Source organism: Saccopteryx leptura, chromosome 1 (genome assembly GCF_036850995.1).
Source record: "Saccopteryx leptura isolate mSacLep1 chromosome 1, mSacLep1_pri_phased_curated, whole genome shotgun sequence".
Classification (NCBI taxonomy): Eukaryota; Metazoa; Chordata; class Mammalia; order Chiroptera; family Emballonuridae; genus Saccopteryx; species Saccopteryx leptura.
Window position 1 is genome coordinate 133,393,183 of NC_089503.1, and position 72,089 is coordinate 133,465,271.

Sequence of the window (72,089 nt, forward strand, 5' to 3'; positions counted from 1 at the left end):
ACTCACTTGGAGCCTCAGGGACGGGGAGAGAGGAGAGAACCGGAGTAGCAGGAAGAGAGTGTAATCTAGGAGGCATAGGGAGAAACACTTTGAGGGACAGCCACCCTAACCCCTGGGAGGAGTCACTCCCCAAATCTGAAGTGGATATTTCCCCTGGAAACAGCAATACCAGCAAAGGGAAGCAGAACACCAGCCAAACAAGCTCCCCCACGGCACTCAGGGCAGAGTCGCTTAGAAGGAGGGAGCTTTCAGGACTACAGTAGTGAGTCTTAGGGACTGAGCTGCAGCGCCCCCACCCACATGGCTGAGGGCTACCCAGAGGGTGGCGGTGGCAGGACGTGGAAGCGCTGTTCTGTTGGCAAGGGTGGAAGCTGGCGGGCCACCACTGAGGCCCAGGTGTGAGCTCAGTCGTGCCCGACTGGGGAGGAGGAGACATGCAAAAGTGGTCAAGCCCAGCTGCGGGCTGCCTGTAATCCAGCCTGTGGGGGAGGGGCAGGAGCCCTGGACTAGGCGGAGACCCGCCCTTGAGCAAGAGTGCAGAAGCACAGCCTTGCCCCGCCTGCAAAACCAAGTCTTGTGGCCTGACTTGGGAGCTGGCTTATCCCACAGGGGTGGAACCAAAAGCACAGAACAGGCAGAATTCTGCTACTGAGCATGGGCACACAGTCCCGCCCAGCCTGTGGAGCTAAGGCTTGCAGCCGTCCCACGAGCGGGCTCCTCCTGCAGGTGTGGGGCGAAACCCAGAATCAGGTGGAGACCCGCAGCTGAGCAAAAGTGCTCACCCCTGCCCTCAGGGCCAAGCATAATGCCACCAGTGGGGGTGGGGCGAAGGCCAAGGCCACCGAGGCTTGTACACCCAAGCAAGTGATCACAGCCACTCTAGTGATGAAGAGGTGGAAACCACAGCAACAGCCTCAGTGGGCAGGCACCAGCAATGCCCATACCCAAACGCCCTAGGCAGCAACAGCAGAGGGTGTGGCGGGCCTGTAGACAGACCACACCTACGGAACACAGAGGCCACACCCAGTGGACTCCAGTGGCCAAAATCTTTTTTTACACAGACAAAATGAGAAGGCAGAGAAATGCAACACAAATGAATCAAGAGAAATCCCCAGAAAAGGACCTGAAGGAGTCAGATATAACCAAATTACCAGACGCAGAGTTTAAAATAACAATTGTTAGGGTGCTCAAAGATATGAGAACAACAATAGATGGTCATTACGAACACCTAAATAAAGAGATAGCAAATATAAAAAAGGACATTGAAATAATAAAAAAGAATCAGTCAGAAATGGCAAATACAATATCAGAAATGAAGAACACAATGGAAGGAATTAAAAGCAGGATGGATGAAGCTGAGGTCGAATCAGCAAGTTACAGGACAAGATAAATAAAGGCATGGAAGCAGAGCAGAAAAAAGAAAAGAGACTCAAAAAGTCTGAGGAAACTCTTAGAGAGCTCTGTGACAACATGAAGAGAAATAACATCTGCATCATGGGGGTTCCTGAAGAAGAAGAGAAAGAACAAGGGATAGAGACTCAAACATATCATAGCTGAAAACTTCCCTCAATTAAGTCAGGAAAACGTCTCACAAGTTCAAGAAGCACAGAGAACTCCATTAAAGAGAAACCCAAAGAAATCTACACCAAGACACATAATTAAAATACCAAAGCCAAGTGATAAAGAGAAAATATTAAAAGCTGCTAGAGAAAAAAAGACCATCACCTACAAAGGAGCCCCCATAAGGATGACTTCCGACTTCTCAACAGAAACACTTGAGGTCAGAAGGGAATGGCAAGAAATATTCAAAGTAATGCAGAACAAGAGCCTACAACCAAGACTACTTTATCCAGCAAGGCTATCGTTTAAAATTGAAGGAGAAATAAAAAGCTTTCCAGACAAAAAAAAACTCAAGGAATTCACTACAACCAAACCAAGGCTGCAAGAGATGCTAAGGGGCCTGTTGTAAACAGATCAAAGGAGAAAAAGAATATAGCAAAAGAGGAATACAGTTTTAAAGAATAAAATGGCAATAAACAACTACATATCAATAATAACCTTAAATGTAAATGGATTAAATGATCCGATCAAAAGACATAAGGTAGCTGCGTGGATAAGAAAACAGGACCCATACATATGCTGTCTACAAGACACACACCTAAAACAAAAGATGCACATAAACTGAAGATAAATGGATGGAAAAAATATTTCACACAAATGGAAATGAATAAAAAGCTGGAGTAGCAATACTTATTTCAGACAAAATGTACTTTAAAACAAAGACTATAGTAAGAGATAAAGAAGGCCACTACATAATGATAAAGGGAGCAATCTAACAGGAATATGTAACTGTTATAAATATCTACACACCTAATATAGGAGCACCTAAATATATAAAGCAGACTTTCATGGATTTAAAGGGTGAGATCAACAGCAATGCTATAATAGTAGGGGATTTCAATACCCCACTAACATCACGAGATAGATCCTTAAGAAAGAAAATTAAGAAAGAAACAGCAGACTTAAAGGACATACTAGATCAACACGATTTAATAGATATCTTCAGAACCTTTCACCCTGAAGCAGCAGAATATACATTCTTTTCAAGTGTTCATTGTACATTCTCCGGATAGACCGCATGTTAGGGCACAAAAGTGGTCTCAACAAATTTAAGAAGATTGAAATCATATTGAGCCCTTTCTCTGATCACAATGGCATGAAACTAAAAATCAACTACAACAGAAAAATTGAAAAATACTCAAACACTTGGAAACTAAATAGCATGTTATTAAATAATGAATGGGTTAACAATGAGATCAAAGAAGAAATTAAAAAATTCCTAAAAACGAACAATAATGAGCATACATCAACTCAAAATTGATGAGACACAGCAAAAGCAGTCCTGAGAGGGAAGTTCATAGCATTACAGGCATACCTCAAGAAGCTAGAAAAAGCTCAAATAAACAACTTGACCCTGCATCTAAAAGAACTAGAAAAAGAACAACAAGTAAAGCCCAGAGGTAGTAGAAGGAAGGAAATAATAAAGATCAGAGCAGAAATAAATGACACAGAGGCTAAAGAAACAATACAGAGGATCAATGAAACCAGGAGCTGGTTCTTTGAAAAGGTAAACAAGATCGATGAACCTTTAACCACACTCATCAAAAAAAAAAGAGAGAGGACTCAAATAAATAAAATTAGAAATTGGAGTGGAGAAATAACAACTGACAAAACAGAAATACAAAATATTGTAAGAAAATACTATGAAGAACTGTACACCAAAAAACTAGACAACCTAGATGAAATGGACAAATTCCTTGAAACATATAATCTTCCAAAAATTAATCTGGAAGAATCAGAAAACCTAAACAGACCAATTACAACAAATGAGATTGAAACAGTTATGAAAAAACTCCCAAAACAGAAAAGTCCTGGGCCAGATGGCTTCACAAGTGAATTCTACCAAATATTCAAAGAAGAACTAACTCCTATCCTTCTCAAGCTATTTCAATAAATTCAAGAGGAAGGAAGACTTCCAAGCTTCTTTTATGAGCTGAGTATAATTCTGATTCCAAAACCAGGCAAAGACAACACAAAGAAAGGAAACTATAGGCCAATATCCCTGATGGATTTAGATGCTAAAATCTTCAACAAAATATTAGCAAACCGGATCCAACAACATATGAAAAAAATCATACACCATGATCAAGTGGGATTTATTCTTGGGAGGCAAGGCTGGTACAATATTCGCAAATCAATCAATGTGATTCACCACATAAACAAAAGGAAGGAGAAAAACCACATGATAATTTCAATAGATGCAGAAAAAGCATTTGATAAAATCCAGCACCCATTCATGATCAAAACTCTCCAAAGTGGGAATACAGGGAACATACCTCAACATGATAAAGGCCATTATGACAAACCCACAGCCAACATCATACTCAATGGGCAAAAATTAAAAGCAATCGCCTTAAGATCAGGAAAAAGGCAGGGGGCAGGGGTGCCCCCTTTCACCACTCTTATTCAACATAGTTCTGGAAGTCCTAGCCACAGCAATCAGACAAGAAAAAGAAATAAAAGGCATCCAAATTGGTAAAGAAGTAAAACTATCATTATTTGCAGATGATATGACATTGTATATAGAAAACCCTAAAGTCTCAGTCAAAAAACTACTAGACCTGATAAATGAATTCAGCAAGGTGGCAGGATATAAAATTAATACTGAGAAATCAGAGGCATTTTTATACACTAACAATGAACTGTCAGAAAAAGAAACTAAGAAAGCAATCCCTCCTTTACCACTGCAACCAAAAAAATAAAGTTCCTAGAAATAAATTTAACCAGGGAGATTAAAGACTTGTACTCAGAAAATTATAAGACTTTGATAAAAGAAATCAGTGAAGATACAAACAAGTGGAAGCATATACCATGCTCATGGTTAGGAAGCATAAACATCATTAAAATGTCTATATTACCCAAAGCAATTTATAAATTCAATGCAATACCGATTAAAATACCAATGACTTATTTCAAAGATATAGAACACATATTCCAAAAATTTATATGGAACCACGAATTTAAAAGAGAACACGAATAGCCTCAGCAATCTTGAAAAGGAAGAATAAAGTGGGAGGTATCACACTTCCGGATATCAAGTTATACTATAAGGCCACTGTACTCAAAACAGTCTGGTACTGGCATAAAAACAGGCATATAGATCAATGGAACAAAACTGAGAACTCAGAAATAAACCTACACTTTTATGGACAACTGATATTTGACAAAGGAGGTAAGAGCATACATTGGAGTAAAGACAGCCTCTTCAACAAATGGTGTTGGGAAAATTGGACAGCTACCTGCAAAAAAATGAAACTAGACCACCAACTTACACCATTCACAAAAATAAACTCAAAATGGATAAAAGACTTAAATGTAAGCCGTAAAACCATAAGCATCTTAGAAGAAAACATAGGCAGTAAGCTCTCTGACATCTCTCAAAGCAATATATTTGCCAATTTATCTCCACGGGCAAGTGAAATAAAAGACAGGATAAGCAAATGGAACTATATCAAACTAAAAAGCTTCTGCACAGCTAAAGACAATAAGAACAGAATAAAAGACAAACTACACAATGGGAGAATATATTTGACAATACGTCTGATAAGGGGTTAATAACCAAAATTTATAAAGAACTTGTAAAACTCAATAACAGGAAGACAAACAATCCAATCAAAAAATGGGCGAAAGAAATGAATAGACACTTCTCCAAAGAGGACATACAGATAGCCAATAGGGCATATGAAAAAATGCTGAACATCACTAATCATTAGAGAAATGTAAATTAAAAGCGCAAGGAGATATCACTTCACACCAGTCTGAAAGGCGCTCATCAACAAAACAATACAGAATAAGTGCTGGCGAGGATGTGGAGAAAAGGGAACCCTCCTGCACTGCTGGTGAGAATGCAGACTGGTGTAGTCACTGTGGAAAACAGTATGGAGATTCCTCAAGAAATTAAAAATTGAACTGCCTTTTGACCCAGCTATACCACTTTAGGAATAAACCCCAAGAACACCATAGCACTGTTTGAAAAGAAGAAATGCACCCCCATGTTTATGGCAGCATTGTTCACGGTAGTGAAGATCTGGAAATAGCCCAAGTGTCCGTCAGTGGACGAGTGGATTAAAAAGCTTTGGTACATATATACTATGGAATACTACTCAGCCATAAGAAATGATGACATCGGATCATTTACAATAACATGGACGGACCTTGATAACATTATACTGAGTGAAATAAGTAAATCAGAAAAAACTAAGAACTATATAATTGCATACATAGGTGGGACATAAAAATGAGACTCAGAGACATGGATGGACAAGAGTGTGGGGGTTACAGGGTGGGGGAGAGGTGAGGGAGGGTGTTGGGGGAGCAGAGGGCCACAAAGAAAACCAGTTAGAAGGTGACGGAAGACAATTGGACTTTGGGTGATGGGAATGCAGCATAATCAAATGTCAAAATAACCTAGAAATGTTTTCTCTGAACATATGTACCCTGATTTATCAATGTCACCCCATTAAAATTAATTAAAAAATAAACAAAAAAAAACCAAAATAAACATAAACATACAATAATACACCAGAAACAGAGTGCACAGCTTCCAAACTAGTAGAGGTAAAATGCTAAATGATAGAAAATCTAAAAACAGAAAGAGTGGCAAGTGGAAAAAATAACAAGAAGTTGAACACAAAATGATACAGCATATTTAAACTAAAATATATCAATTCCATTAGAGGATAAAGCAAAAGAAAGAAACAGACAATGAAAATTAATAAAATAATATTTTTAAGTCCAATGTATCATTAATTTCAACATGACTAAAAATAGAAAGGGAAGAGCAGAAAATGAAGAGAAGCAAATGGAGACCAAGGCTGGTTCTTTGACAGGAATGGTCAATTTGACAAATTTTTGGTGGATTAATGAAGAGATAAAGTTCAACCAACCAATGAGAAGGATGAGGGGAGTGGGAACTGGATCCAGGAAGAGATGTTGAGCACTTAGCAGTTCCTTGGGGGATGCAAGAGCAGAGAGCCCTCCAGACCACAACACAGATTTGACAAAGTCTTGTCAGCCCACAGGGTCTCTGGAGATGTCCTGTTTGAGGCCATCCCCGTGGCAGGAGGGCCAGGCCCTGGTGCCCCACCTTCTTGGTCACTGGCTAGGGCTCACAGAGGAAAGCTGAGGTGGAGCCTGAGGCCACAGCAGCCTGCAGTCGGTTCTTACATGCACGGCAAGGTCTTACTTAAAGGGACACAGCTGCTCCTACGTCTCTGCCACAGGGACACAACCTCAAATGCTAAAGCTATTAAAATGCTATTAAAGATTGAGTTTTATGCCAAAAAATTTGAAAATTAAGCAATTGAACAAATTCCTAGAGATGCATAACTCATGAAAAGTAAGTCGAGAAGAAATGGAAAGCCTGCACAGTCCTATGATTTAAGGTAAGTAACTACCAACTGTAGTGGAAACTCCCCAAAACTCAGTGGCTGGACACAGCAAAAGTTATTTCTCATACACAAGAAATCCAACTGGGATCAAGCAGAGGTCTCTTCAATAGAAGAGAAACAAGCTTCCTGATCTTGTGACATAGCTAGCAGGGTCAGTGGATGGAAGCTATTGGAGTAGCCCACCACACAAACAATTACATCATGCTTACTATGTGTCAGATACTGTCCTAGAACTTTATTTATAATATATCATTTAACCTTCACAACAAATTATAAGGCAGGCAATGAGGAAATCAAGGAACAGAGAATTTAAATAACTGCCCAAGGTTAAATATTAAGTGGTGTATCTAGAATATAAAATCCTGAACAAAGTATTAACAAACCAAATGTAATAATATATCTGTAAATTAAAACCCATCATTACTAAATTGTGCTTATCCCAGAAATTAAAGATGGTTTTTACATTAGCAAATTATTAAAATTAACCACATTAACAATAAAGGAGAAAAATCATATGATCATCTCAATAGTTGCAAAAAAGTATCTGATAAAATCCATCTATTCATGATGAAAAATTCCTAGCAAATCAACAATAGGAAGGAACCTGATAAAGCCCATCTATAAAAAAATACCTATCACAAATTTAGTGATGAAATGGTGAAAGCACTCATTTTATTATCTAGAATATGTCAAAAGAGCACACTCTATTACTACATCTAATCAATATTGTACTAGAATTATTAGCCAGCATGGAAAAGCAAAAAACAGAAGAAAACAATCAAGTAAAAACCCAGAGTAAAGGAATGGAAAAGAAAACCCATTACTCACATGAAACATGACTGCATGCTTAGAAAAGCTAAAATAACTACAGGTAAATTACTAAAATTAGTTAAGAGTTTACCAAGATTGCTGGATATAAAACATATGAAACTCAACTGGATTTCCATGCAACAGAAACAAAAATATAATTAGAAAAAAGAAATCCAAATAGATTAAAAAGTGTATCTTTTAGAAATATCATCACAAAATAAGAGAAAACCTAGGAATAAATATAACAAAAAACACATAAAACCTCTATGGAGAATATGACAAAACTATAATGACATACATTAGAGATCTAACAAGTAGCCAGAGATACTCCATTCATGGTTTGTAAGACTCAGCATTACCTATATGTCAAGTCTTTCTAAACCAACCAATGCAATGTCAAATGAAATCCCAATTTAACCAGCTAATTCTAAAATTTATGAAATGCAGAGTCAAAAATTGCCCAGACATCCTGCACTTGAGATAAAAGGTCTTATTGTGCAAAGTGTGGACAAACACAGAAATGGACAGGGAGGCTATGGGATGAACAGAGACTCAGACACACACACCATTAATACCTAAGGAGTCTTGTCAGTGATTATGTGGGGTAACTGGACTTAGGAAGACAACAAAATTTGGTCTTTAACTCTTACAACAAGCACAAAAATCAGTTCCAGGTAGAACATATATCTGGAAGATAACACAGCAGAATATCTTCAAGATCACAAACAGAAAGATTTCTAGATATTTGGATCTAAAATTATCAAAGCATAATGAAAAAGACTAATAAATTGGATCATATTAAAGTTTAAAATTTCTCTTCATCAAAAGACACCATTAAAAAATGAAAAGACAAGAAAAAGCTATTAGCAAATGTAAATCACAAAGCATCACTATCCAGAATTATAAATCATTCCTGAAAATTAGTAAACAGACTATCAATAGAAAAATAGGGAAAAACACTTGTATAGGCACTTTACAAAAAAAGAAGTCCATATAGTCAATAATCATGTAAAAAGGTGCTTAACTCCCTTGATAATTGGGGAAAAGCAAATTAGAACAACAGGAGATACATTATACACCCTCAAGAATGAAGATATTAAAAACTTTAGAAATATGTGCTAAAAACATGCAGCAATAGGAATTCTCATATACTCTCATATACTACTTACTAATAGTAGTGTTAGTTGGTATATTCACTTTGAAAACAATTTGAAATTACCAAGTTATTAAGAATATGGTTAATGAGTTAAATGAAACATGAACGTAATGGGAAATAAAACCTTAATAAAAAAAGAACCAGGCTCTGGCCAGTTGGTTTAGTAGTAGAGCATTGGCCTGCCATGTGGATGTCCCAGGTTCGATTCCTGGTCAGGTCATACAGGAGAAGTAACCATTGGCTTCTCCACCCCTCCCCGTCCCCCCCCTCTCTCTCTCTCTCTCTCTCTCTCTCTCTCTCTCTCTCTCTCTCTCTCTCTCTCTCTCTCCCTCCTGCAGCCACAGCTCAGTTGGGGCATATTGGCCCCAGCACTGAGGATGGCTCCATGGCCTCGCCTCAGGCACTAAAACAGCTCAGTTGCCGAGCAACAGAGCAATGATCCCAGATGGGCAGAGCATCGCCCCATAGTGGGCTTCCAGGGTGGATCCAGGTTGGGGCACATGTGGGAGTCTGTCTCTCCACCTCCCCACTTTCACACTTAAGAAAAAAAAAAAAAAAGAACCAAACAGAATTTTAGAATTAATAAATGATTATTTCTGAAATTAAAAATTCATTATACAGGCTCAAGAGCATATGAGGCCGAAGATCAGTAAACTTTGCAACAAGGCAACAGAACCAACACAAACTAAAGCACTGAAGAGACAATATCCAGGGTCTAAGGTAAGTGTAGCTAGAGCCCAGGAGGACAGGGAGAAGGATATTGGGTCAAAAAAGAAATCTGAAGAAATAGTGGCCAAGCTCTTCCAAATTTGATTAAAAAAAAAAAAATATATATATATATATATACATACATATATAGATATATATATATATATATATTATATATCTCTCGAAGAAGTCCAATATATATATCCAGAGGTCCAATAAAATCCTAACCAGACATCATAAGTAACACATGGTGATTATTCTCTACAAGCTTAAAGTGCATTAATACTAAAATCTTCTAAATAAGCTTAAAAAATGATCTGATGACAGAAATTCCACCCTCACACAAAAACTACATTTGGTATGGCACATTTTCTAGCTACATTACAAAAACTGGTGCTGTTGGAAACAACTGTGGCCAGACAGGTGACTGGAGAGGACATGGAGGCCCGGAGAGCCCCGCCCTCCCTAAGGGGGAGACCCGACACACCTCTCACTGCCCAGTGATACAGCTTTGACATACATAGCTACACACAGGTCTTCTCTGAGGCCTGTTTCTCTTCCTAAATCAATTAAATATTTCTCTAAAAACTTACTGTTTTACCAAAGAAAGAATTACATAAGATATAAAGTTTTGAAACTAAAAAATCTAACTTATGCTCTATTATGACATAATTTTCAGAAATACATTGTAAGGAAAAAAGAGCCAGAACTTATCACAAAACAACATTTTAAAATGTTCCCCACACTATAAATGTTACCTTTATTAAGTCCTGGAACTTACTTGTTTCTGCTCACCAACCATGGTGCATAGCTTGTTTTATAAAAGAATTCCATATTAAAATCAGTTATAATTTATAAAGAGCCACTTTTTAGAACATATTCATTTATTAAATAAGGATTGCTTGTTATATAAGAAATTATTTTCTTTAATCATCATACATAGTTCTCTTTTATATTAGACAGAAAAATACTGCATTTTCTTTATCTTAATATTAATGATGTATCTTAAAATATTTCAATGTGCTTTGCCTCAAAACATGCGAAAGGGCTTGGATTAATCCTGTCTTTTTAGAATGTTTTAGAAAACTAAGCTGTGGGCCCTGACTACACTTAAGAATTTATAGGATAACTGCAAACAGAAGAGACATCAACAAGTACACCAGGTAAAGAATACACACATGCACGACTTCAAAGGTCAGGTTTAAGAGCAGCCACCGATGTGGGCGCTGCTGAGCGGGAACAGGGCCATGGTCTTCTTGAGCTCCTTGTAGCTCCAGTGCAGCTGCTCCACCTCAGCGCTGTGCTGAGCCCGCACCTGGGCCAGCTCCTGCAGGAGGTGCTCGTTGGTGCTGACCAGGGAACTGGGGGGAACACAGGGCAGCCACGTCCTGGCTCTGCTGCTGTCCTGTCCACCAGCACCCTCCCTCACCTGCCAAGCCTGCACACTGACCCCACACACCCCAGCCATACCCAAGCCTGTACAACTGTCCCCTCCTGCTCCCTTCTGGCAACCGCCCATCTGCCCCTTGCCTCCAGATCAGGTAGGACCAGGTCTGACTCAACCCCTCAGCCACCACACTACCCTGCAGGTACCGCCCAGCACCTATGAAATGGATCCATGACTCAATGTGAGTAGACGGGTCCCTCAATGCTCCAGCCATGCGTGGTTCATTGAAAGAACATCATAGTCTATGGCTGACAAATCAATGTTCTAACTCTAGAAAGGACCCAAACACTGAAGTATTTCTAATTTCCAGTCAAATATAAAGGACACTCTTTAAAACCCTGATATTATAACAGTACAATTGAAAAGTCTTGATTTTTTAAAATATTGTTAACCATTTTCAATTATATAGGGGATTTCAGGAAGTGGTGCTGTATTTTGCCAAATTGGCCTGCTCACCCAGTCAGCAATGACTCAAGCACATTTGTGGCATCACAAGAAATAGGCAAAAGCAGGGCCATTATCTTCACTAAGGTCTCCCCACTGACAAACTCCTTGTGCAGGTGGCAGCCCTGTTTGCTTGGCCCACTGCGACAGCCACTGACCAGGCAGAGGTTCAGAGTGAACAAGCCCCTGTAAACCCAGGGCACTGCACTAGATGCTCTGCCCCCTGCTCTGTCCATAGGAATCTCACGGTGTCAACGCCACAGGCCCTGTGGCCGTCAGGCTCCAGGAAGTGATCTTCCCATGCCTGCACTTCTCAGCACTGTGACTGTTTCACTTCCCTTTCTTCCGCTACCCCATCTAGTCTCAGCTCAGCCTCACCTCTCAGGAGACATGGCCTGCATCATTGCTCACCACTGCTCACGTGTCCCTCACCTCTCAGAGCATGACAGAGACTCGCTTTTCATTAAGAAGAGGGAGCTCATGTTAGTGCCAAGTCAGCACAGCGGGACACCAGCGGCCCTGCTCCTGCGCACCAGGCCTCGGCCCCTGCAGCCCGAGCCTCTGCGCCCCGGCACCCAGCCCTCCCCACACAGGCACCTGTGGCTCTCCTGCAGCATCTGCGTGAGCTGCTGGACCTTGTCATAGTGCTCCAGGTGCTGCTTCAACTCCACAATCTCATCAGAAAGCCTCTTCACGTTTGTTTGAAGCCCTAAAAAAGAAAATAAGCAGCATTTTTTTTTTTTTTTTACAGAGACAGAGAGAGAATCAGAGAGAGGGATAGACAGGGACAGAGAGACAGGAACGGAGAGATGAGAAGCATCAATCAACACTTTAGTTGTTCATTGATTGCTTTCCCATATGTGCCTTGACCACGGGCCTTCAGCAGATCGAGTAACCCCTTGCTCGAGCCAGCGACCTTGGGCTCAAGCTGGTGAGCTTTTGCTCAAACCAGATGAGCTGGGCTCAAGCTGGCGACCTCAGGGTCTCGAACCTAGGTCTTCTGCATCCCAGTCTGACGCTCTATCCACTGCGCCACCGCCTGGTCAGGCAAGCAGCATTATTTAATGAAACTAATTTATATGTCTGGAAAACTAAAACAATTCTGAGTTTAAACTAGACCTGGGACACAAGAAAAAGAATTTAGAAAAGGTCAATTTTTTAAAGCAATTCAGAGACGGAGTAATCCAGCGTTTCTGCCCCAGGGCCCAGCTGTGGCTCCCTCCTCAGGGTTGACACTGTGGGAATCTGCCCTGCAGACATCCCCGAGGAGCCACAGTCCTGTGTGGAGAGCAGAGTGATGGCAGAGATGGGCCTGGTGCCAGGTGGGACCCCTGCGTGGGCCTGCCTGCTAGCAGCAGAGCGCCTCAGGGTGTCTTCCACAGAGCAGCAAGCTCTGCTGAGGGGAGGGCTAGCAGCTCTGAGGAGAAGCGACTGGAAGCCCTTGGTGGCTGCAGGTCTCTGAGTGCACGCTGGTCCCATGTCCATCAGTGACAGCATGTGTTTGCATTCCACGTATATGACTATTGCCTCTCTCTGGGTTTCCTTCTTGTTGATGGCAGGGAGAAGAAATATAGTATTTATTGGCTCCTAAATCCAAAACCAGGATAGAAATAACTCCACATATAGACACGCCACTGCAAAACACAACGCCAGAGACAAGGAGAAAGGCAGCACGGGCAGGTGACGGGCAAAGGGTCCTTCTCACGACTGCCTCAGCGATGCAGGGACGTCCTCCTACACTCAGACAAGAAAACCCTACTCAGAATCTGTCTACCCAAACCTCCCTAGAGGGGTGAGGGGCCGAGGTACGGGTGGCGCAGAAGCAGCGGCAGCTGGCATCCTGCCGAAAGCGCATCAGGGAAGAGGGCAGTGATGGCACGGGTCAGCTTTCCCAGAACCCATCAGTCAACACCAAGAGTGATTAGATGACAAGACTGGAACCCCGCAGACAATGTTACAGCACCTGGTGATAAAGTAGCCTCAAGACCCCAAACACAAGACAGCCACAGCCCTACATGGTCTCCACCTCTGTGTGGGTGCAGCACTCAGCAGTAGGGCAGCTGGCAGGCCTGAGGACAACAGCACCCCCAAGTGTCCCTTTTCATGGAAAATCCTTGCAGGCCAGCTAGGGAACCAGGGCTGGCATGAGATGGGTTCAGCCTCCTCTAATGAGGCAAATGCAGAAGGTCCTCTGTAGTCTGAAGGGGCTGGAGCAACCTATGACCCCTTGAGGGCGACCTGCCTGGACCCTGCTGGAACAGGCCATTTCACAGAGAAACAGCTGGTTCGAAGTAGACAGGACAGCAGAGAGAAGTGGGGAGGGAGCAGGGCCAAAGGAGGCCACCATATTTATATGTGAAGTTAGAGAAACTGCCTGCCCTGCTTCTTCTAGGAACTCAGGAAAACAAACTTCATATGTCAATGAATAATAGAGACGTGCTGAGGTCAAACCCCACACAAGTTACTGTATGAGAACAGCAGCAGCCCTTCAGACAACGAAAGCCACACCCAGAACAAATCAAAACCACAACCAACCGCTTCAGAATGAACCACAAAAATCAGAGAATGTCAGAAAGGAGGTGACTGAAATCAGGCAAGAACACAAAATGAAGGCTGAACTAGAAGGAACCAAAGAGCAGTGAACACAACAATGATATCTCAAAGAAACAGAAGGTAAAAAGGGAGAAGTTTTTAAATAAAAATAAAAAAGATTGTAAACAACTCCTACCACTCAATAAACGTGCCCAATAAACACAACGGGCAAAGACAGACCAGGGCAACTCTCTATGGCTACATTCAACTCTCTATGGCTACATTCAACTCTCTATGGCTACTCACTGTGACAGAGGCCACAGTGAGTACTTGGGACAGAGGCAATAAGAACCTGAGATGTGAGAATGGGAAAAGATGCTCAACCTGTCCTTCCCACGAGATCCACTTTACCCAGAGAAGGTTACCATGGAAAACAGACACACTGCCACTCCTCAGTCTAAAGCCCCATACCTGAACCTGAAATACCAAGAGCGTACCTTTGTAAAATGGCAAAACAGAATTAAAAATGAAGAGAGGGAGATGAAAGTGATCTGGGTCTGGAAGGTACAGCGATCAAGGAGAAGGACCACTGTGCCTGCTGGGGACAGACAAGGCTGAGAGAAGTGCTATCACCCTGCACACAGCAAGGGGCAGACAGGTTGGCAACACAGTCCACAGTGCAACAGCGATAAGTAGATTCCCAAGCTCCTAAGAAGTCAAAGCATCGGAGCAGTGAGGACCCCACAGCCCACAGCGGAGGCGCCTCTCCCTCAGCTCAGGCACAGCCTCCTTTCACATACACCTGGGCGTGCTGCGGGCAAGCGTGCGCATCACTCATGGGTCAAGACAACTCACAGAATAACCAAGGAGTGGCCAGCACTCATTTTACAGTATTTGCTGGGTCTGAATTCTGTGAATAATTTAAAATGAGGTTTCCCTGAGTATTTGAACACTTAACATTTCACCAACTAGTGTTACCAAACAACCATAGACTCACCAGTGATTTGCAAATTTAACGCAGCTGAAGTGTCTGCATTTTTTATTTCTTTTTTCATGTTGGACAAAAGAGACTTTAAGCTACTATTCTCCTCCACAGATTTGTCTAAATGCTGCCTCAAATCATCCTAAGGACACAGAACAATACAATTAAAAAAGAGAAATTAAATTCAACAAAATACATACAGAAAATTAAATAGAACCCATTTGAAATAACCACAGGTATTAGTTTCCCTTTATATATCAGAATTGCTGAGTCACAATGTGAAAAGTAGTACAGTCATGTGTCACTTGACGGGGATAAATGCTGAGAAATGTGTCATCAGGCCATTTCATCATTTTGCAAACATCATAGAGGCACGTACACAAACCTCCCACCTAGGCTATGTGGCACTGCCCAATGCTCCTCGGCAAGCCAGTGCAGCATGTTTCTGTACTGAATAACACAAGCAACTCTTACTCATGGTAGCATCTGTGTGTCTAAACATACCTCAACACAGAAAAGGTCCAGTAAATACATTATAAAAGCTAAAAAAAAGGGCACACATGTGTAGGGCATTCTCCATGAACAGAGCCCGCAGGACTGGAAGTGGCTCTGGTGGGTTAGTGAATGACATGAAGGCCTAGGACATTCCTGTACACAACTGTAGACTTTATAAACACTGTGCACTTAGGCTACAAATGACAGGATTTCCTTCTTTTTATGGCTAAATAAATAATGTTCTGTTGAATACACAATTCCTATCCACTCCCCCAATTAACACAGACTGCTTCCATACCATGGCTACCATAAATAATGTTGCAATGAAATGGGGGTACAGAGATCTTTGTGATATAATTTTATTTCTTATGGGTATCCATCCAAAAGTGGGATTGCTGGATCGTATAGCCAATCTATTTTTAATTTTTGATTAGACTCCATACTGTTTTCCACGGTGGCTGCACCAGTTTACATTACTATCAGTGCATGAGGGTTCCCTTTCCCAACATCCTTACCAGCACTTGTTATTTGTCAATTTATTGATGATAGACATTCTAACAGGTGTGAGGTGGTGTCTCATTGTGGTTTTAATATCCATTTCCTTGATGATTAGTAATGTTTAGCACCTTTTCATGTACTTGTTGGCCATTTGTATGTCCTTTTTGGGAAAATGTCTGCCCATTTTTAAATGTGGCTTTTTTTTTTTTTTTTTTTTTTTTCTGTGGAGCTGTGTGACTTCTTTCTATGTATATCCCGGATATTAAAGCCTTATCAGATATATGATTTACAAATATTTTCTATTTTATATAGGTTGCCTTTTTATTCTACCGATTGTTTCCTTTGCTGTGCAGGAGGTTTTTAGTTTGATGCAGTCCCATTAGTTTAGTTTTGCCTTTGTTGTCTGCAATTTTGGTGTCATAGCCAAAAGTCATTTCCAGGTGCATGTCAAGTAGCTTTTTCCTATGTTTCCTTCTAGGAAGTGTGATACTACAACTGTTCCTCAAGACTGGTTTCTTTGGCTATTTGAGGCCTTCTCTGGGACTAGAATAATATAATTTAAAAGAAATATAATTACATGAATTTTAGAATTACTTTTTCTATTTCTGTAAAAAATGCCATTGAAATTTTTATAAAGATTATTTATTTTGTACATTGATTTGGGTAGTATGGACATTTTGATATTAAACTTCCAAACCATAAATGCAGGATATTCTTCCATTCATTTCTGACTTCAATTATCTTTCATTATAAAGTTTTCAGTGTAAGATCTTTAAACTCCACGGTTAAATTTATTCCCAATATTTTATTCTTTTTGATGCCATTATAATTGAGATTATTTCCTTGGTTTCTTTTGGATAATTGTTGGTATAAAGAAATGCAATTGATTTTTGTTATGTTGGTTTTACATCCTACAATTTCCCAGAATTTATTAGTTCTAACAGGCTTCTTGGTGTGTGTGTGTGCGCGCGCGTGTGTGTGTGTGTGAGAGAGAGAGAGAGAGAGAGAGAGAAAGAGAGTGAAAGAGAGTGAGAGAGTAGTCTTTAGGGTTTTCTACATGAATAACCAAGTCACCTGCAAATAGAATTTTACTTCTTCCTATCCAATTTAGATACCTTTTCTTTTTCGTTTGCTTGCTCTGGCTAGTACTTCCCATGCTACGATAAATAGAGGTTTTCAGAATGGGCATCCTTGTCTTGCACTGGATCTCAGAGGAAAAGCCTTCAGTTTTCCTCTACTGATCATATTAGCTGTGGCTTTACATAAATGGCCTTTTATGTGTTGAGGAAATTTTCTTTTATACCTACTTTGTGTGGGGTTTTTATGTGTTGTTGTTCTTTTATCATGAATGAATGCTGAACTTTGTCAAATGCTTTATCTTCTTCACCTTTGAGATGACTGTGTAGTTTTTATCTTCTAATCTGTTAATATGGTATATTAATTTGCATATGTTGAGAGGACTTGTATTCCAGGGGGAAATCCAACTTGATCACAGTGTATATAATCTTCTTGATGTGATGTTGAATTCAGTCTGCTAGTATTTTAGAGGGTTTTTACTCTATGCTCATCAATAATACTGGCCTATAGTTTTCTTTCTTGTGGTATCTTTGTCTGGCTTTGATGTCAGGTGATGCTGCTTGCTTCATAAAATGAGTGTGAAACTGTTCCCTCTACTTCTATTTTTTGGAACAGTTTAAGAAGAATCAGTACTCATTTTTTAAAAAATAATATCAGGTTACTTTAATTAGTTTTTCTATAAAATTAGTCTCTATAAAAACAAATTTGCAAGTATAGTCTGTTTTCTTTTTAAATTAATTATAATGGGGTGACATCGATAAACCAGGGTACATATGTTCAGAGAAAACATCTCTAGGTTATTTTGACATTTGATTATGCTGCATCCCCATCACCCAAAGTCCAACTGTCCTCTGCCACCTTCTATCTGGTCTTCTTGGTGCCCCACCCTTCCCCCAAGCCCATCCCTCTCCTCCCCCCCACCCTGTAACCCCCACACTCTTGTCCATGTCTCTGAGTCTCATTTTTATGTCCCACCTATGTATGCAATCATATAGTTCTTAGTTTTTTCTGATTTACTTATTTCGCTCAGTATAATGTTATCAAGGTCCATCCATGTTGTTGTAAATGATCCGATGTCATCATTTCTTATGGCTGAGTAGTATTCCATAGTATATATGTACCAAAGCTTTTTAATCCACTCGTCCACTGACAGACACTTGGGCTATTTCCAGATCTTCACTATTGTGAACAATGCTGCCATAAACATGGGGGTGCATTTCTTCTTCTCAAAGAGTGCTATGGTGTTTTGGGGGCATATTCCTACAAGTGCTATAGCTGGGTCAAAAGGCAGTTCAATTTTTAATTTCTTGAGGAATCTCCATACTGTTTTCCACAGTGACTACACCAGTCTGCATTCCCACCAGCAGTGCAGGAGGGTTCCCTTTTCTCCACATCCTCACCAGCACTTACTCTGTATTGTTTTGTTGATGAGCGCCTTTCAGACTGGTGTGAGGTGATATCCCCTTGCGGTTTTAATTTACATTTCTCTAATGATTAGTGATGTTGAGCATTTTTTCATATGCCTATTGGCCATATGTATGTCCTCTTTGGAGAAGTGTCTATACATTTCTTTCACCCATTTTTTGATTGGATTGTTTGTCTTCCTGGTTTGAGTTTTACAAGTTCTTTATAAATTTTGGTTATTAAGTCCTTATCAGGCATATTGTCAAATATATCCTCCCATTGTGTAGTTTGTCTTTTTATTATTTTCTTGTCATCTTTAGCCGTGCAAAACCTTTTTAGTTTGATATAGTTCCATTTGTTTATCCTGTCTTTTATTTCACTTGCTCGTGGAGATAAATCGGCAAATATATTGCTGCGAGAGATGTCAGAGAGCTTACTGTCTATGTTTTCTTCTAAGACGCTTATGGTTTTACAGCTTACATTTAAGTCTTTTATCCATTTTGAGTTTATTTTTGTGAGTGGTGTAAGTTGGTGGTCTAGTTTCATTTTTTTGCAGGCAGCTGTCCAATTTTCCCAACACCATTTGTTGAAGAGGCTGTCTTTACTCCAATGTATGCTCTTACCTCCTTTGTCAAATATCAGTTGTCCATAAAAGTGTGGGTTTATTTCTGGGTTCTCATTTCTGTTCCATTGATCTATATGCCTGTTCTTATGCCAGTACCAGGCTGTTTTGAGTACAATGGCCTTGTAGTATAACTTGATATCTGGAAGTGTGATACCTCCTACTTTATTCTTCCTTTTCAAGATTGCTGAGGCTATTCGTGTTCTTTTTTGGTTCCATATAAATTTTTGGAGTACATCTTTGAAGTAAGTCATTGGTATTTTAACTGGTATTGCATTGAATTTATAAATTGCTTTGGATAATATACACATTTTAATGATATTTATTCTTCCTAACCATAAGCACGGTATATGCTTCCACTTGTTTGTATCTTCCCTGATTTCTTTTATCAATAGTTTATAATTTTCCAAGTACAAATCTTTAGTCTCCCTGGTTAAATTTATTCCTAGGTACTTTATTTTTTTGGTTGCAATAGTGAAGGGGATTGCTTCCTTAATTTTTCTTTCTGTCAGTTCATTATTAGTGTATAAAAATGCCTCTGATTATTGAGTATTAATTTTATATCCTGCCACCTTGCTGAATTCATTTATCAGGTCTAGTAGTTTTTTGACTGAGACTTTAGGGTTTTCTATATACAATATCATATCATCTGCAAATAATGATAGTTTTACGTCTTTACCAATTTGGAAGCCTTCTATTTCTTTTTCTTGACTGACTGGTGTGGTTAGGACTTCTAGAACTATGTTGAATAAGAGTGGTGAAAGGGGGCACCCCTGCCTTTTTCCTGATCTTAAGGGGATTGCTTTTAATTTTTGCCCATTGAGTATGATGTTGGCTGTGGGTTTGTCATAGATGGCCTTTATCATGTTGAGGTATGTTCCCTGTATTCCCACTTTGCTGAGAGTTTTGATCATGAATGCGTGCTGTCTTATATCAAATGCTTTTTCTGCATCTATTGAAATTATCATGTGGTTTTTCTCCTTCCTTTTGTTTATGTGATGGATCGCATTGATTGATTTGCAAATATTGTACCAGCCTTGCCTCCCAAGAATAAATCCCACTTGATCATGGTGTATGATTTTTTTCATATATTGCTGGACCCGGTTTGCTAATATTTTGTTGAGGATTTTAGCATCTAAATTCATCAGGGATACTGGCCTATAATTTTCTTTCTTTGTGTTGTCTTTGCCTGGTTTTGGAATCAGAATTATACTCGCCTCATAAAAGGAGCTTGGAAGTCTTCCTTCCTCTTAAATTTTTTATTTTTTTTGGATTTTTCTGAAGTTGGAAACGGGAGGCAGTCAGACAGACTCCCACATGCACCCGACTGGGATCCACCCAGCATGCCCACCAGGGGGCGATGCTCTGCCCATCTGGGGTGTTGCTCTGTTGCGAACAGAGCCATTCTAGCACCTAAGGCAGAGGTCATTGGGCCATCCTCAGCACCCGGGCCAACTTTGCTCCAGTGGAGCCTCGGCTACAGGAGGGGAAGAGAGAGACAGAGAGGAAATAAGAGGGGGAGGGGTGGAGAAGCAGATGGGCGCTTCTCCAGTGTGCCTTGGCTATGAATCGAACCCAGGACTCCTGCATGCCAGGCTGATGCTCTACCACTGAGCCAACCGGCCAGGGCTCCTCTTAAATTTTTTGAAATAGCTTGAGAAGGATAGTAGTTAGTTCTTCTTTGAATATTTGGTAGAATTCATTTGTGAAGCCATCTGGCCCAGGACTTTTCTGTTTTGAGAGTTTTTTCATAACTGTTTCAATCTCATTTGTTGTAATTGGTCTGTTTAGGTTTTCTGGTTCTTCCAGATTAATTTTTGGAAGATTATATGTTTCAAGGAATTTGTCCATTTCATCTAGGTTGTCTAGTTTTTTGGTGTACAGTTCTTCATAGCATTTTCTTACAATATTTTGTATTTGTTTTGTCAGTTGTTATTTCTCCACTCCAATTTCTAATTTTATTTATTTGAGTCCTCTCTCTTTTTTTTTTGATGAGTTTGGTTAAAGGTTCATTGATCTTGTTTACCTTTTCAAAGAACCAGCTCCTGGTTTCATTGACCCTCTGTATTGTTTCTTTAGCCTCTGTGTCATTTATTTCTGCTCTGATCTTTATTATTTCCTTCCTTCTACTACCTCTGGGCTTTACTTGTTGTTCTTTTTCTAGTTCTTTTAGATGCAGGGTCAAGTTGTTTATTTGAGCTTTTTCTAGCTTCTTGAGGTATGCCTGTAATGCTATGAACTTCCCTCTCAGGACTGCTTTTGCTGTGTCTCATCAATTTTGAGTTGATGTATGCTCGTTATTGTTCGTTTTTAGGAATTTTTTAATTTCTTCTTTGATCTCATTGTTAACCCATTCATTATTTAATAACATGCTATTTAGTTTCCAAGTGTTTGAGTATTTTTCAATTTTTCTGTTGTAGTTGATTTCTAGTTTCATGCCATTGTGATCAGAGAAAGGGCTCAATATGATTTCAATCTTCTTAAATTTGTTGAGACCACTTTTGTGCCCTAACATGCGGTCTATCCGGAGAATGTAGCATGAGCACTTGAAAAGAATGTATATTCTGCTGCTTCAGGGTGAAAGGTTCTGAAGATATCTATTAAATCGTGTTGATCTAGTATGTCTTTTAAGTCTGCTGTTTCTTTCTTAATTTTCTTTCTTGAGGATCTATCTAGTGATGTTAGTGGGGTATTGAAATCCCCTACTATTATAGCATTGCTGTTGATCTCACCCTTTAAATCCATGAAAGTCTGCTTTATATATTTAGGTGCTCCTATATTAGGTGTGTAGATATTTATAACAGTTACATATTCCTGTTAGATTGCTCCCTTTATCATTATGTAGTGGCCTTCTTTATCTCTTACTATAGTCTTAGTTTTAAAGTACATTTTGTCTGAAATAAGTATTGCTACTCCAGCTTTTTATTCATTTCCATTTGCGTGAAATATTTTTTCCATCCATTTATCTTCAGTTTATGTGCATCTTTTGTTTTAGGTGTGTGTCTTGTAGACAGCATATGTATGGGTCCTGTTTTCTTATCCACACAGCTACCCTATGTCTTTTGATCAGATCATTTAATCCATTTACATTTAAGGTTATTATTGATATGTAGTTGTTTATTGCCATTTTATTCTTTAAAACTGTATTCCTCTTTTGCTATATTCTTTTTCTCCTTTGATCTGTTTACAACAGGCCCCTTAGCATCTCTTGCAGCCTTGGTTTGGTTGTAGTGAATTCCTTGAGTTTTTTTTTGTCTGGAAAGCTTTTTATTTCTCCCTCAATTTTAAACGATAGCCTTGCTGGATAAAGTAGTCTTGGTTGTAGGCTCTTGTTCTGCATTACTTTGAATATTTCTTGCCATTCCCTTCTGACCTCAAGTGTTTCTGTTGAGAAGTCGGAAGTCATCCTTATGGGGGCTCCTTTGTAGGTGATAGTCACTTGGCTTTGGTATTTTAATTATGTGTCTTGGTGTAGATTTCTTTGGGTTTCTCTTTAATGGAGTTCTCTGTGCTTCTTGAACTTGTGAGACGTTTTCCTGACTTAATTGAGGGAAGTTTTCAGCTATGATATGTTTGAGTCTCTATCCCTTGTTCTTTCTCTTCTTCTTCAGGAACCCCCATGATGCAGATGTTATTTCTCTTCATGTTGTCACAGAGCTCTCTAAGAGTTTCCTCAGACTTTTTGAGTCTCTTTTCTTTTTTCTGCTCTGCTTCCGTGCCTTCATTTATCTTGTCCTGTAACTTGCTGATTCGATCTCAGCTTCATCCATCCTGCTTTTAATTCCTTCCATTGTGTTCTTCATTTCTGATATTGTATTTGCCATTTCTGACTGATTCTTTTTTATTATTTCAATGTCCTTTTTTATATTTGCTATCTCTTTATTTAGGTGTTCGTAATGACCATCTATTGTTGTTCTCATATCTTTGAGCACCCTAACAATCATTATTTTAAACTCTGTGTCTGGTAATTTGGTTATATCTGACTCCTTCAGGTCCTTTTCTGGGGATTTCTCTTGATTCATTTGTGTTGCATTTCTCTGCCTTCTCATTTTGTCTGTGTAAAAAAAGATTTTGGCCACTGGAGTCCACTGGGTGTGGCCTCTGTGTTCCCTAGGTGTGGTCTGTCTGCAGGCCCACCACACCCTCTGCTGTTGCTGTCTAGAGTGTTCGGGTATGGGCATTGCTGGTGCCTGCCCACTGGGGCTGTTGCTGTGGTTTCCACCTCTCCTTCACAGGAGTGGCTGTGATCACGTGCTAGGGTGGCCTTGGCCTTCACCCCGCCCCCATGGGTGGCATTAGGCTTGGCCCTGAGGGCTGGGGTGAGTACCTTTGCTCAGCTGCAGGTCTCCGCCTGATTCTGGGCTTTTGCTCCACCCCTTCAGGAGGAGCCCGCTCATGGGACAGCTGCAAGCCTTGGATCTACAGGCTGGGCGCACTTAGTAGTGGGACTCCGCCTATTCTGGGCTTTTGGCTCCACCCACACGGGAGGAGCCGGCTCCCAAGTCAGGCCACAAGCCTCAGTTCTGTGGGCAGGGCAAGGCTGTGCTCCTGCACCCTTGCTCTAGGGAGGGTCTTTGACCCTTCCGGGACTCCTGCCCTTCCCCCGCAGGCTGGATTGCAGGCGGTCCATAGCTGGGCTTGACCACTTTTGCATGTCCCCTCCTCCCCAGCCAGGCAAGACTGAGCTCACACCTGGGCCTCAGTGGTGGCCAGCCGGCTTCCGCCCTTGCCGACAGAACCGCGCTTCCGCATCCCGCCACCGCCCGCCCTTGGGCGAGCCCTCAGCCGTGTGGGTGGGGGCGCTGCAGCTCAGACCCTAAGACTCACTACTGTAGTCCTGAAAGCTCCCTCCTTCTAAGCGTCTCTGCTCTGAGTGCCGCGGGAGAGTTGTTTGGCTGGTGTCCTTCTTCCCTTTGCTGGTATTGCTGTTTCCAGGGGAACTATTCACTTCAGATTCGGGGAGTGACTCATCCCAGGGGTTAGGGTGGCTGTCCCTCAAAGTGTTTCTTCCTGTGCCTCCTAGATTACACTCTCTCTTCCTGCTACTCCAGTCCTCTCCTCTCTCCCCATCCCCCAGAGCCCAGGGTGAGTGGTTGTGAGAGAGGTTTTCTGTGTGGTCCCTTTAAGAAGAATCCTGGGTCTGAGAAATCAGTCTCTTTCTCACAAACTGTATCCTATCTTGTTTCCAGCTAAATACTGTCCATACGCCTCTTCTAGGCTCTGGGGCTGCAGGCTGGGGCTTTGTTCCTGGGACTCAGGACCCTCCTCTCTCGGCTAAACTCACTTCCCGCCACGGGATTCTCTCCTGGCTGTCGTTCGCTCCAGGGAGCTGGGCAGTCCTCTCCGCGTTTCCGCTTTTCCTACCAGTCTCAGTGTGGCTTCTTCAGTGTTCCTTGTTTGAAGAGTCCTCTTAGATTAGTCCAAAGTTGGTTTTTCCAGATGATGGTTCTTAAAACTAGTTTGTAATCCACTTTATTTCTGGGAGGTGGAGGTTTGTATGTCCGCCTATTCCATCGCCATCTTGTCCTCCTCTCCTCATTTTTCTTTGAATGCTTGATAGAACTCAGCCATGAAGCCATCTGGTCCTGGGCTTTTTCATTTTGGCAGAGGTTTTGGATTATTGCTCAATCCCCTTATTTGATATTGGTCTGTTCAGGTTTCATTTCTTCTTGATATAATGTTGGTAGACTATATGTTTCTAAGACTATCTGTTTCTTCTACATTACCCAATGTGTTTGCATACAATAATTCATAATAATCCTTTATTTTTATTTCCCTGAGGTATCCATTGTAATATCTCCTTTCATTTCTCATTTTGAGTCTTCTCTTTTTAGTCTAGCTAAATGTTTGTTGATTTTGTATATATTTTTAAAAATGGAACTCAGTTTTGTTGATTTTTTTATACTGTTTTTCTATTCTCTGTTTCTGCTCTGATCTTTTTTTTTTAACAGAGACAGAGAGTCAAAGAAAGGGATAGATAGGGACAGACAGACAGGAACACAGACAGATCAGAATCATCAATCATCAGTTTTTCGTTGTGGCACTTTAGTTGTTCATTGATTGCTTTCTCATATGTGCCTTGACCAGGGGGCTACAGCAGACCGAGTAACCCCTTGCTCAAGCCAGAGACCTTGGGTCTAAGCTGGTGAGCTTTTCTTTTTTTCCTCAAACCAGATGAGCCCGCACTCAAGCTGGCAAACTCGGGGTCTCGAACCTGGGTCCTCTGCATCCCAGTCTGACGCTCTATCCATTGCACCACCGCCTGGTCAGGCTCTGCTCTGATCTTTATTATTTGCTGCCTTCTGTCAACTTTCAGTTTAGTTTGTTGTTCATTTTCTAGTTCCTTGAGGATCTAGATTTTGAGATCTTTCTGCTTTTTTAATGTAGACATTTATACATGATGGTCTTACAAAGGTCAAGAGTAGTCCTGTCAACCAGAAGACTTAAACTCTGCTGCTAGGCTAAGCTGTGCTGGCTCTGGCTGCCCTTGGGTGCCACCTGGAGGTGGAAGTTCCCTCAAGTTGAACAGGATGCTCATGTCATGTGGCTGGCTGGTACAAACAGGACAGGAGCAGGAACCCCAGGATCACCCAGCTAACTGAAATCTCTCTCGTCAGTGGTCTAGGGAGCCTGGGCCAGGGAACATGAGGCCACAGAACTTCACCTCAAGCCCGGCTTCTTCTCTGTGTCTCTCCCACTCCTCCTCTCTTAGGAGAGAAGAGAGCCACTCAGGAGAGGCAGAGCTGGGAGAAGTAGCAATGCCTCCATCTGCAAATCATTGTTGCCGTGGAGTCTGGGAGAGACAAAAAGTCAGGCTCGAGTCCCCACCTGTGGGGACTGGTGGGAGGGTTTGTGATCCTGGAAGGGCATGAGAGGAAGAGCCCCAGTGCTGCAGCCGAACAGCAGCTAAGGGAAGGCAGAGTTGAGAGTCTCCTCTTGGTCTGTGAAGTCAAAACAATCACCCCATCTGTGAACAAGGGAAACACATGGGTGCACTCACCATCTCTTTCCGAGCGTTGTTGAGCTCCGCCACCACCTCACTCATCTTCTCACTATACTGCTGCTGTTGCTCAACAAGGTGATTTTGCAAAGATTTATTTTTGACAGTCAGATAGCTAATTTCTTCGCTCACAACTGTCGAATTGTCCTGAGTTGCTGTAAACCCTCGAACAGATGACATAATAAGTCTTGCCTGTGCTAGGAGTAAAAATCAAGTATTATTATTGCATTTATGCTGAAAGGATAAGGTATAATCAAAATATGTTCAATACATTTTGAACAAGACCATGCCTGAAAAACTCTGACAAGCACGGAGATGGGCACCATTGAAATTACTTTTGCTCAGGCTTTTTTACATCCAGTCAAGGACAAGAGGCAGAGGAGAGCAGAAGTTTTCCTCTAGAGAAAAGGTACCCCTTAAAAGAAGGCTATGACCAGGACAGTTTGGCTGAATGCCCCAGTAGCACCCCCCGCCCTCTTCAACAGCCCCAACTGCACCCATGACTAGGCTGGCCCTGCGTGCAGACACCATCTGGAGCTCCATGACCGGGAATAGCAGCACCCTGGTGGCGCAGACCAGTCCTGCTGCTGCCCTAAAGAGAGGGTGCAGATTTATGGGGTCAGCATCCAGGGGCTCCAGCTCTTTCAGGCATCATGATTCCAGGAGGAGAAGGTGAGGGGCTATAAGGCTGAGTGGCTGAAGTGCTCAGAAGCCTTTGGCAGCAGCTAAGATGGCAGCTCCAGGCAGGGCCCAGGGTCGGCCAAGAAAGAGAGCTGGCAAGTCCCTGCTCCCACTGGGACACTGGATGCTGCACCCAGACTTCCCCCTTCCCCTGCACCTCTGGGGTTGTGGCATCCTGTTTTACACCCGAAATCTGGGTAAAGGGGTCTCCACTGTGCTCCTGTACCCACATGCCAGAAGCAAACCAAAGTCCTCTCAGGGGAGGGGCCACTCCTGGACCTCAGTCATTTCCAGCAAAATCTCGGCAAGTCCCAGATCCTGCATCTAATCAAACTCTCAGGAAATTTGGAGAAGACAGTATCAGACTTTTATTCTTCCCAAATCCTCACGTGAAAAGGCCAAGACAACCAAAAATCTGTGAATGGCACTTCCAAGAAAACCAGGCAATGAGGCATCTCCCTGAATACAGAACCTGTGGCTGGAAAAACCAAAAGCCACACATCAGGGGAGCCCCCAGCTGCTGTGGGGCCCAAGACCCAATGGGAGAACAAGTTTCTACTAACACAATGCTGCCTGAAGGGTGGGCCCATGCATGCGGCCTGAGCTGACGAGCTAACGAGCTGACTCCCTCCGTGACTCACCCAGGAACACCTCATTGCTGTGCAGGGACTTGCAGCCACTCCAGTACCTGTCCACCAGGTCAAGGAGTGCTTCCAGGAGCACCACCTCCAGGGTGGCCTTCTTCCCAGGCAGCACAGCTGAGTGCAGTGTGGGAGACACCTGCAATGGGAACAAAACCAACACTGGCTTTCAGTTCCTGAAACACACTCCTAACACTGGGTGCGCGTTTCCCACCAGGCACCATGCCGACACCCTAGTCCCACGGAGACTGCAGCAATGGGGCTGTTCACAAATCCGCAGGGGCTGACTCGTGGAAGTCACCTCCCCACCCCCTGCACGTGTGACCATGGGAGGTTACAAGAGCCCTGAATGTCCAAAATGGTGGAATGGGGTGACATCTCACAGCAGGAGGAAATGCTAACGGAAGATGCAAGTGACCTAAACTATAGGTATTATACTGCATTTGGCAATGGCAGGCTCTAATGAAACCCACAATCACAGTTTAAGGGCTAAGGTTGTGGGAATGCCACAGCCGTAGCTGTTCTTATTTGTCCTGATCAGTCCACAGTGACTCCTGGGGGGGGACACCCCTCAGAGCCAGTCTCATCCTGCATGGTCACTGGTGCCTATGAGGCCCTGAATGTAATAAAGTCACACATGCAGAAGAGGCTACCGGCAGAATGTCCAGGCTGCACCCAGGGCCCGAGCGCACGTGTCCGTGGGCACCTCAACACAACCAGTCATCATTGGCACTCACCTCGATGCTTTATTTTCTTCTCTTTAGAAAAATTATTTTACCAATTTGAAACAAAATTATTAAAGAAAAGGAAATAGCTCATGCTTTCCTGGTCACTTTCCAAGTGTAAAGGATATATTTACTGTGAGTGAGGTGTCTGGAGAGGGAGGGAGGGGATAAAATTTCTATCTGTCCCACAGGACATGACCAGAGTTGGGGACACAGGGCTGACCCCAGGTCTGCAGGAATCAGATCTAGGCAGAAGGCCAGCGAGAGCCCCACCCTTCACGGCCAGCACCCCTCACTCCTCTCTAACAGACAAAGGGACTTCTACTGAAGAACTTCTGGAACAGCCAGTGAAACCCTGAGTGCCAGGAGAACCTGGGCCAGGGCAGGAAAAGCCACTTCAGTAAGGTACCCCTCACCTCCCACCACCACTGCCTACCCCATGAGTCCCATGAGCACGGGGGAGCACAGAGGTAGGTGGTGGATGTATCCCTGTTCCCTCAGGAGCAAGCCCACCAAGAGCTCTTCTCTGCCCAAGTTCACACTGGGGTGGGACAGCCCACACCTGTAACCAGACAGCATGGTAACACTAAGGCCTGGCTGCTTGTCCCCAAAACCTTAGGCCGAGACCATCTCAGTGTTTGGCACAAACACCGCTATCGGTTGAATGTGGACACTCGGCCAGGGTGACAGACATGGGTGACAGAACTAAGGCCCTCAAGGTGAACAGTGCAGTCACTCAGATTTCTGTGTTCCACCTGAGGAGCACGGTGGTGCCCTCTCTAAGACAACAACCACCATGAGGCCATAGCACAGAGCTGAGAGGAGGGGGAGCCCTAGGCAGCAACTTTTCCTGCAAAGCAAGTGTGCAAATCTGCCAGGTGCAGCCCTGTACCTGACGATGTCCACCCCCAGCAGGAAAGGCCTGCGCAGTCTTGGCTCGAACACATCCCATTTTCCTTCCCTCCCTCAACCTGGACAGCGAGACCGAGAGAGACCGAACGTAACAACAGATGACAGCCAGACCCTTTGTAAAAGCAGACTCTGATCTAACCTGCAGTGACCAGCTAGGAAGCCAGCTCACCGCGTCTGGATCCCAATGCCTAAAAGCACACTTCTAGCAAAACAGAGGGACATACACTAAGGAAAAGTGCATTTAGAGCTGTATTTATTTTGGGATCACATTACTATTGAAAATAGAAGACACGGTGTTAGCAAAGGCAGCAACCCCCCAACTCTTAACATCCAGCCACCCTCGGCTCTCTACTCACCTCCCTGGCACCACCCGTGCTGCGGGGCCTCTGCTCTTCAGGCTCAGACGCCTCCAAGTGAGAAAAGGTCCTCTCGCTCCTGCTCTCGCTCCAGCCCTCGGAGCCGCTCTGCCTGCTCAGACCCTCCTCCAGGCAGCTAAGCCACTCCTGCTCTGCAGGCGCCTGCGCTCTCCCACCCAGCATTCTCCGTCTCCTGTACTTCTCAGGGGCAGGCAAAGGATTTAATGTCTTCTGTGTTGACAAACTTGACTTCTGAGAAAAGGAGGCTGAGTCCTCAATGTCTAACAGAGGGGAGAAAACGACTCCCATCAGACCAAGTTCTTTGGGCACAGCACCCAGAGCTATTATGCCTGTGTATGCACGTGTGTATGTTTGTGGGCACATATGGGTAATCCATCAGTGACTAGAAGTTATAGCTTTAACAAATGAACTGACCAATATTATATGTTATCTTGTCAAAATTATGTATAACAAAGATGAGTCAAGTGAGTAAAAACCTAAAATTTGGAAATTAGAGAGGACTCAACAATTTGTTCCTATAGGAGATTCTGTTAGTGTTATCAGGACCTGGGACTCTCCCTTCCTCAGGGGACACAGCCCCATGTCCCCTGAGTAACTTCCCCAGAGAGGCTCAGAACTAGCAGCTGCATGAGAGTACCTGGGTGTGAGGGGAAGTGCACGTGAGGCCCGAAGGAGTGGCCAGCCTCGGGCTGGTCTCCCTGCTGTGGCCAGAGCTCGCCACAGTACTGGCTCTGAAGCCTCTTTTCCGGACAACACCCTCTGGAGCTGCTTTTTCTCTTGTCATGGCCCTTCTTTATGGAGTCCCCACACTGGTGCTGCACTGAGTGAGGACTCAGCAGATGTCTGGATTCTATTTAATAAAAGAACATTTTAAAACTTTTTTTTTTTTTACAGAGACAGAGAGAGAGTCAGAGAGAGGGATAGATAGGGACAGACAGACAGGAACAGAGAGAGACAAGAAGCATCAATCATCAGTTTTTTGTTGCAACACCTTAGTGGCTCATTGATTGCTTTCTCATATGTGCCTTGACCGTGGGGTTACAGCAGACTGAGTAACCCCTTGCTCAAGCCAGTGACCTTGGGTCCAAGCTGGTGAGCTTTGCTCAAACCAGATGGGCCCACGCTCAAGCTGGCAATCTCAGGATCTCAAACTCGGGTCCCCCGCATCCCAGTCCTGACACTCTATCCACTGTGCCACCGCCTAGTCAGGCTAGAATATTTTCAAAGTTTTAGTTCATTAAAAATTACATCTTATGCTTCAGACTGTATATTATTAAGTATATCAATTATAAGAAAAAGATGACTAAATGAGTTAATAATACAACAGCCAAACCTGCAGTTAGTCTAGCAGTCACTGCAAACAGCACTGCAGGTACAGGACTGACACTGATCAACTCACCACTCACTACACAGCTGAGGAGTCAGGACAGTGAGTATCGGTACAAAGACATATCTGATGACAGATAAAACAGCAGCCAGAATCCAGAGAGGGACTCAGGTCAACTGACTTAACAAATGTGCTAAGATTATTACATGAGAAAAAAGGCAATGCTTTCAACATATGGCATTAGCACAACTGGATATAAGGAGTGAGAGTAGGCGGGAGACAATCTGACCCATCTCACGCTATATTCACTAATCCACTCTAAGAATGGACCACAGCCTGGCCCATGGTTGCGCAATGGATAAGCGACAACCTGGAATGCTGAGGTCGCAGGTTCGATACCCTGGGCTTGCCCAGTCAAAGCACATATGACAAACAATCAATGAAAAACTAAAGTGAAGCAACTATGAGTTGATACTTCTTGCTCACCTCCCCTCCTTTCTTTGTAAAATCAATCAATAAAAAAGAAAAGAAAGAATGGACCATAGACCTGAACACACCGGAACCACAGGACGTCTACGTGTCCATAGGAGAAAATCTTCACAAGCATGGGTCAAAGATGTTTTTACAGGACACAGAAAAACACAAATCACATAAAGAAAAAAACTGAGAAACTGGACTTTACTGAAATCAAAACTTCTGCTCTTCAAAGCACTGTTAAGAAAACAAAAAGCAAGCAACAGAATGGGAGAAAATTTGTAGCACTTATATCTGAAAAAGGATTGTATTTTTGCAAAAAGACAGATAAACAGGAAGGGAGGGAAATGAGAAGCATCAACTCATAGTTGCGGCACCTTAGTGGTTCATTGATTGCTTTCTCGTATGCACCTTGACCAGGGGCTCAACCTCTTGCTCAAGCCAGCACCTTGGGCTTCAAGCCAGTGACCTCTGCGCTCAAGCCAGCAACAACAGGGTCATGTCTATGATCCCATGCTCAAGCTGGCAGCTCAGGGGTTTCAAAACTAGGTCCTCAGTGTCCCAGGCCAATCTTTATCTGCTGCTCCACCACCTGGTCAGGCGAGAAAGGGTTGTATTAAAAAACATAAAGAACTCTCATGACTCAATACTAAGAGAAGAAAAAGGGAGGGGAACAGACTTGAGTAGAAACCTCACAGAAGAGGATATACAAATGGCTTGTAAATACATGAAGAGATTTTCATCATGAATCTTCAGGAAAATGCAAATGAAAACCATAATATAAGACTAATACATACCCAGAAGAACAGCCAAAAAAGAAAGACTGACAATACCAACAGTTGGCGAGGACACTGAAAGAGCCGATGTCCTCATGCCAGCAGGTGAATCCTGGGATTTAAGCCCCAACTTACACTTCAATATGTTGTCACCATCATGAAAAACACTCAGAAACTCATAATGGAAGAAGAAATGGTGCTACAGCTTATACACAGGTCCTAGTGGAAAACAGTCCCTAGCAAAGTGGTGAAGTTTGTGCATGCCCTGGAAGACTTCACAGTGTCCTCACTGGGTTTAAAGTTCTAACATGGCAGCATGAGCTCTAAGTGCTCCCTAAAGCTAAGTGAACACCTCCTCGTGGCTGACACAGATGTCAGTTCCACTAGCCACAGGTCAAGTTACCAATGTTCACTTGAACATTTTACTTCCTCTCTGCAATTATAATTGATCTGAGAAATAATACAATTTAAACTACCCTGCAGTATGACTATACTCAACTTAAATACATGACTTTTTCTTTTATAATTCTATAATCCAAATTGCTGATATTTATAAGTATACAAGACTTTATGAAGATTCTATATTAAAAGGTAATTTTTCTAAAAAGTGCAATTGTGCCCAGAGCAAGCTGGACCTGCTGGGCCTTCAGGTGAAGTAGAAGTGTACCTTGGGAACTGTGGAAGTCATCCTCTCGCTCCTTCTGGCTGGAACTTGTACTCCTAGGAGGGTTGCTCAAGTCCCACTCACACTCGGCAATGAGGTTCAGGACCGCCTCATCATCCGCATCCATGACTAAGCACTTTTGGGCTGAGGGGTCAGCGCTCTTAGCTCTGGAGGGGTGCAGTCTGCAAAGAAAAGCCAACTCACTGCTGTTGCTTCAACCAGGGCACACTCCCGCCCACACAGACCCTGTGAGGGGAGACAACTGCACTGTTACCACAGCCACAGGGCTGTTGGGAGGAGCAGCTGGTGTAACTGCAGGAAATGGCTCTTGTGCCTCTACTAAAGTGAGGTCTAGGAGGGACTCAGCAAGACAGCTCGTAACAGAAAGTAAGGGCATGTGATGTCATCACACCGTCTAGCATGTGCAGAGTCCTACTAGGGTTTGTTCACTGAAAGTTCAGAAAGCTCCTCTTTTCCTAGCACATCACAGCAAGATACATATGATCAGAAAGTGAAAGGATATGGTGTTACAAATTCCTACTTTTACATTAAGTGACTAAAATGTGAGGTGTTTTAGGAGATGACCTTCCTCCTAACAATGACATTCCATAAATGCACTCAAAGAGGACCTTATTTCCTAAAAGGCAGCTTAAGAAATTATACTTCAAAATAATCCTCAATCATAAGCTATGAATACTGATTTTATCACAACTGATCATATAAGAAGAGGTCAATAACATTCGCTATTTTCTACTACTGAATGTTTTCCAGATCTCTGCAGAAAGCAGGGTCTCTTCCTGGGTATTCCCACAGAAACCTAACCTCTGACACATCTCAGGCCCTCTGGGCCTCCACTGCTACTCCTGGATAATGAGGAGGTTGCCTCAGATCATCCCCAACCTTTTTTGAGCCAAGGACCGGTTTAATGTCAGAAAATATTTTCACGGACCGGCCTTTAGGGTGGGACGGATAAATGCACAAAATAAAATTATGCAACCGGCGTAAAAACTGCGGTATTTTTAAATATAATTGTAGAATTTACAAGACAAGCATCAAGAGTGAGTCTTAGACAGATGTAACAGAGGGAATCTGGTCATTTTTTAAAAATAAAACATTGTTCAGACTTAAATATAAATAAAACGGAAATAATGTAAGTTATTTATTCTTTCTCTGCGGACTGGTACCAAATGGCCCACGGACCGGTACCGGTGCACGGCCCGGGGGTTGGGCACCACTGATCTATTAGATCCTTTGAACTCTAAGCTCTGTGATAACTCAGTCTGAAGATGATCAAGGGTAGGTACACTACAGAACATGGCTAAAAGAAATTAAAGAAGACATAAACAAATGGAAAGACATCCAAAGTTAATTGATTAGAAGACTTAACATTGTTAAAATGTCAATACTACCCAAAGTGATCTACAAAATCAGTGCAATCCCTATCAAAATCCCAATGATATTTTTGCAGAAACAGAAAAACCCATCCTACAAAAGAAAGAGAGGTAACACAGCTAGATGAGGAAAAATCTATGGAGAAAAAATTTAATATATTGGAAACCTTGGAGCTAAATGACAGAGAATTTAAGATAGAAATCCTAAAAATCCCCTGAGATACACAAGAAAACACAGAAAGGCAATTTAGGGAGCTCAGAAAACAACTCAACGAACACAAAGAATATATTTCCAAGGAAATTGAAACTATAAAAATAAATCAAACAGAGACGAAAAACTCAATTCACGAGCTGAAAAACGAGGTAACAAGCTTAGCTAATAGAACAGGCCAGATAGAACAGAGGATTAGTGAAATAGAAGACAAGCAACTTGAGGCACAACAGAGAGAAGAAGAAAGAGACTCAAAAATTTAAAAAAATGAGATACCCCTACAAGAATTATCTGACTCCATCAAAAAGAATAACATGCCCTGGTCGGTTGGCTCAGCGGTAGAGCGTCGGCCTGGCATGCGGGGGACCCGGGTTCGATTCCCGGACAGGGCACATAGGAGAAGCGCCCATTTGCTTCTCCACCCCCGCCCCCTCCTTCCTCTCTGTCTCTCACTTCCCCTCCCGCAGCCAAGGCTCCATTGGAGCAAAGATGGCCTGGGCGCTGGGGATGGCTCCTTGGCCTCTGCCCCAGGCGCTAGAGTGGCTCTGGTCACGGCAGAGCGACGCCCCGGAGGGGCAGAGCATCGCCCCCTGGTGGGCAGAGCATCACCCCTGGTGGGCATGCCAGGTGGATCCTGGTCGGGCGCATGCGGGAGTCTGTCTGACTGTCTCTCCCCGTTTCTAGCTTCAGAAAAATACAAAAAAAAAAAAAAAAAGAATAACATAAAAATAATAGGTATATCACAGGGAGAAGAGAGAGAAAATGGAATGGAGAACATAAACAAATAATAGATGAGAACTTCCCAAGCCTGTGGAAAGAACTAAAGCCTCAAATTCAAGAAGCAAACAGAACTCCGAGTTTTCTTAACTCCAACAAACCTACTCCAAGGCATATCATAATGAAATTGGCACAAACCAACGGCAAAGAAAAAATTCTCAAGGCAGCCAGGGAAAAGAAGAATATAACATATAAAGGAAGGCCCATTAGATTATCATTAGATTTCTCAGCAGAAACTCTACAAGCTAGAAGAGAGTGGACCCCAATATTTAAAGTCCTGAAAGAGAGGAACTTCCAGCCATGAATACTATACCCATCAAAGCTATCCTTTAAATATGAAGGAGAAATAAAAACATTCACAGATACAGAAAAGATGAGGGAATTTATCATCAAAAAACCCCCACTCCAGGAATTACTAAAGGGGGTTCTCCAATCAGATACAAAGAACAAAAAAAAAAAACAAAGCCACAAGTAAAAGCTCCAAGAAGAACACAATAAAACCAAATTTAAACTGTGACAACAACAAAAAGAAAGGAGGGGAGAGGATGGAGATTAACAGTAGCAAAGGACGATGGAGTGCAAAAGTACTCACAAAATAGGGCACTACAATGAACAGGGTAGGAACCCTTTTCATTACTTAAAGGTAACCACCATGAAAAAACCACCACAGAAGCGCATGATTTAAAAAAGATAGCAACAGAGAAAAGATGTATGGAATACAACCAAATAAAAACAAAACATAGAAAAACGAAAGAGAAGGATCAAACAAGACACAAAACTAACAGAAAGCAAGATATAAAATGACAATAGGGAACTCACAAGTCTCAATAATTACAATAAATGTAAACGGATTAAACTCACCAATAAAAAGGCACAGAGTAGCAGAATGGATTAAAAAAGAAAATCCAACTGTATGCTGCCTACAGGAAACTCATCTAAGTAACAAGGATAAAAACAAATTCAAGCCCTGGCCGGTTGGCTCAGCGGTAGAGCGTCGGCCTAGCGTGAGGAGGACCCGGGTTCGATTCCTGGCCAGGGCACACAGGAGAAGCGCCCATTTGCTTCTCCACCCCTCCGCCGCACTTTCCTCTCTGTCTCTCTCTTCCCCTCCCGCAGCCAAGGCTTCATTGGAGCAAAGATGGCCCGGGCGCTGGGGATGGCTCTGTGGCCTCTGCCCCAGGCGCTAGAGTGGCTCTGGTCGCAATATGGCGACGCCCAGGATGGGCAGAGCATCGCCCCCTGGTGGGCAGAGCGTCGCCCCATGGTGGGCGTGCCGGGTGGATCCCGGTCGGGCGCATGCGGGAGTCTGTCTGACTGTCTCTCCCCGTTTCCAGCTTCAGAAAAATGAAAAAAAAAAAAAAAAGTTTAAAAAAAACAAACAAAAAAAAAACAAATTCAAAGTGAAAGGCTGGAAAACAGTACTCCAAGCATATAACATCCAAAAAAAAGCAGGCGTAGCAATACTCGTATCGGATAATGCTGACTACAAGACAGGAAAAGTACTCAGAGACAAAAATGGCCATTTCATAATGGCTAAGGGGACACTGAATCAAGAACACATAACAATTCTTAATATATATGCACCAAACCAAGGAGCACCAAAATATATAAGACAGCTACTTATTGACCTTAAAACAAAAACTGACAAAAATATAATCATAGGCCCTGGCTGGTTGGCTCAGCGGTAGAGCGTCGGCCTGGCGTGCAGGGAACCCGGGTTCGATTCCCGGTCAGGGCACATAGGAGAAGCGCCCATTTGATTCCCCACCCCCCCTCCTTCCTCTCTGTCTCTCTCTTCCCCTCCCGCAGCCAAGGCTCCATTGGAGCAAAGATGGCCCGGGCGCTGGGGATGGTTCCTTGGCCTCTGCCCCAGGTGCTAGAGTGGCTCTGGTCGCGGCAGAGTGACGCCCCGGAGGGGCAGAGCATCGCCCCCTGGTGGGCAGAGCATCGCCCCTGGTGGGAGTGCCGGGTGGATCCCAGTCGGGCGCATGCGGGAGTCTGTCTGACTGTCTCTCCCCGTTTCCAGCTTCAGAAAAATACAAACAAAAAAAAAAAAATACAGTCATACTTGGAGACCTCAATACACCGCTGACGGCTCTAGATCGGTCATCCAAACAGAGAATCAACAAAGATATAGTGGCCTTAAACAAAACACTAGAGCACCTGGATATGATAGACATCTACAGGACATTTCATCCCAAAGTGACTGAGTATACATTTTTCTCCAGTGTACATGGATCATTCTCAAGAATTGACCATATATTGGGCCACAAAAAGAACATCAGCAAATTCAGAAAAACTGAACTTGTACCAAGCATATTTTCTCATTATAAAGCCTTGAAACTAGAATTCAACTGCAAAAAAGAGGAAAAAAATCCCACAAAAATGTGGAAACTAAACAACATACTTTTAAAAAATGAATGGGTCAAAGAAGAAATAAGTGCAGAGATCAAAAGATATATACAGACTAATAAAAATGACAATACAGCCCTGGCCGGTTGGCTCAGTGGTAGAGCGTCGGCCTAGCAAGCGGAGGACCCGGGTTCGATTCCCGGCCAGGGCACACAGGAGAAGCGCCCATTTACTTCTCCACCCCTCTGCCGCGCCTTCCTCTCTGTCTCTCTCTACCCCTTCCGGAGCCAAGGCTCCATTGGAGCAAAGATGACCCGGGCGCTGGGGATGGCTCCTTGGCCTCTGCCCCAGGTGCTAGAGTGGCTCTGGTCGCAACATGGCGACGCCCAGGATGGGCAGAGCATCGCCCCCTGGTGGGCAGAGTGTCGCCCCATGGTGGGCGTGCCGGGTGGATCTCGGTCGGGCGCATGCGGGAGTCTGTCTGACTGTCTCTCCCTGTTTCCAGCTTCAGAAAAATGCAAAAAAAAAAAAAAAAATGACAATACGACATATCAGACTCTATGGGATGCAGCAAAAGCAGTGATAAGAGGGAAGTTCATATCACTTCAGGCATATATGAACAAACAAGAGAGAGCCCAAGTGAATCACTTAACTTCCCACCTTAAGGAACTAGAAAAAGAAGAACAAAGACAACCCAAAACCAGCCGAAGAAAGGAGATAATAAAAATCAGAGCAGAAATAAATGAAATAGAGAACAGAAAAACTATAGAAAAAATTAATAGAATAAGGAGCTGGTTCTTTGAAAAGATCAACAAAATTGACAAACCCTTGGCAAGGTTTACCAAGGAAAAAAGAGAAAGAACTCATATAAACAAAATCCAAAATGAAAGAGGAGAAATCACCATGGACACTGTAGATATACAACGAATTATTGTAGAATACTATGAAAAACTTTATGCCACTAAATTCAACAACCTAGAAGAAATGGATAAATTCCTAGAACAATACAACCTTCCTAGACTGAGTCAAGAAGAAGCGGAAAGCCTAAACAGAACTATTAGCAGAGAAGAAATAGAAAAAACCATTAAAAACCTCCCCAAAAATAAAAGTCCAGGCCCTGATGGCTATACCAGCAAATTTTATCAAACATTCAAAGAAGACTTGGTTCCTATTCTACTCAAAGTCTTCCAAAAAATTGAAGAAGCAATACTTCCAAACACATTTTATGAGGCCAACATAGCCCTCATACCAAAACCAGGCAAGGATGGCACTAAAAAAGAAAACTACAGATCAATATCTCTAATGAATACAGATGCTAAAATACTAAACAAAATACTAGCAAATCGAATACAACAACATATTAAAAAGATAATACATCATGATCAAGTGGGATTCATCCCAGAATCTCAAGGATGGTTCAACATACGTAAAACGGTTAACGTAATACACCATATCAACAAAACAAAGAACAAAAACCACATGATCTTATCAATAGACGCAGAAAAGGCTTTCGATAAAATACAACACAATTTTATGTTTAAGACTCTCAACAAAATGGGTATAGATGGAAACTATCTCAACATGATAAAGGCCATATATGATAAACCATCATCTAACATCATATTAAATAGCACTAAACTGAACTTTCCCCCTTAAATCAGGAACAAGACAGGGTTGTCCACTCTCTCCACTCTTATTTAATGTGGTACTAGAGGTTCTAGCCAGAGCAATCAGACAAGACAAAGAAATAAAAGGCATCCATATCGGAAAAGAAGAAGTAAAGGTATCACTTTTTGCAGATGATATGATCCTATACATCGAAAATCCCAAAGAATCCACAAAAAGACTACTAGAAACAATAAGCCAATACAGTAAGGTCGCAGGATACAAAATTAACATACAGAAGTCAATAGCCTTTCTATATGCCAACAATGAAACATTTGAGAACGAACTCAAAAGAACAGTCCCCTTCACGATTGTAACAAAAAAAATAAAATACTTAGGAATAAACATAACAAAGAATTTAAAGGACTTATATAATGAAAACTATAAACCATTGTTAAGGGAAATCGAAAAAGATATAATGAGATGGAAGAATATACCTTGTTCTTGGTTAGGAAGAATAAATATAATCAAGATGGCCATATTACCCAAAGCAATATACAAATTTAATGCAATTCCCATCAAAATTCCAATGACATTTTTTAAAGAAATGGAGCAAAAAATCATCAGATTTATATGGAACTGTAAAAAACCCCGAAGAGCCAAAGCAATCCTAAAGAAAAAGAATGAAGTTGGGGGCATTACAATACCTGACTTCAAACTATATTATAGGGCCACGACAATCAAAACAGCATGGTATTGGCAGAAAAATAGACACTCAGAACAATAAAACAGAATAGAAAACCCAGAAATAAAACCACATATATATAGTCAAATAATTTTTGATAAAGGGGCCAAAAACACACAATGGAGAAAAAAAAGCCTCTTCAATAAATAGTGCTGGGAAAACTGGAAAGCCACATGCAAAAGAATGAAACTAGACTACAGTTTGTCCCCCTGTACTAAAATTAACTCAAAATGGATCAAAGATCTAAACATAAGACCTGAAACTATTAAGTGCATAGAAGAAGACATAGGTACTAAACTCATGGACCTCGGTTTTAAAGAGCATTTTATGAATCTGACTCCAAAGGCAAGAGAAGTGAAGGCAAAAATTAATGAATGGGACTACATCAGACTAAGAAGTTTTTGCTCAGCAAGAGAAACTGATAACAAAATAAACAGCCAACTAAATGGGAAATGATATTTTCAAACAACAGCTCAGATAAGGGCCTAATATCCAAAATATACAAAGAACTCATAAAACTCAACAACAAACAAACAATCAATCCAATAAAAAAATGGAAGAGAGGCCCTGGCCAGTTGGCTCAGTGGTAGAGCGTCAGCCTGGCGTGTGGAAGTCCCAGGTTCGATTCCTGGCCAGGGCACACAGGAGAAGCGCCCATTTGCTTCTCCACCCCTCCCCCTCTCCTTCCTCTCTGTCTCTCTCTTCCCCTCCCACAGCCAAGCCTCCATTGGAGCAAAGATGGCCCGGCGCTGGGGATGGCTCCTTGGCCTCTGCCCCAGGCGCTAGAGTGGTTCTGGTCGCAACAGAGCGATGTCCTGGAGGGGCAGAGCATCGCCCCCTGGTGGGCAGAGCGTCGCCCCCTGGTGGGCGTGTCGGATGGATCCCAGTTGGGCGCATGCGGGAGTCTGTCTGACTGTCTCTTCCGGTTTCCAGCTTCAGAAAAACACACACAAAAAAAAAAGAAAAGAAAAAAAAAATGGGAAGAGGACATGAACAGACACTTCTCCCAGGAAGAAATACAAATGGCCAACAGATATATGAAAAGATGCTCATCTTCCTTAGTTATTAGAGAAATGCAAATCAAAACTGCAATGAGATACCACCTCACACCTGTTAGATTAGCTATTAACAACAAGACAGGTAATAACAAATGTTGGAGAGGCTGTGGAGAAAAAGGAACCCTCATACACTGTTGGTGGGAATGTAAAGTAGTACAACCGTTATGGAAGAAAGTATGGTGGTTCCTCAAAAACCTGAAAATAGAATTACCTTATGACCCAGCAATCCCTCTACTGGGTATATACCCCCAAAACTCAGAAACATTGATACGTAAAGACACATACAGCCCCATGTTCATTGCAGCATTGTTCACAGTGGCCAGGACATGGAAACAACCAAAAAGCCCGTCAATAGATGACTGAATAAAGAAGATGTGGCACATATACACTATGGAATACTACTCAGCCATAAGAAATGATGACATCGGATCATTTACAGCAGCAAAATGGTGGGATCTTGATAACATTATACAAAGTGAAATAAGTAAATCAGAAAAAACCAGGAACTGCATTATTCCATATGTAGGTGGGACATAAAAGTGAAACTAAGAGACATTGATAAGAGTGTAGTGGTTACGGGGGGAGCGGTAAGAGGGAGAGGGGAAGGGGGAGGGGGAGGGGCACAAAGAAAACTAGATAGAAGGTGACAAGAGGACAATCTGACTTTGGGTGATGGGTATGCAACATAAGTGAATGACAACATAACCTGGAGTTGTTATCTTTGAATATATGTATCCTGATTATTGATGTCGCCCCTTTAAAAATAAAATTATTAAAAAAAAAAAAAAAAAAGGAAAACCCATCCTTAAATGCACTTGGAATCTCAGGGGACTACCAAAAGCCAAAAACAATCTGAAAAAGAAAAGGAAGTATTAGAACCAGACACATATATGGCAGAAATGCTGGAATTATCAGATCACGATTTAGAATAACTATGACTAATAATGCTAAGGGCACTAATGGAAAAAATGTACACATATGCAAGGACAGATAGAAAAAATGGATATTCGAAGAAAAGATCAAAAAGAAATGCTAAAGATCAAAACACTGTAACAGAAATGAAGAAAATTTTGATGGGCTCATTAGTGTACTGAACATGGTTGAGAAAAGAATCTCAGCTTGAGAATACATCAACAGAAACTTTCAAAATTGAAAAGCAGCATGACCAGGCGGTGGCGCAGTGGATAGAGCATCGGACTGGGATGCAGAGGACCCGGGTTCGAGACCCCGAGGTCGCCGGCTTGAGCATGGGCTCATCTGGTTTGAGCAAAGCTCACCAGCTTGGCCCCAAGGTCGCTGGCCTGAGCAAGGGGTTACTTGGTCTGCTATAGACCCACGGTCAAGGCACATATGAGAAAGCAATCAATGAACAACTAAGGTGTCGCAACGAAAAATTAATAATTGATTCTTCTCATCTCTCTCCGTTCCTGTCTGTCTGTCCCTCTTTATCCCTCTCTCTGACTCTCTTTCTGTCTCTGTAAAAAAAAAAATTAATAAAATTGAAAAGAAGAGAGAAAAAAAATGATAAAAAAAACCCAGAATACTGAAGAATTAGGACAACTACAAAAAATGTAAAATACACATAATGAGAAAATCCATACAGAGACAAAAAAGTAAGAGAAAATAATATCTGTAAAAGTAAACTGTAAATTCCTCAAATTAATGTCAGACACGAAACTGCAGATCCAGGAAGCACAGAGAATACTGGAAGGATAAATCCCTCCAAACACATCACATCAAGGAATATAAAATACAAACTGGAGACTATCAAAGACAAAGAAAAAAAATCTTGAAATAAGCCAAATCAGAAAAAAACATTTTACAACAAAAATAAGAATTACATCTGACTTTTCTTCAAAAACCATGCAAGCAAAAGAGTAAAGTGAAATATTTAAAGTCTTGAGAGAAAAAAAAACTATCAATCTAGAATTTGATATCCTGCAAAATTATTCTTCAAAAATAAAGAAATACATTCTTAGGTAAACAAAAATTGAGGGAATTGTCACCAGTAGTCCTGTCTTGTAAGCAATGTTAAGTTTTTTAGAGAAGAGAATGATACAAGTCAGAAACTCAGATCTACATAAACAAAGGAAGACCATTAGAGGGAAATTAGTGAAAGTAAAATAAAAACTTTCATTTTTCTTATTCTTAATTTACCTATGTGTATATAAGTATAGATAAAATATATATGCTTATGTATAAGAAAAATGAATGATAGCAATGATACAAGGGACAGGAGGGAGGAATTAGGAGCATTTAAGGTACTTTTACAATCTGTGAAGCAGTACAGTGTTATTTGAAAGTGGACTTGGATTAGTTGTAAATATATATACATATTCTAAGGCAACTACTAAAAAAAGTAAAAATATAATTGATATGCTAAGAAAAGAAAGAAAATATATAAAATGCTCTTAAAAACTACAAAAGAAAAAGGGGAGAAGATAAGAATAGGAAAAAGAAACAATGGCAATGAGTAGAAAATAGTAACAAGTACTGTAGATATTATTCCAACTGTATCAATAATCATCTTAAATATCAATGGTATAAATACTACAAATAAAGACATAGATTGTCAGAGTGGAACAAAAAACAAGACACAACTATATGCTGCTTACAAAAAGCTCGCTTTAAGTATAAGAACATAATGGATTTAAAGTAAAAGATAGAGATAAATATACCAGGCAGACACTAACCAAAATAAAGATGAAGAAGTGATACTAATTTCAGACAGAGCACACTCTAAAGCAAGAAAAGTTATCAGGGATAAAGAGGGATGTCACATAATGATAAAAGAGTCAATTCTCCAAGAAAACATAACAATCCTATTGTGTATGTGCCTAACAACAGATCGTCCAACTCAGACAAAAACTGCCAGAGCTGCAAGGAGAAAGAGAAGAATCCACTATCATAGTTGGAAATCTCAACACCCTTCATCAGAAATGAACAGAGCCAGCAGGCAAAAAATCAATTAAGGACACAGTTGAACTCAACGGCACCATCAATCAATTGGATATAATTGACATCTATAGACTACTTCATCCAAAACAATAATACAGATGCTCAAGTTCGTGTGGAATCCTCACCAAGACAGACCACATTCTGGGCCATAAAATAGACTTTTACATATTTTACAGAAGAAAAATCATACAATATCTGCTCTCACACTACAATAGAATTTAACTAGTAATAACAGAAGATAACTGGAAAATCCCAAAATACTTGGAGATTTAACAACATATTTCTAAATAACACATGGGTTAAAGAAGTAATTTTGGGAGAACTTAAAAAATATTTTGCGCCCTGGCCGGTTGGTTGGCTCAGCGGTAGAGCGTCGGCCTGGCGTGCGGGGGACCCGGGTTCGATTCCCGGCCAGGGCGCATAGGAGAAGCGCCCATTTGCTTCTCCACCCCCACCCCCTCCTTCCTCTCTGTCTCTCTCTTCCCCTCCCGCAGCTGAGGCTCCATTGGAGCAAAGATGGCCCGGGCGCTGGGGATGGCTCCTTGGCCTCTGCCCCAGGCGCTAGAGTGGCTCTGGTCGCAGCAGAGCGACGCCCCCTGGTGGGCAGAGCTTCGCCCCTGGTGGGCGTGCCGGGTGGATCCCGGTCAGGCGCATGCGGGAGTCTGACTGTCTCTCCCCGTTTCCAGCTTCAGGGAAAAAAAAAAAAAAAAAAAAAAAAAAAAATATATATATATATATATATTTTGAACAGAACGAGAAAGAAAATACATCTTATCAAAATGTTTAGAATGTAGTGAAAGCAGTGCTTAGAGAAGAATTTATAGTACCAAATGCACATATTAGAAAAAAATAGTAAGAGCTGAAATCAAAAATCCAAGTTCCACCTAAGGAAACTAGAAAAAGAACAAATTAAATCCAAAGTAAGCAGAAGAAAATAAATAATAAAAATTAGAGCAGAAATCAATAAAATCAAAAACAAGAAATCAACAGAGAAAAATCAGGTCCTGCTTCAAGCGTGCACACCCAGAAATGGCAACTAGTTTGCACTGCTGGGGATGAGGAAGCAGCGACGACTGCAGAAGTGAATGAAAGTGGTTGTTCTGAGAAGAGGGCCAGGCAGTGGGGAGAGGGGCTGCCGTTTCTCATCACAAGTCTCCTGTGCTATTTATTTTACATGTATTATTTTAATAAACATTTTTATACTAAAGAAGGGTTTATAGAAAATCTGGACCATAGAGAGACCTGCCCTGCTGTCCCAGCTAGTATTGGGTGTTTCTCCTATCCTCTTTTCCTATGTGTCTGCCCTTTAAGTGGCGATCAGTGCACAAAAACATTTACCTTTTAGTTAATACAGATTTATATCTTTTGGTTAAGCAGTCTGTGAACAGACAAGCCTGAGCATCTTCTTCCCATGTTCAAAGACCACTCATGTCCATACCTTCCACCTCTGCAAACAGCGGGGAAGCTCTGGGCGGAGCTGAATGAGTCCTCTGAAGCAAAATGCAGCTGGGATGCTCTCCGCTCGCTCTCTCTGACGGGGCAGTCATCTAGGGAGACAATGCGCTGAGAAACTGGCAGATGGCACCATGAAGCAGGTGCACCTTCCGGCACCCCAGCACCTCCCTGCAGCACACTACACATGGCCAGCGCTGCCCCTGCTGGTTCAGGGCCTTCTGTCACCTCGGGGCTGACCCTGCCAGTGTCCCCCATAAGCACCAAGCTGACCCAATAAAGGGATGCAAGGCTCTGGTGGCTACACTTGGTTTCTCGGAGACGCTGAGTGCTGATTCCAAGAGGGCGCCCTGCTCCCACAACGCTCACTCCTCAGACGGCACTTTGGAGGCCTGCTGCTGCCGCAGGAAAAGAATCACACATACCAGTTCACACATAGGCACCTCCTTCTGGGATTCCTTCTTTTAATGTACATTCTGGGTGCTGCATGAGGTTCTCAAACCACACTGAGCACACCTAAGAATCGCATGAGTGAGAAACCTGAACATGCTAAAGAAAGAAGACGTCCTTGTTGTGTGTTTACACCCACCGTGTGCCTCCTCAGAGCCTCAGGACTAGAAACAGAGATAGGCCCGGGCCTCAGAGGCCGCTCCTTAGCTACACCCAGACTTCCCTCAGCAAACACTGATGAGGTGATTCAAAAATGCTGAAAAGTCAGGGCTGGGGCCCTTACAACATATTTGAGCACAGAATTAATGTTACAAATGGTGGTTAAATTCCAAAGCTGCCTCCCAAATAACATTTAACCTGTGGCACAACCCAAAAAGAACATACTTACAGTAAGACATGAGTAAATGAGTGACAGCACAATAATTACCTTCAAAACAGAAAAACAAAGGATCTGTGAAAACCACGCAGCTTCTGCGCACTGGGGTTCCTCCTCGGGACACAGCTGCCTTCCTAGTCCTGTCCCTGTCCTGTCCTGTCCTCAGTGACTCATACCCTCCCCTCCAGCCCCATGCTTGAGACACGGTCTGGGATCTCCTGGCCTTTAAGCTTCCCATGTTTCTCAAATAGCACCTGCTCTCATGGTATGGACACTCCTTTGTGTTAACAACGCACAACTCTACTTACTAAGCCTTAAATTCGCTTTGAGCCAGTTCCAAATCCCTTACTCTATTTCCCTAGACTATTCCACTATAAATTCAAACTCACTATGGCTAAACCCAAATGCAAACTCATTCTCCCCAATACTACACCCTGTCCTGACTTTGTAACATTCTCCCAGACTCATAGCACAATCCTTAGACCCACATGAACTGCTTGCTCTGCTCCCAGACCCTGCTTCCACCCCACAACCCTTCCACGTCACCCCACACACCCACTGCTGTTCTCTGTACTCCTCCAGAGCCTTTCAAGTTACTGACCTGGAACAAACACCTGAGCTCTGATCTTACTGGGCACCCAGGTGGGGGCGGGGGGGGGGGAGGGACAACACATGAGTCCTGCAATGATTTTGACTTTCAATTATGTTTCTTTTTCATGTCTGGAAATATCTTTCCCATGTGGAAAGACTCTCATATCCCTTCTCTATACAAACATTATAAGATTCTAGACCTAAAATTTTTACGACAAAAGAAAAGTAATGATTTAAACTGAGGATTGTAAAAATTTCCCATTAGGATTTTAATGCTTCTAAAAAAGAGCCAAAGTTAACTATTTATAAGTTAGAACAAGAGCATTCAATCTTCCCAAATATCTGAAAATTAAAATGAAACATGGAAATTCTAAGTAGATCTGACACTGAACAGGGTGCCTTTGGGGGTCAGTCATCCATATCCCCAGCCCAGCCCCACTCTCAGGCCCAGGCAGTGCAGAGGGGCCTGGGAGATTAGCAGATACACATGTGTGGCTAAGATGTGCATAAATCCACTTGCAGTCAAGAGATACAGAACACGGGTTTCTACAGACACTGGCTGGACAGACAGGGCAGTAATAGCAGTAGCAATCTGCCCACAGCTCACAATTTACCACAGGGACAGTGATGGAGTAATGCCTTCCATGCTACTTTTATGTGGGTCTCATTTTGGTTTCTTTAGGTCAGAACCCAGGAGACGGAGATGCCCCAAACGCATCCTAGCCTCACGGAGAAGTGAGTGGGCCCACAGACTGAGGACACGCTGTGATCACTAGGGCACATGATGACACTCTTCAATCAGACACTCCTGCACCACAGCTACCCAGCACTTCCGATCCCCCTTCACACAGGAGCACTAAGGGTACGAGGCCCCCAAGCCCTCCCTTTCCCATGACCTGCATGGTCAGTGCATCCTGGGCTCATGCTCCAGCTCTCTCCCCCTGAAGTGGGGTGTGAGGGAGCATCAAAGTGCCACTGGACACACTGCTCAGGGCAAAGACCCCTCACCCAGGTCAGTGGGGAGGCAGGTGGGGGAGGCAGGTGGGAAGGCGCTGATGTGTACTCCCTGAGTGTGAGACTCCTGCCCGTGTCCAGTTGGTTCCCTGCAAGCTCCGTCTGTAAGCCTGTTACAGAGATCCATTTCTTTTAGGAACATGGGTTACTAAGCCCAGGTGGTGGCTGTACCCACCAACAGAAACTCACCTTTTCTCACCCCTGTCACCTGGGGGAGGGTGTGGCACAATGAACTTCTAGTCCTGTATCTTTCCAGGTAGATACAAAACCAGTAGGATACAGCTGTCCAGATGAGCCCAAGACAATGCTCTGGGCACTAAAAAGTTCAGGAATGTGCCCAACTCAAACAGCTAGAAAATGGAGCCAGAATGAGACTGAGCAGTCCAGCCTATGCCTCTGATCCAAGCCTCCCTGTCACCTTCCCAGGCGGCTCTCCTACAACTCTCATCCTGTGATACAGGGACTCATGCCATCAGAGTAGAAAGCAACTTCCCTTTTCAAAAAGATCAACAGTGCAGTCAATCTGACAGCAACAAAAATTAGTCAAGGGGCCCTGGCCGGTTGGCTCAGCGGTAGAGCGTCGGCCTAGCGTGCAGAGGACCCAGGTTCGATTCCCGGCCAGGGCACACAGGAGAAGCGCCCATTTGCTTCTCCACCCCTCTGCCGCGCCTTCCTCTCTGTCTCTCTCTTCCCCTCCCGCAGCCAAGGCTCCACTGGAGCAAAGATGGCCCAGGCGCTGGGGATGGCTCTGTGGCCTATGCCTCAGACGCTAGAGTGGCTCTGGTCGCAACATAGCGACGCCCAGGATGGGCAGAGCATCGCCCCCTGGTGGGCAGAGCGTTGCCTCCTGGTGGGCGTGCCGGGTGGATGGATCCTGGTCGGGTGCATGCGAGAGTCTGTCTGTCTCTCCCTGTTTCCAGCTTCAGAAAAAAAAAAAAAAATTTAGTCAAGGGTCCACGGAGCAGGGGTGCGAGCACACTGCACCTACCCAGCTGCCTGAGCTTCGGGAGCATGCGCACAATGAAGAGGCGGTAATCAGACTCATTCTTCACCACGGGGTTCAGTCGGAAGTCCACATCTGTAAGCTCAGGCAAGCAGTGCAGCCGGCACAATTCTTCTAGTGAGGAAATGCAGTTGTAGTAGAGATTGAGATTTTCCAATGCAGCCAGGTACTGAATGCCCTATTAATAGGAAAAATGCTGAATGAGTTCATGCTTTTAAAAGTAAACACACAGTAAAAAACAACAACAAAGAAACAAAAAAAACCACACAGTAAAATGGGCCTTCAGTATGAACTGATCAATTAACTTAACAAACGCATGTAATGCATACATAATGCTACAGGAAGAGATGAAATGTGTTCGTGTCTATCAATTTCTGTCCTGCACACAGTGCTACAACTGTTCAGGGAAGTCTGCAACAGTTGTGACTACTGAGGACAGCTAGCAGTCTCAGCATGTGCCAAGTTAAGTGATTTACGCAATTTCATTCCATCACACACAACCCTACAGAGTAAGCCCTACTACTGCTCCCATATTACAGATTAGAAAACCAAGCAGGGGGGCTGGAGCTGAGCCAACACTGTGTGCTCCCTGCATTGGAATGCACCTTGGACTCTGAGCAGACTCTTGACTCCCATGGCAGGGGCACTGAAAGTATCACGTTCCAGGCAGTCATGTCCTGCCTTTCTGTCAGGTAAGAACCCCTCTCCATATAAGCAATTTGCCATCACCTGGGTGGCTTCTTACTCACCAGGACCAACCCCCTGCCAGGTCAGGGCTTGCTGCAGCAAGCCTGTACTTGCAGTCCTGCTATTTTAAGCAGGCCACTGAGAGGTTATAAAGAGGTACAGTTCAGAAAGTGGATGAAGAAAAACATAGACAATGGAAGGATGGAGAGTGATGGACACACACACATTAGTCTTTTGGATCTTATTTTATTCCTTTAAAGATACAACTGTCTTCACCAGAGAGCTATGACTTTTGGCTGTCAAAGCAGTTTAAAGATATAATGTGATACATAAGAAATCTAGTTCACAGTAAATGCAAGAAAAACAACCCTACACTTAAATCATTAAGTGTATAGTTCACAAATATTATAAGCATAGTTATAAAACAGGTTGCATTTTTAATTTAAAAATGTTTTTTCCACTACTATTGATAACAATGAATTTTCTTTTAAAAAACCTAAAACTTACCTCTAGACTAACCAAAGAGTTGCGTGAGAGATCTAAAGATTTTAGGCCTGTTAAATTCATCAAAGAATTTCCAAGATGAGTGATCTTTTCTTGGTAAGTTCCAGGAATAGACAATGACCGAAGTTCAGCTAAGAATAGAAAATTATGATATTTATTTTTTAATTGAAAATAAATTGTCATGTAAGTGAGATATAATCTCAAGAACAAGAATTGCATTTAAAGTTTTATCTCATGTTCACCTCCATGTCTGCGAACTCATGCCTGCTCCTCATGCCTCTCGGTCCAACCCTCTCTGTCACCACGAACACTCTCCTGATTGGGCTCCGCTTCCACTCCTGGCTGCTCACCCCATTGCCTGTGTTAGCTTCCATGCAGTAATCACTACTTAGCTGATCTGGCCACTCCATGCCCATTACACGTGAGGGCAGATTGCATGCTCTGTGTACTATATGCCCCTGTGTGGCACATCCCATAAGCAGCCATTAAATAAATGTCACTACAAAAAAAAGTTTTTGTAATCAAAAAGATAGTTTGGGTCTAAATACACCAATCCTTTCCCAGGAACATTTATTTTTTAAAATACATCTTCATTAAAGAAACTGGTTTGTGGGCTTTAAGTCCCAGATAAGACAGAGTAGACACATTTCACCCTATTTCTCCCCATTTATCATCCTAAAAACCCTTGACAACAATAGAGAATACAACACCAGACAACTCTGAAGGGTGGAGAACAGAAGGCCAACTATCTAGGGACCTCAAGAAAATGGTCAAAGGATCATACACCATGATCAAGTGGGATTTATTCTGGGGATGCAAGATTGGTACAATATCCACAAATCAACTAATGGGATACACCACATAAATAAAACTAAGGATAAAAACCACATGATGATACCAACAGATACAGAAAAAGCATTTGATAAAATCCAGCACCCATTTATGATAACAACTTTCAGCAAAGTGGGAAGAGAAGGAACATTCCTCAACATAATAAAGGTCATATATGGCAAATCCACAGCTAACATCATACTGAATGGGGACAAACTAAAAATGTTTCCCTTAAGATCAGAAACAAGACAGAAATGTCCACTTTCACCACTCTTATTCCACAAAGTACTGGAAGTTCTAGCCACAGCAATCACACAAGAAGAAGAAATAGAAAGCATCCTTAATGGAAAGGAATAAGTAAAATTGTGATTATTTGCAGATGACATCATACTGAGAACCCTAAAGATTTCACACATACACAAAATCTAGAACTGATAAATGAATTCAGTAAAGTAGCAAGATACAAAATAAATACTCTGAAATCAGTTGCATTTTTATACACCAATAATGAACTATCAGAAAGGGAAACTAACTGACCTGTGGGATAAAGCGTCGACCTGGAAATGCTGAGGTCGCTGGTTCGAAACCCTGGGCTTGCCTGGTCAAGGCACATATGGGAGTTGATGCTTCCAGCTCCTCCCCCCTTCTCTCTCTCTCCTCTCTCTCCCTCTCTGTCTCTCTCTCCTCTCTAAAAATGAATAAATAAAATTAAAAAAAAAAGAAAGGGAAACTAAAATAACAATCATATTTACAAATGCATCTAAAAATAAATAAAATACCTAGGAATAAATTTAGCCAAGGAGGTAAAAGACCTGTATAGAAAAATATAAAACACTGAAGAACAAAATTTAAGAAGCTAAAAAATAGAAACATATGCTGTATTCACGAATAGGAAGAATTAACATTGTTAAAGGTCCATGCTACCCAAAGCAATCTATAAATTCAATGCAATTCCTATCAAAATACCAATGGCATATTTCACAGAACTACAACAAATAATCAAAAATTTATAGGGAAATACACACACACACACACACACACACACAACCCTAATAGCCACAACAATCTTGAGAAAGAAGAAAAATGTTGGAGGTATTATGCTACCTAGTATCAAACCATACTACAAAAACATAGTAATTAAAACAGCATAAAAATAGGCACATGCATCAATGGAACAGAAAAGAGAGTCCAGAAATAAACTCACAGCTATATGGTGAATTAATATTCAACAAAGGATGCAATAACATACAATGGAGTAAAGACAGTTTACCCAATAAATGGTGTTGAGAAAATAGGACAGATACATGCTAAAAATACATGCTTGACTACCTTCTTACACCATATACAAGAAAAAACTGAAAATGGATCAAAAACTTAAATGTAAGACTCAACACCATAAAGCTCCCAGAAGAAAACATAGACAGTAAAATCTCTGACATCTCCCTTAGCAATATTTTTTTTGCTATATCTCCTGTCAGGCAAGGGAATCAAAAGAAAAAATTAACAAATGGGACTACATAAAACTAATTTTTTTTTTCAAAGGAAACCATCAACAAAGCAAAAAGACAACCTACGGAACAGGAGAGTATATTCACCAATGATACATCCAATAAGAAACACTATAAAGAAGAAACAAAGAAAAATTTCAGAATGAAAAATAACGGAAACAAAAAGAAACCACAGGAGTGGCTCAATAACAGAATGGAGATGACAGAGAGAAAAATTCAGAGTAAACGCAAAGATAGATTAACCAAAATTGTACCATCTGAACAAAAGGCATCACCCATAGGGGTTAAAAAAACCCATATGGCAGGGAAGTACACTTCAAAAACCACAAAGACCTGAAAAATGTGATGTCACATTTTTCAAGTGCTGAAAGAAAAGAACTTTCAACGCAGAAGTCCATATCTACCAAAAACAGCTTCAGGACCACAGCCAAAATATATTCTCCAATGAGGAAACATTAAGAAAAACTGTCACCAATATACTTGCCCTAAGATAATGTCTAAAAAAATGAAAAAATAAAATAAAATAAAAAGCTCTTTAAACATAAAAGAAAGATACAGGAAGGATACCTGAAACATTAAGAATGAAGAAAAAAATAATGGAATGGGTAAACAGGTGGGTAAATATGTTTCCTTCTGAGTAATTTAAAATGTTAGATGGCTGTAAAAAAAAATTATATCATGAATATAGTTCTCAAGGTATGTACAGGAAATATTTAAGACAACTAAAATATAAAGGGAGATGATAAATAAACTTAAATGATGGTGAAGTTTCTCCATTTCAAGTGAGGTGGTAAAATGTACACACAAGTAGACTGTAATTTTGTAATTCATAATACAACCACTAAAAAAGCTACACAAAGAGATGCTCAGAAATATAAAAGATAAATCAAAATGAAAAAATTCAAGAATACCTCAGGAAGGCAGGAAAAGGGAAACAAAACAAGAAAAACAAAAAGAAAAAACAAGTCAAACAGCATACTTAACACCTATGATATTGATAATTACATTAAGTGTAAATGGTCTAATCACAACATAAAAGACAGAGATTAGCAGTGTATAAAAATGAATGAACTACACGCTGTCTACAAAAAATTCATTTCAAATACAATGATATAAGTAGGTTAAAAGATTAATAAGTTTTTGGGTGTCAAGCCCTGGCCAGTTGGCTCCGTGGTAGAGCGTGGGCCTGGCGTATGGAAGTCCCGGTTTTAATTCCCGGTTCGATTCCGGGCCAGGGCACACAGGAGAAGCGCCCATCTGCTTCTCAACCCTTCCCCCTCTCCTTCCTCTCTGTCTCTCTCTTTTCTCCCCAAAGCCAAGGATCCACTGGAGCAAAGTTGGCCCTGGTGCTGAGGATGGCTCCATGGCCTCTGCCTCAGCTAGCGCTCCTGCAGAGATGGAGCAACGCCCCAGATGGGCAGAGCATCGCCCGCTGGTGGGCATGCCGGGTGGATCCCGGTCGGGCGCATGCAGGAGTCTGACTGCCTCCCCGCTTCTAACTTCGGAAAAAATTTTTTTTAAAAGTAAATGGGTGGGGAAAGATATGCCTTGCAAACACCAATCACAGTAAGGCTGAAGCAGCTACACTAATATGAGAAACAAAATTATTATGCTACAAAAGTCGCTCCAATAAGAAGACATAAAAATCCTTAGTAGGCAACAAATAGCACAGTTTCAAAACACATGAAGGGAAAGGAGAAAGGTAAATTCACAATCACTGTCAGGCCCCCACCAGATCACGGTCATCCGCCTTCCCCCACATCCCACCTCCTCCCCGCACGGCCCCCCGCCCAGCTCTCCACCCCTCACCTCCTCATTTGCACCACCCCCGCCTTGTGACCCTCACCCCTCACCACCCAGGCCTGTGACCAATCGGGAACCCCTCGGTCGGTGTGCAGGCGCCTCTGGCCTGATCCTCTGGCGGGAAGCTCGCGCCCTCAGTTAGTGTCCCGCGCCGACCGATAGGCCGGCCGCCACGCACCCAGATCGTGGTGGGGCGCCAGTCCGCTCTTCTCCCGGATCTTCTCCTCACACAGCACCAGCGGCGGGATTCTGGGCGCCATGCTTTCAAACGGCACACACCTGAGCCCGCGCCTGCGCACTTCGGAAGCCGAGGGAGCACGGGGTGGGGCCAGAACCCGGGACAGGAGGGGCCTCTAAGAGGGCGTGGCCAGAATCCTGGACAGAACCTAAAGGGCGTGGGCAAAGACCTATTAGAGTACGAACGGGGTGGGCCGCGCTGGATTGAATTGAGTTGGCACCAATCGTAGGGCGCGGTACAGCGACCCCCCCACCCCCCCCACCCCCCCTCCCGGGATGCTGCCGCTTACTGGGCTCTGTGCCCTCCCCGGCAAAGACCGCTTACTCCACCTGGTGACCCGCCCCACTTGGAGACTCTGCCCTACCTTTCCCGCGTCTTGAGCGGAATCCCCACTTCTGGAGCTGCAATTCTCTCTAGCCACAGACACTCCGAGACGCCCAGTCCTTCTTCGTCCCCATCCTCAACTTCCTAGCGATCTCTGGGATCCAATCTTGCGGGTCACCCGTTAACCCGAAGGTTCGTTGCGTGTCTGTCCCTCTGGGTGTGGGTGTGGGCGTGGCCAGGACACGCCCGTTTTGGGGTGTCAGGAGGAGCCTCCGAGATCTGCAGGATTTAGGGAAGACCCCATTACGGTTCTGAATCTACCCCACCCAGCCGGCACCTTGGGTGCCCCTCCCTACCACCCTCCTGGGGTGTGCGGGTGCCCCTGCTACCTCTCACCTCAGATTTAACCAGTTTGTTGGTTAAGTCCCCTGGCATGTCACAGTCCAAGTGGTGGAGGCGTACAGTGGTAGGGTGCAGATAGGCTATGCAAGGTGTCCCATCTCTCCTGAGCAGAGCAGAACTTCAAACCTGGCACACAGGCCTCCTCGGGCACCTGTGTGGAGTCATTTATTGAGACTGGAGTAACACTGGGTTAATGAAGATTGTCCTGTAACATAATCTGTCCTGAGACTACTGAGCTGTCCCCTTCCTACAAGACTGGAGGGATTCCAGAACATAGGCAAGCTTGTGGTCACCGCACCAGGTTTCCACCTACTGAAACTTCGTGCAGCCAGAAGACTTAGAAACAGTGAACAAATATTCTTGCTTTTCAGAAGTAAACAAAGGCAGACAAAAGGCTTCTGTTGGCCCCAACCCAAGACAGGTAGCTTGTCAGGCACAGCCCACACTCCAAACACCTGCTGCTTCCTCCTGACTGTGGTCACTTCAGGTCAGGAGCCCAGTCTTTGAGGCTGGGTTGTGGAGAAGAAACCTCTGCACATGTCCTGTGAGAGCACCACACAGCGTTTGTAATGAAAGTGCCAATAAAAACCTTGAAAATCATGTCTTCTGCTCCTGAAATATTGCATATTTGTTGTAGAAAAGAAAAAAAAATCAGAAGAAAACAAAGATTAAACATTTTAGCACACAGAGATAACCAGTGTTAACACTTTCATATGTATCCTTCAGGGATGTCTTCCAAGCCTGTGTGTATTTAACAGTGATGAGATTATGCTGAGCATTCTCATAGATATCTTTTTATTTCTTACTTTTTATGAAAGCTGTTACTAAATATTCTTCAACATCCTTATTAAACGTCATTTTAAATGGTCACTTTAGATCAGGAACTAAACCCAAATTTATTTATCGTGTTTGTTTCCACTTATTTATAGTGACAAATGTAGTGGGGTATTGTTTTGAAGTTCCCTTTGGGATGCTCCGGAGTGAGCCAGGAATGTAAAATGGGGCAGTTTCCCACTGCCCCCAAGACTCAGGAGCTTATCGCAGGTCCTCAGAGCCCTAGCAGCTGAGGGGAACCTCTGTGCTCCTGAAATATATGTTAGCTGCTATGAATTGTCATCTTTGCCTCCTGAGAATAAGCCAGCACTGTTAGTTCACCAGTGAGGAAACAGTGTCCAACTGGGAGTGAGTTAACTGAAAATCAGTGTCATACTGCACACAGCCTCACCTGTGCTTCTGCACCAGATGCACGAAATGCAGGGAGCCCCCGTGAGCCTGAAGATGAACCCACCCACATGTCACTGACAACTCACACATGCACACAGTTGTGCATTCACTAATACCAGTGCATACTCTCAGGCAGGCACTCAGCCATACGCCCCAAAGCGCACTTGTACACACACAAACCTACAGGGCCAGAGCCAGAGCTCCAACTCTACACGTCTTTCCGGGCTGAGTGGTGGGGACCGCCCTTGGTCACCTGTGAGGCACTAGTAAGTCCGAGTGCTCTGTGGGCTCACCCCAATCTTGGATGAAGTGGTTACTGCACAGGTGCACCTGAACGATTTCTCATTGATGGGTCAGTGGTCAGTGCTGCTCCCAAGTCTCTAGGAACCTTGGTGGGAGGCAGGAGAGGCCATCAGCCAGGGAGCAGGCCTTCCCCACCCTTTCATTCCTCTACCAGTGCTTTTTCATGGGATGCATCTGATCAGGGACAGCTTTGCAATGGACATACTACCTTCTTCCTTCTTGTGCTCATTTATTCATAAATGTTGAACAAAAGAGCCCTTTCCCTCAGTAAATTTCTAACAGTAAAGATCAGCATCAATGTTTGTGAATTGTCAATATGTCGTTTTGCCAACTAACTTCTCCCTGAAGTGTGAAATGCGATCAGGTGCAAGGCCCTTTCTGTGGCTGCTTTAAAGTAAAACTCTTGGGGGTGGGCTAGGGGCTCACAATAACGTCTTAACATGTAACTAGTAACCTTAACACAGAGCTTGGGTCCTGCTTAGAAGAGGCCTTGTCCAGAATAACAGGGGATTGTGTGAGCTCTGTCAGCTCGTGAGACAGGCTATCAGGTGGCCAGGAAGGAGTCCAGGTCTGTGGACTCTCACGTCTTTGCTTTACATTGAAACTCTCATTGCATGTGATTCATGCCTCATCCTGGGAAGGTGAGATGTCAGAGTTAGCGGTGAAGGCCTCCACCTGCAGGATCCACAGCTCTGGTGGCTTCCCCTGGGAGTTGGGTATCCTGGTCCCTGGGACAGTAGTCCCCTGAGATGGGAATGATGCACACTCAGCCTGGAGATGTACCCTCATGAGTCATCAGTACAAAACAGTATCTGTGTGAAAGGAGAACACAGCAGGAAGGGGCAGATGGGCCACCCTGCGGAGCATGGAGGGGTGGGAAGATTCCCCTGAGAGTGTAAGTATTTTCATCTAACTTAGGCTCCAACCCAACATTAGCTAGTCAAGGTATCAGTTAAGATGCAAGTAAAACCCAGCGGGAATGAGGTACACAAGGACACACAACTAGAACCCATGAGGTGGGGAGGGCTCAGCTTTGCTGATCAGCAACTGAACTTCCCAGTTCTCATGAGGCTGGAAACAATTCCCTCCATCCACGTCCAGCTGGAGACCTCTGATTCCACCCACTGCCCACTGAACACAGAAGAGCTTCCCTTAGCCCAGAGGTCTCAAACTTGTGGCCCGCGGGCCGCATGCAGCCCACCGAACAATTTTTTGCGGCCCGCAGACTAATCCACGAACTACAGTTTCTGGTCGTTTTGTGACACTGAAAAGTGTTGCGTAACAGTTGCCTTTTGTAGACCTAGTGCGGCCCGCCGAATGGCTGTGATCTTGCTCTGTGGCCCACATGCTGAGTTGAGTTTGAGACCCCTGCTTAGCCCCTTAAGTCTCCTGTCCCATATGACAGCCTTCAGTCCCTGAGTTCCAGAGACACCTTGTGCTGGGGCGGGGCTTCCGCCATAGGAAGAGGAATAGGGCTGGCCATTTCCTACCATTGCCAAGATGTAAAAACACAAGACTCCTCAGGAAAATCGTGACTTCCAGGTCTTTCTGAATGTGAAGTGATGTAACAAGCCTGCTTTTTGGCATTCCATGGCTCCACCTGGATACGCCCACCCAGCCCCTCAGGCATTGCACCCTGGAGTACAAGGACAGGTATGTCACAGCCCTGCATGCCATCTGGGGCAGCTACCTCCAAGTGGTGGGCAGCTGTAGAATGAGCCCTGGCACACAGCACCCCATAACCACTGTGTCTTTGTCAATTCTCCCTATGCATCTGGCATCTTCCAGATGAGAGCTGCCCCTCATCCTTCCATCTGCTCATCTGCCCATCTGCTCACTGACTGGGAAGAGATACAGGATCAAGGGGCAACTGTCAGGCATAGCCCAGGATCTCTAGACCTTCCAAGGACAAGGCCCACCTCTGGGGACCTGCAACCTGCTCTCACCTATAAGGCCCTAGTGAGTGCAGGGCTCAGGACCAGGCAGAGCATGGCCTAACGGGACACACCCTCCATACAAGAGGTCACCCAGAACCCACCCCCCACCATAGTCCTTCGCCCACCAGCCTGGGTTAGCTAAGCCTAACTGCCCTTCAAAAGTTTTCCACCTACCACACTGACTCTGCCCATCCTGACATCACCAGGCCCACTGCCAGGTCACCATTCCTGTTAGGCTCACAGTTGTCATGTGGCAGAACTCGGTGAGTGCAAGGAGAGGCCACACACTGCCACCTGTTGTGGCAGGTTGATTACCTCCACATTAAAGTGAGCAGCATGGAGTGGGGGGACACCTGGGGTGAGGTGCAGGTGCTCTTTCTGAGCAGCACAGCTGGAGGCAGAAATGGTCGTCAGTGAGGCAGCCCTGCCCAGAAAAAAGAAGAGGTCCTTGGGCAGGCTCGCTGGCTCATGGGACCACTTTTCTCATTTCTAAAAAAAATATGAACATGGCTCTTGAGGGGTTCCCAACCCCCTTTGACCTTGCCTGTTCCCATTATAGTGGACTGAAAACCTCCCTACATCTCTTACCACTCTGGTTAGCCAGTTCTGGCCTTTTGGGGTAAAGTTTTGATTTCCTGGAAAAAGGAATCAAAAAAAGGTAGCACATGATATGTTCCCTTTCTCCTTGCCTTGAACACAGTTGTGATGCTTGGAGCTGTAGCAGCCATCTTGGAGCAATGAAGGAAGAAAAAAATGTTGAATTTACAGAGGTACCCAACTTAGGCTCCAAGCCAACATTAGTTAGTACTTGCTACCTCTGGGTTTCTGGTTCAGTGAGAAAATATGAATTAAAGTGACTGCTGCTGCAGCTGAATGCATTCCCACCCCATCCTGGGGTCTGCTGAGGTGGTGAATGAAATATGTGGATAGGCTATGCCACATGCCAGTGTGTAGGTGAGAGTATCTGTAAGATGTGACTGTTAGGCAGATGTGGAGTGGCAACAGTGCCAAAGAAAGGGCTCCCTTTCCATGTGGGGGAGACAGAACAGGGCCACAGCGGAGGGGCGGGAAGGGGACATGGAGCTGGGAATTCTTAGTAAAGGAATGGGAAGCAAGAGAACCCCACTGGCCACAAGGCTCAGCCAGAGGGGAGGAGCCTGGAGGGATGGACGCGTCTCCCCCTCTGTCTCAGGAGGTCTGAGTGCCAGTCTAGCCTGGCCAACTCCAGGCAATTTTTGTAGATGATGAAGATGATCAGAGAAAAGTACAAACAGAAACCTGAAACTCAATTAACTGGTTTCCAATCTACAAAGTGACTTAGAATTCTGATCACCAGCTCTTCTGCCCTTTGTCATTTATAACTATCAGTAGTTGAAATAGTCAATGACGAGACTCCGGAGGCAAGGATGAAGCCGGGTTTGTTGTTACAGGTGGCATTGAGAAAAATGAAACAAGTGGAAGAAGATCTTTGCTTTCAAGAAGCTTACAATTAACTTGACACTGTGTGCTTGCAAAGACTGTGATGGGAATGCTTGTGACACCACCTTCCCTGGAGCGGCCTGCCCACACCTTGGTGTCTAACTTCTGGCTACAAAGCTGTGGGAGAGTAAACTCATGTGGTTTTCAGCCACTCCACCTGTGGCAGTTTGTGGTAGCATTCCCAGGGAACTCATACTCACGTAGTCCAAATTTGGCAGTCTATCAAAACCCAAAAAGATATTAGACATCACCTTGATCATAAGTCTGCTTATGCAGAAAACTGATATTCACAGATGTCAAATGTCTTTGGAACCAAAGACAAGCAATTGTTTTATTTGTGAGCACTGCTGCTTTGCGGGCTTTTATTTTTTTGTCTGGGCCCTGTCTGTATAATAAAAGTGAACCGATAAGTGTGATGCTAAGAACACCGTTCCACAGCATCCTGCATCCTCTCACATGTCAGGGCTTCTGGGTGGTACTAGGGATATGTCCTAGGACACTGGGCAGCAGGACTGACAGTGTAATGGGGAAAAAGCACCCTAAGAGAAGAGCCTCATCTGCTTCACTGAGTGGCAGGAGCTGCCAGGAGCAGATTCAGCCCAGTTGAACCATGGCAGGGACATTGCAGGTGTTGTCGGAAAGATTCCATGGGAGGGGAAATCACTCTCTCATGTCCATTTGACAGAGGAGTGATCTGGGCTTGAAAGAGCCATGAAACTTGACATAATTCACACCCAGTTCTGCCTCCAGATATCAGGTCTTCACTCATGGAGACCATCTTCCAAAGAGACTCAAGCCTGCAGTATATGGAGGGACCCTGGGAGCCCTGAAACTGGGGTGGGCAGTCACATCAGCACCAGCCTGCAGCAGTCAGGCCCTCCAGTGTACCCTTTCTAACGGCATCCTCGCTGGCATGGTATTGCTCTGAAAGGTGTCCACTTTCCTCAGTACCCCACAGAAAACTATACTATTTCTATACTTATTTAACCTCCAAAGCCATTTTCAGAACTCAATCCCTGTAAATAATTTTTTCCCCAAAGGCTCCTTTTCAGTCTCAAAGAGCAGGAAGCAATATTCTTTTAAAAACCAATTAGCCACATATTTTTCCTCATTAAATAAATATTTTTACTTTGAATCCAATTGATTTTTCAGATATGTGGAACAATGGACTGAGTCACCTGTTTGCAGGTCTGCAGCCCCTTTCTTCCCCCGACCTTTGAAGTCCATGCAATGTGGCTACACCTGGCACACGGCGGGGCCCAGTCCTGTCCCGCAGACACACACCCGCATTCTCTCCAGCTTCACAGATATTTAGAAATTGGCTTTTAATTTACTAACATACCCTTTTTCTTGGAACCCCATGACATGCCCTGCAGAGACAAATGCCAAAGGGATGAAAACATCTAGGAAAGAGTGCCAGGGAAATCTGCCCCCGGGAGCTCCTCACACAACTGCCACTCCTGCCAGCCTCTCCCAGCAATGTCAACCCAAGGTCTTCACCCAGCCTTGTTTATGGAGCCCGACTTGCCTTGTTTCCTGATACCTCTTTCTGTATTTCATGGCTGCCAGTACCAAAGGAAAGTAGGCAAGCAAGGCCAAGACTTGTTCAGTTCTGTAGAGGAAGCCTTCATTCATTCATTTGAAACATGTTTATTGAGTGCCTGCTTGTTTCAGGTCCTGCTCTAGGTACTGGATATAGAGTAGACCTTTGTTTCCAGTGAGGGAGGCAGGGACATGGGCATTGATAAGTGATACAGCACGCCCGAAGGTGAGAAGTGCCATGGAGACAATGAAGAGGAGAGCAGGGCTAGGACACCAGCACTGGGCAGGTTGTGAGTTCCACGCAGACAGGAAAGGCCTGATCAGAGAGGTGCTGTTTCAGTAGAGACCTGATGGAGCTGAGGCGTAACTGTCTGTCTACACCAGGGCTCTGGGGAAAGAGCAGGTGAGATCTTGACATGGGTGCTTGGGGTGGGGGTGGGATGACTATAGCCGGCCACACGGGTGGGTGAATGGCACAGGTAGTCTCGTCCACACGTCTTCTGGCTTGCACTGACTGGCATTAGCACCTTTTGAAACCAAAATTCTAATCTAGTGTTTGTTTTTACCCCTTCCAGCTTCTTCTTCTTCTTGCCCAGAATTATTTTTCTGCAGATCTCCATTAAATCCACATCCCACTTAATCTTATGGTAAATTTGGTCTTTCTCCATTTCTGCATGGACTAATAGGACCCCAAACCAAATGACAGGTCTTACAGAAAATTAATTTAGTTTAAATAAATGTCATTTCAGTTATTTAGATAGTCAAATACTCTTGAACAGAAATAGTCATAGGAATAAATAAATATTTAGAGTAGAAAGCCAAAGAAGCAAAATTGGCAAATAATTAATATATGTGAATCTTTCCATTTTTAATAGTCCTCAGTTTTGTTGTTTACACATTCGTAAGATGATTGTGATATTAATAGAATCCATTTAAGTGGTTTATTTTCTAAATCTTGAGATGAGCTTAGAACTGGCTTAGGGGCTAATTTCTAATCCACAGTAAGGGCTGTGTGTCATTAAATCCACATAGCACATCAGAAAGATACACTAGAAAACAGAGGAAAGCCATAACTTAGTATTTCTAAAGGAGCCAAAAAGAAACAAAATGATCAAAACTATAAAAGACCAACGTGGTGATTTACAATTAGAACAACTTAGACAAGAAGAGACTGGAGAAAGTATTGATGATACTGTATTTGAAAAGGCAAATGACTGAACTTGAGAAAGAAACATATTTTAAAAATTTAAAGAAAACTAAACTAGAAGGAGCACAACAATGAAAAATCACAATAAATGTTGCCTTAAGAGTCATAAAAGAAATGAAAGTCTCTGTTTCAAAGTAAACAATGCAGGAGGAAAGGACTCAAGAGGAAGCAGTATGGTGATGGGCAAAGGAGCCCATGGACACACTGGTGCCTGAGGAAGAGAGCAAAGCACAAAACAATAGCACAGGGGTAATCCAAGAAAATGTTCCTGGACAAAGAAAAAACATTTGAAAATATAGATGAAAGAGTGCACTGAGTCCTGGAAAGCCAAAGCAGAGCTACTGGCACCAGGCAGTTGTTAACAAAACTAGCGGACTTGACAGAAAAAAGAGAGCTTATTTGGTCATGAGACAGAAAGACCAGCTCACTTATAAAGGAAAGAAAATCAGGGTCATCTTTTTTTGGCAGGAGTGACATATTTAAGACAATTGAGGAAAGAGAATATAGGCCAGGCACTTATATCCAGCCAAACTGGCCTCAGAGTGTTGACAGAAGGGCTGCAGACATACACTGAATGTTCTTGAGAGCCTGGTGGATGGTCAGCAACATTTCCCTAAGAGTAAGATGGGAAAGAATCTAGGCTCAGTGGGCCAAAAGGCAAACTAAAGGGACTGTGTAGGGCCTTACAGAACCAGTTAAAATATAACCATTTAGAACGTAAACCCCATTCTAAAAGGAAGGACTTGCTTTTGCCATGAGTCAGGCTATGTTGATCTCTGTATTGTGTGAATTAGCCTCAGACAATCAAAGTGACAGGGACAATGATCTTGGAAGTAAGATCTAGAATCTAGAATCTGGTTTTGGATTCAAGATTTTACACACAGAACTTGGAACCCAGAACCTGAACACAGAGTACATGGTTCATAATGTTCCCTTTCAATTCTTTTAGTGTCTGTGGGTACTTAATGATATCTCCTCTTTCTTTACAGATACTGATAATTTGTATCTTCTCTCTATTTATCTCTCTATTTCTCTTTCTTTTCTTAGTCTGGTTAAAGGTTTATTAATTTTATTGATCCTTTCAAAGAACCAGCTTTTAGCTTCATTGATTTTTTTTCCCTTTATTGTCTTTCTGTTTTTAATTTCATTGATTTCTCTTATCTTTATTATTGACCTTCTGCTTGCTTTCAGTTTAATTTGTCATTCTGTTTCTAATTTCTTAAGGTGAAAGTTTTGATTGTTGATTTTTAATTTTTTCATTTTAAATGTAAACATTTCTTTATTCTTTCTAATTAAATGCTTCTTTTTTAATTTACTTTTTATTCAGAAAGTTAAATTTAACAGGGTGAAATTGATTAGTAAGGGTACATATGCTTCAGGTAAATATTTCTATAGCATTTGAACTGTTGATTATGTTTTATACCCATCACTCAAAGTCAAATCATTTTCCATCACTGTATATTTGTCTCTCTTTACTCCCTTTCTCCTACCCCCTTCCTCTGGTAACCACTTCACTTTTATCTATGTCCATGAGTCTCAGTTCTACATCCCACCTATGTGTGGAATCATATAGTTCTTAGCTTTTTCTGATTTATTCATTTCACTCAGTATAATGTCCTCAAGGTCCATCCATGTTGTTGTAAATGGCACTACACCATTTCTTATGGCTGAGTAGTATTCCATTGTATTATATATGTACCACATCCTCTTTATCCAATCCTCTATCAAAGTACTCTTTGGTTGTTTCTATTATGTCTTGGCTACTGTGAATAATGCTGCAGTGAACATGGGGCTGCATGTGTCTTCACATAACAATGTTTTCAAGTTTTTGTGGTATATACCCAGTAGAGGGATTTCTGGGTCCTATGGTAGTTTTATTCTTAATTTTTTGAGGAACCACCATACTTTCTTCCATAATAATTGTACTAGTTTACATTCCCACCAGCAGTGAATGAGGGTTCCTTTTTCTACATAGCCTCTCCAGCACTTGTTATTTATTATCTGTCTTGTTGATAATAGCCAATCTAACAGGTGTGAAGTAGTATCTCATTGTAGTTTTGATTTGCATTTCTCTAATAGCTAGTGAGGATGAGCAACTTTTCATATATCTGTTGGCCATTTGTATGTCCTCTTGAGAGATGTGTCTGTTTTTAATTGGGTTGTTTGCTTATTTGTTGCTGAGCTTTGTGAGTTATATATATATATAATTTTTTTTTGCATATTAACCCCTTATCGGAGCTGTTGTTTATAAATATCATCTACCATTTGGTTGGGTGCCTTTTTGTTTTGTCAGTTTCTTTTGCTAAACAAAAGAAATGCAGAAGCTTTTTAGTTTAGTATAGTCCCATTCATTTATTGTTGCCTTTACTTCCCTTGCCTTTGGGATTAAAATCATAAAATGTTCTCTACAGCCAAGGTCCACAAGTTAGTACCAATGTTTTCTTCTATGTAATTTATTGTTTCAGATCTTATATTTAGGTCTTTGATCCATTTTGAATTAATTTTTGTGCAGGGGGAAAACTATAGTCAAGTTTTATTCTTTTGCATGTGGCTTTCAAATTTTCCCAGCATCATTTATTAAAGAGGCTTTCTTTTCTCCATTGTGTATTTTTGGCTTCTTTGTCAAAAAGGACTTGTCTACATATATGTGGTTTTATTTCTGGGCTCTCAATTCTGTTTTCTGATTATCGTGGCTCTTTTGCATAATTTGAAGTCAGGTAGTGTGATACCTCTGGCTTCATTCTTTTTTCTCAGAATTGCTTTGGCTATTCAGGGTCTTATGGTTCTATACAATCTGGTGACTTTTGTTCTATTTCTTTAAAAAAAAGACATTGGTATTTTAATGGGGATTGCATTAAATTTGTATATTGCTTTGACTAACATAGCCATTTTGACTATGTTGATTCTTCCAATCCATGAACATGGAATATTTCTTCATTTCATTGTCAGTCTTTTTCAGTTTCTTTTAATAATATTTTGTAGTTTTCAGAATATAGGTCCTTTACATCCTTTGTTAAGTTTATTCCTAGGTATTTTATTTATTTTGTTGCAATTGCAAGAAATTACTATTTTTTTAGTAAATTTTCTGAAGTTTCATTGTTAGCATCTAGGAAAGCAATAAACTTTTATAGATTGGTTTTGTATCCTGCAACTTTACTGTATTGGTTTATTATTTCTAATAGTTTTTTGGTGGAGTCTTTGGGATTTTCTATATACATGATTATATAAAAAACCTGCAAAAAGCGATACTTTGCCTGCCAGGCAGTGGCGCAGTGTATAGAGCATCAAACTGGGACGCAAAGGAAACAGGTTCAAAACCCTGAGGTCACAGGCTGGAGTTCAGGGTCATCTGGCTTGAGCATGGGCTCACTGGCTTAAGTGTGGGGTCACTGTCTTGAGCATGGGATCATAGACATGATGCTGCGGTCGCTGGCTTGAGCCCAAAGGTTCCTGGCTTAAACCTAAGGTCGCTGGCTTGAGCCCAAGGTTGCTGGCTTAAAGAAGGGGTCATTTGCTCTGCTGTGCTCTCCTGGTCAAGGCACATATGAGAATGCAATCAATGAACAACTAAGGTGCTGCAACGAAGTATTGATGCTTCTCATCTCTTTCCCTTCCTCTCTGTCTGTCCCTATCTGTCCCTCTCTCTGACTCTTTCTCTGTCTCTGTCAAAAAACAAACAAAAAAAAACCCCCAAACAACTGATACTTTAACTTTTTCTTTCCCGATATGGATGCTTTTTACAGTATTTCTTTCTCTTGCCTCATCGCTCTGGCTAAAACTTCCAGAACTATGTTGAATAAGAGTGGAGAGAGTGGGCAACCTTGTCTTGTTCCTGATTTTAGAGAAAAAAATCTTCATTTTTCCACCATTAGTACAATATTGGCTGATGTTTTGTCATAGATGGCCTTTATTTTGTTGAAGTTCCCATTTTATTGAGTGTTTTAAACATAAATAAATGTTGTATTTTATCAAATGCCTTTTCTGCATTTATTGATAGGATCATAGATTTTTGTCCTTTCCTTTGTTCATGTGGTATATTACATTAATCAATTTATGCATGTTTAACCATACTTGTGCTCCTCGAATGAATCTCATGTGATCCTGATGTACTTTTTAAAAAATGTATTGTATTCTATTTGCTACTATTTCATTTAAGATTTTTTGCACCTATATTCATTAGAGATATTAATTAGTCTGTAGTTTTCTTTTTCTGTGTGACCTTGCTAGGTTTTGATATCAGGGTTATGTTGGCTTCATAAAATGTGTTAGGAAGTATGGCTTCTTCTTCTATTTATTGGAAGACTTTGAGAAGGATAGGTACCAAATCTTTGAATGTTTGGTAGAATTTACTACTATAGCCATTTGGTCCTAGGTTTTTATATTTGGGGAGGTTTTTGATAGTTGTCTATTTCCTCCCTGATAGTGGGTCTATTTAGGTTTTCCACTTCTTTGTGACTCAGTCTAGGGAGATAGTTCTAGAACTTATCCATTTCTTCTAGATTGTTAAATTTGGTGGCACATAATCTTTCATAGTATTCTAGTATGATCCTTTATATATCTATGATGTCTGTGGTAATTTCTCCTCTTTCATTTCAGATTTTGTTTATATGAGTCATTTCTAATTTTTCCTTAGTGGGTCTATCCAGGAGTTTGTCAATTTTATTGATTTTTTTCAAAGAGCCAGTTCTTTGTTGTGTTAATTTTTCTGTAGTTTTTTTGTTCTCTATTTCATTTAGTTCTGCTCTAATTTTACTATTTCCTTTCTTCTGCTGATTTTGGGTTACCTTTGTTGTTCTTTTCCTAGTTCTTCCAGATGTGATGTTAGGTTGTTTACTTGGGATCTCTCTTGTTTCTTGATATAGGCTTGTAATGATATAAACTTCCCTTTTATTACTGCTTTTGTTGCATCCCCAAATTTTTGATATGTCCTGTTATCATTTTCATTTGTCTGTATATATCTTTTCATCTCTGCTTTTATTTTTTTCTTTGACCTAGTCATTTTTTTAGAAGTATGTTGTTTAATTTCCACATTTTGTGGGTTTCTTTATTTCTTTTTTGCATTGGAATCCTAATTTCAAAGCCTTATGATCAGAAAATATGCTTGGTAAAATTTCAATCTTCTTGAATTTGTTGAGGTTACTTTTGTGACCCAACATATGATCTATCCTTGAGAATGTTCCATGCACACTGGAAAAAAATGTTAATCTGATGTTTTGAAATAAAATGTCTTGTAAATATCTATTATGTCCATTTGGTCTAGTGTGTTGTTTAAGGCTGATATTTCTTTATTGATTTTCTGTTTGGGTGATCTATCTAAATTGTCAATGGTGTGTTGAGATCTCCAAGTATGATTGTGTTTTCGCCTGTTTCTATTTTTAGATCAGTTAGTGGATGTCATATATTTTGTTGTTCCCTGGTTTGGTGCACATATATTAAGAAGTGTTATTTCTTCTTGATATAGTGTCCCCTTTGTCATTATGAAATGTTCATCTTTGTCTCTTGTTACCTTTGTTGTCTTGAAGTCAGCATTGTCAGATATTAGTATGGTTACACCTGTTTTTCTTTGAAATTATTTGCTTGGAGAATCATTTTCCACCCTTTCACTTTGAGTCTACTTTTGTCCTTGCAGCTTAGATGTGTCTCATGAAGTAAGCATACAGTTGGGTTTTTCTTTTTGATTCAATCTGCTACTCTGTGGCTCTTTATTGGTGAGTTCAGTCCATTTACAGTTAAGATAATTATTGATGGATTTTTTTTCTTATAATAATTTTATTTTTTTAATGGGGTGACATCAATAAATCAGGATACATATATTCAAAGATAACATGTCCAGGTTATCTTGTCGTTCAATTATGTTGCATACCCATCACCCAAAGTCAGATTGTCCTCTGTCACCTTCTATCTAGTTTTCTTTGTGCCCCTCCCCCTCCCCCTTTCCGTCTCCCTCTCCCCCCTCCCCCCGTAACCACCACACTCTTATCAATGTCTCTTAGTCTCACTTTTATGTCCCACCTACATATGGAATAATGCAGTTCCTGTTTTTTTCTGATTTACTTATTTCACTTCATATAATGTTATCAAGATCCCACCATTTTGCTGTAAATGATCCGATGTCATCATTTCTTATGACTGAGTAGTATTCCATAATGTATATGTGCCACATCTTCTTTATCCAGTCATCTATTGATGAGATTTTTGGTTGTTTCCATGTCCTGACGACTGTGAACAATGCTGCAATGAACATGGAGCTAGCTGCATGTGCCTTTATGTATCAATGTTTCTGAGTTTTTGGGGTATATACCCAGTAGAGGGATTGCTGGGTCATAAGGTAGTTCTATTTTCAGTTTTTTTGAGGAACCACCATACTTTCTTCCATAATGGTTGTACTACTTTACATTCCCACCAACAGTGTATGAGGGTTCCTTTTCCTCCACAGCCTCTTCAACATTTGCTATTACCTGTCTTGTTAATAATAGCTAATCTAACAGGTGTGAGGTGGTATCTCATTGCAGTTTTGATTTGCATTTCTCTAATAACTAACGAAGATGAGCATCTTTTCATATATCTGTTGGCTATTTGTATTTCTTCCTGGGAGAGGTGTCTGTTCATGTCCTCTTCCCATTTTTTTATTGGATTGTTTGTTTTTTTGTTGTTGAGTTTTATGAGTTCTTTGTATACTTTGGATATTAGGCCCTTATCTGAGCTGTTGTTTGAAAATATAATTTCCCATTTAGTTGGCTTTCTGTTTATTTTGTTATCAGTTTCTCTTGCTGAGCAAAAACTTCTTAGTCTGATGTAGTCCCATTCATTAATTTTTGCCTTCACTTCTCTTGCCTTTGGAGTCAGATTCATAAAATGCTCTTTAAAACCCAGGTCCATAAGTTTAGTACCTATGTCTTCTTCTATGTACTTTATTGTTTCAGGTCTTATGTTTAGATCTTTGATCCATTTTGAGTTAATTTTAGTACAGGGGGACAAACTGTAGTCCAGTTTCATTCTTTTGCATGTGGCTTTCCAGTTTTCCCAGCACCATTTATTGAAGAGGCTTTCTTTTCTCCATTGTGCGTTGTTGGCCCATTTATCAAAAATTATTTGACTATATATATATGTGGTTTTATTTCTGGGTTTTCTATTCTGTTCCATTGGTCTGAGTGTCTATTTTTCTGCCAATACCATGCTGGGTTTTTTTTGTTTTTGTTTTTGTTTTTGTATTTTTTCTGAAGTTGGAAACGGGGAGAGACAGTCAGACAGACTCCCGCATGTGCCCGACCGGGATCCACCCGGCACGCCCACCAGGGGCAACGCTCTGCCCACCAGGGGGCGATGCTCTGCCCCTCCAGGGTGTCACTCTGCCGCGACCAGACCCACTCTAGCGCCTGGGGCAGAGGCCAAGGAGCCATCCCCAGCGCCCGGGCCATCCCTGCTACAATGGAGCCTTGGCTGTGGGAGGGGAAGAGAGAGACAGAGAGGAAGGGGGGGTGGAGAAGCAAATGGGTGCTTCTACTATGTGCCCTGGCCGGGAATTGAACCCGGGTCCCTCGCACGCCAGGCCGATGCTCTACCGCTGAGCCAACCGGCCAGGGCCTAATACCATGCAGTTTTGATTGTCGTGGCCCTATAATATAGTTTGAAGTCAGGTATTGTAATGCCCCCAGCTTCATTCTTTTTCTTTAGGATTGCTTTGGCTATTCGGGGTTTTTTATAGTTCCATATAATTCTGATGATTTTTTGCTCCATTTCTTTAAAAAATGTCATTGGAATTTTGATGGGAATTGCATTAAATTTGTATATTGCTTTGGGTAATATGGCCATTTTGATTATATTTATTCTTCCTAACCAAGAACAAGGAATATCTCATTATATCTTTTTCGATTTCCCTTAACAATGGTTTATAGTTTTCATTATATAAGTCCTTTACATTCTTTGTTATGTTTATTCCTAGGTATTTTATTTTTTTTGTTGCAATCGTGAAGGGGATTATTCTTTTGAGTTCGTTCTCAAATGTTTCATTGTTGGCATATAGAAAGGCTATTGACTTCTGTATGTTAATTTTGTATCCTGCAACCTTACTGTATTGGCTTACTGTTTCTAGTAGTCTTTTTGTGGATTCTTTGGGGTTTTCGATGTATAGGATCATATCATCTGCAAAAAGTGATACCTTTACTTCTTCTTTTCCGATATGGATGCCTTTTATTTCTTTGTCTTGTCTGATTGCTCTGGCTAGAACCTCTAGTACCACATTAAATAAGAGTGGACAACCCTGTCTTGTCCCTGATTTAAGGGGGAAAGCCTTCAGTTTAGTGCCATTTAATATTATGTTAGCTGATGGTTTATCATATATGGCCTTTATCATGTTGAGATATTTTCCTTCTATACCCATTTTGTTGAGAGTCTTAAACATAAAATTGTGTTGTATTTTATCAAAAGCCTTTTCTGCATCTATTGATAAGATCATGTGGGTTTTGTTCTTTGTTTTGTTGATATGGTGTATTACGTTAACCGTTTTACGTATGTTGAACCATCCTTGAGATTCTGGGATGAATCCCACTTGATCATGATGTATTATTTTTTTAATATGTTGTTGTATTCTATTTGCTAGTATTTTGTTTAGTATTTTAACATCTGTATTCATTAGAGATATTGGTCTGTAGTTTTCTTTTTTTGTGCCATCCTTGCCTGGTTTTGGTATGAGGGCTATGTTGGCCTCATAAAATGTGTTTGGAAGTATTGCTTCTTCTTAAATTTTTTGGAAGACTTTCAGTAGAATAGGAACCAAGTCTTTTTTTTTTTTTTTTTGTATTTTTCTGAAGCTGGAAATGGGGAGAGACAGTCAGACAGACTCCCGCATGCACCCGACCAGGATCCACCCGGCACGCCCACCAGGGGCGACGCTCTGCCCACCAGGGGGCGATGCTCTGCCCCTCTAGGGCGTCACTCTGCCGCAACCAGAGCCATTCTAGTGCCAGGGGCAGAGGCCAAGGAGCCGTCCCCAGCGCCCGGGCCATCTTTGCTCCAATGGAGCCTTGTCTGCGGGAGGGGAAGAGAGAGACAGAGAGGAAGGAGGGGGGGTGGAGAAGCAAATGGGCACTTCTCCTATGTGCCCTGGCCAGGAATCGAACCCGGGTCCCCCGCACGCCAGGCCGACGCTCTACTGCTGAGCCAGCCGGCCAGGGCCCCAAGTCTTCTTTGAATGTTTGATAAAATTCGCTTGTATAGCCGTCTGGGCCTGGACTTTTATTTTGGGGGAGGTTTTTAATGTTTTTTTTCTATTTCTTCTCTACTAATAGGTCTGTTTAGGCTTTCTGCTTCTTCTTGACTCAGTCTAGGAAGGTTGTATTGTTCTAGGAATTTATCC

At 42.4% G+C, this 72,089-nt stretch overlaps 1 protein-coding gene and 1 non-coding gene across 2 annotated transcripts; one reads left to right on the plus strand and one right to left on the minus strand.

The window, feature by feature from the left end:
- Positions 1 to 10,472: 10,472 nt before the first annotated feature.
- CEP72 (centrosomal protein 72) lies at positions 10,473 to 55,323 on the minus strand. Its single transcript, XM_066375162.1, has 14 exons — positions 55,037 to 55,323; positions 54,681 to 54,919; positions 54,257 to 54,464; positions 49,940 to 50,067; positions 48,731 to 48,923; positions 45,298 to 45,406; positions 32,766 to 32,944; positions 30,159 to 30,371; positions 29,501 to 29,781; positions 27,508 to 27,646; positions 26,186 to 26,382; positions 15,105 to 15,231; positions 12,173 to 12,284; positions 10,473 to 11,045 (listed from the first exon to the last, which is right to left on the minus strand). The coding sequence occupies exons 3-14, from the start codon at positions 54,336 to 54,338 to the stop codon at positions 10,886 to 10,888; spliced, it is 1,920 nt and encodes a 639-aa protein (XP_066231259.1). The 5' UTR covers positions 54,339 to 54,464; positions 54,681 to 54,919; positions 55,037 to 55,323; the 3' UTR covers positions 10,473 to 10,885.
- Positions 37,629 to 37,704, plus strand: TRNAA-AGC (transfer RNA alanine (anticodon AGC)). Its single transcript has one exon. It is a non-coding gene; the product is annotated as a tRNA-Ala (tRNA).
- Positions 55,324 to 72,089: the final 16,766 nt, after the last annotated feature.

Coding starts and splice junctions, on each gene's coding strand:
- CEP72 (XM_066375162.1), bottom strand. CDS start 54,338: ATGGCGCCCAGAATCCCGCCGCTGGTGCTGTGTGAGGAGAAGATCCGG. Junction 45,407..48,730: donor CCCGAAGCTCAGGCAGCTGG/GTAGGTGCAGTG, acceptor TTGTCTCCCTAG/ATGACTGCCCCGTCAGAGAG. Junction 30,372..32,765: donor TGACTTCCACAGTTCCCAAG/GTACACTTCTAC, acceptor TTTATTAAATAG/AATCCAGACATCTGCTGAGT.